Raw genomic sequence first — 70,803 nt, 5'->3', positions numbered from 1 at the left:
CAGCCCCGCCCCGCCTCTCTGGGGGGCAGCACCTCCAGGGGCCCCTCCCGCCACCCTGGAGCCCAGCAAGGCCTGGTGGGAGGCGGCATGACCCTGAGAGGCTTCGGTCCACTGGCCGCTGGAAACGAGCTGGACGGTCCCTCTGACCCCTTGTCCCTGTTTGGGTCTCCGCCCCTTGGCAACCAACAAATAGACCTGGCGGCCTCTTCATCGTCACGGGTATTAGATGCCAGCCAGAGATTCAGTTACAAAACACTGTCACCTGAAGTCAGGAACGCACAGCAGTAAAGTCTGTGTTGACCCCCCACTACCCTCGTGTGGGTGGCACCCAAGGGGCCCTGAGGGGAAAGGCTGGGGCACCCTGCCCACCTGCCCACCCCAGAGAGTGGCGGTGGAGTGTGGGTTCGGAGCCAGCCACCCTGGTTTCAGATTGCATCAGTCAGGTCACCCTGGCAGACTGTGAACCTCTGTTTGCCTCAGTTTCCTCATCTAGGAAGTGAGGATAACATCGGTTCTGACCTCAGAGAGCTGTTGTGAGGACAGGAGGGAACCGGTGGGGGGGCACACACAGGGGCGCGGAGGCCCCAGTCCTAGGGGGCTGGCACTGTGGGAAGCGGTTAGCATTTCCATCGGGAAACAACAGACGAGACACCTGGATGCTCAGGAAGAAGAGGTTACCTGCCAAATGGGCCCAGCTGGACCGTGCCAGAGCCGGGATTCGCACCCAGGTCTGCAGGCTCCAGAGGCTGAGTCCTGACAGTTACTGGAGCCTTAGAGGCAGCTACACTGGATCAGAAAAGAGCTTGAACTTGGGAGGGGAAGGCACTGCTGCATTTGAAGGAGGACAGAGCTGCAGGTGCCCCAGGCTCGTGCCCTGAGCTTTGTGCAGCTGGCCCCCGCTCCGGCCCCGGTCCCAGCCGCCTGGGATGGACGTGGGGAACAGAGCCAAGGCTACGGAAAATGAGAAACGCCCTGTGTGACCCGAACCCCAAAAAGGAAGGACCTAGGGTGATGGCAGCTGTCCCCAGATACCTTCCAAGACGGCTCCAGACACTGACGAAGCAGATCCCAGGGCGAGAAGGAAACCCAGAACCACCTGCTCCCAGCCGCCCCCGGGCTCCCTCCCCGGAGAACAGACCAAGAGCTGAGCTCCCACACACGCCGATCCACGCCAAGGCCACCAGACAGACACAGACGCTGCCTGTCTGGGCAAGCACCCCCAAATCACCCCCAAATCGGAGGCGTGAAGCAACTCCTCGGCCATCTGTTTGACCCTCGCAGTCCACCCGAGCCTCGCTCCCACCCCTACTAGGGAGCTGGGCCTCTTTCTAGGGCAGAGGCGCACACATGCTCACACAACTCGAAGCACAAAACCCAAGCCCGGGATCTGGTCTCTGACAGCTTACGCAGTGCTAACGTCCCACAAGGGGCCGCCTGTCTGGTAAGGGCCCTCGCCAGCCCCGTCAACCTGCTCCCGGCACTGGGGCGCACAGCCGACATCGACCATGGGGCTGGGAAGTCACACCGCATGGCGGGATCCTTTGTGCCCCTAAAGCGTGCGTCCTTCCGCAAGCAGCTGCCAAGACTTATTAGAAGTTAAAAAAAAAAGTGGGGAGGGGAGGGGAGGGTGGAATGGGCCGCACCAAAGCACGTCGCACAAAAGGCCCACAGGCCGGGCCCACTCGGGCTGGACAGCTGGCCCCGGTCCGGTCTCCCCTGCCGCAGCTCTCCTACACACCAGACCCTGGGTGGCAGGGACCTGCTGCCACCATCTGTCAGGCACCAGGGCGGGTCACCAGGCCCCCTGAGAAGAGCCCAGCCGCCAGTCCCACAGCTTGTGGGAGCGCTCACGTGCCCCCAGCAGGCCCATCCGGAGCTCTCCACCCACAGGACCATCCCCGTGTCCCAGGGGAGGAAACTGAGGCACAGATGGCCGTGTAGACCACCAGAGCTCACACACCTAGTAAGGGGGAAGCCAGGATTTGAGACCAGACTGGCAGGCTCCCATGCCCACGCGCCATGGCCTCTGTCGGGGGTGCAGAAGTGTTCTCTGCCTTCTCTCAGTTCTCCCGGCTTACTCCGCCCTCCCCACCCTCGGGACGCCATCACGTTTCTGGAAGACCAGAGAAAGTGATGGTCGTCAGACAAGGAAAGGTGGATGTGAACAGCATAACCAATGCTGTGGGGCCCTGGGGTGAAAGACTCCTTTGGACCAAGGGGCCTGCTCCGGCTGGTTTGCCGCCCCCCCGACCCAGCCCCGAACCCTGCCCCCAGCAGCTACATCCACTCACCCATAAGTCCGCTGGATCAAGGTGGGGTGCAGCTGCTGCACGCCGATGGCAAAGCCTAAAATGCGACAGCAGTTAGGGGCTCGGCCTCATCCCAAGGAGGACCCACCCACCCCGACCCCCACCAAAAGACACAGATAACGGGCTTCCTCTGCACTCCCAGGCCGCCGTCCCTCCAACCCGAACGCGCCTTGCCGAAGCAAAGCCAAGGGAGCGGGGCTGCAGCAGCCCCTGGGTGCCCGCCCTCCCAATCTCCAGCCCGGGAGCTGACTGCCCCTTGCCGCCAAGACAGCTGACGACTGGGTGATGCGCCCTCCTCACCCTGCCCCACGGGTACATGTGCCTAGACCAAGGGGTCCAGCTCCCAAGCTAGGGAAGGACGGCCCTGTGACGGCTCTGCAGGCACATGATAGCTGACGGCCACTCCTGGGGCAGGGCCGGGGCGGGGGGGGCCGTTTCCACCCCACGGATACCAACACTGAATATAGCAATCAAGACGAGCCGGGGAAGGAAAACACGGGCTCTCTCACCCGTCTGGAGGCTCCTCGGCTTGGCGCCCAGATATGCCAGGTTCACGTTGGCCTTGCGGCCGTCGATGTTGGGATTAGGGTCTTTGCAAGCTCTCTCAGCTGCCGCCCGGTCGGCCATAGTAACCTGGAGGAGCACAGACGCATCAGGGGCTTCCCTTACTGGGTGGGAGAAGCAGAGGGCTCTGCTCTGGCCAGGGGCCCTCACGTCCCCCTCCACCGGGGCCAGTGACCCAGAGCCTCTGGCCCAGTCCCCACCGACCTCCCACCCCGGGGCCCTCCCACAGAGGTGCCCCTGGATTTCAGCTCCTCCTTCCAAGTTCCTGTGCTGGGAAACCTAGCCTTCAAGGACAGAAAAGATCCCCAGGGGAGACAAGGCACCCTCCCCCGCCTCAAGCAAGGCAGGGGCCCCAGCCGGTCCTGCCTGCCAGCCAGTGGGGGGTGCGAATTTCCTCATGGGAGGGGCTGGGGAACGCTAGTTAGAAAGGAAGTAGGAGACAATTCTTCAAGCCGCTTTTCACTTAAACTGATGTTTATTTGGGGTGGTTAAGGGAGCTCTTGTAAGATACTGGAGGAGACGGGGTGCCAAAGGCCTCCAAAGCGCCCTGAGGTGAAGCCTCCGCTCCTGCTTGCTTGTTGCTCCAGGAAGTCCTGGCCGCAGCCGACTGTCCCCAAAACCTCTCTGCAAACTCAGAAGTGCTAATTGAACTCAGCGGTTCTCCCTTTTAAACCGGGAGCGGGGTGGGGGTGGGGGCAGGGAGCCGGGGCCGGGTAGCGGCGGCCCGACCGGCTGGAGCGTGAACCCCCGCCCCCGAGCCCAGGAGGGGGCGGCAGGTGCCGGGGCGGCTGGGCGTGCGCCCGCCGGTTGACTCAGCGCCCCCGGCGCGATAAGTGCGGGGCGGGGTGTGCGCCCGGCCGCGGGGCCACTTACGAAGCCGTAGCCGCGGGACTTGCCCGTCTGGCGGTCGGTGATGACCACGGCCTCCTCGATGTCCCCGAAGCCCTCGAAGTACTTCCTGAGCGAGGCGTCGGTGGTGTGGTAGGGCAGGCCGCCCACGAAGATCTTGGTGAACGTGGTGTCCTTCTGCGAGCCGTGCATGGCGCCGGGGGCGGCCGGGGGCCGCGGGAAGCCCGCGCTCGGGGCGCACGGCGCGGGCTGCAGCAGCATGGGGGGGGCGCCCCGCCGCCTACAGACCCGGGCCGCGCCGCGCAGCGCTCATGGGCGGCGGCGGGGAGCGAGCAGGGCAGCAGCGGCGCCGGTCCAGCCGCCGGGCCCGTCCACTCGCGGGCTGCTCGCGCTCTGCGCGCCTCGCTGCGCTGCGCTGCGCTCGGGCCGGCGCTGCGGGCACTCTGCGCCCCGGCGCCCGCCCCCGGGCTTTGTAAGCGGCCCCGCCCCCAGCCCGCCGCGGCCCCGCCCTCAGCCGCGGCCCCGCCCCGCCACGGGCGCGCAGGGGCCGCCGGGAAGCGTAGTCCTGGCCCCGCCCCGCCGCGCCCCGTGGGCCGGGGAAGCCCTGGGGCGGGGCGGGGCGGGGCGGGGCTCTCACCCTGGAGACAACAGGGACGCGCGCGCGGCAGGCGGGTACCGCGGTCCCGGGGGCCCTCTGCGTGCCCGCCGGATTCCAGCCCCCTGCCCTCGTGGAGCGCACGGTCTAGTGAATTAGGGGGAAGCCCGAGGGTGAGCATCACGTTTATTGAGCCAGCATTTATCTCAGGGCGAGGTAAGATACAGCCACATGTATTAAAAGGTGAAATGATTTTTGTTTTATATATAAATATGATTCATTCGACGAATCCTTTTCAGGGCCCCTCATGCGACAGGCACTCCAGGATGGGGGCTGCATGGATGCACAGAACATACACGGAGTTCTATGAATAAGGCGGGTCAACGTTAAAAATACGGTGTACAACCGGCAGGGATATAAACCCGGGATCTGCGATCCAGGAGGGTCCAGAGTGGTCCCAGAGGCTTCCCGGAGGAGGTGGCGAGGCAGGGGGGTTGTTCTGGCCTCGTCAAAAGTCCATCCCCACCCCCATCCCCATATCAGGGATTCCTCCCTCTGTGTGGGCGACCCGGGGGGAAACGCAAGCTGAGGGCGGTCCGGTCCCTCTGTCCCTGTCCCCAGCCACAGAAACAGGCCATGTCAGGGCCCCCGTGAGCTCCACACCAGGCAGGACTGGCTACGGAACTTGTTCAAAGTTGCTAGGAATTTCACATCAAACAGGAGAGCATTAAACCGAGCGCGGGGTGTTTCTGAGCTCGGGGCCCGTGAAGCTGGCCCCGGCACCAGCATTCCCCACCGGTGGGTCGCACCTCCGTGCAGTGCAGAACGCCGCTGTGGGGCCTCGAACCCTTGGCGCGTCCGGGCACAGCTGTGCACACACTTGAGAACTGCCGCTCTAAGTGGGGCCACTTCGGGCCGAGCCTATCGCCTCGTCGGGGACAGCGGGACACAGGCCGGGGTCTGCGGGACTGGGAGGGGCACGGCCAGCCATGTTCCCTAGTCTTTCAGGGGTTTATCCAGCACCTTCTCTGTCTCGGCTGCGTTTGACTCCAGGCCCAGACGGACTGTCTCAAGTCCCTGGACCCCTGACCCTGCTCTCCTCCCTTCCCTCAAATCTGTGCCCTAGCGCCCCCACCCCCCGACGCTAGGAGGGGAGCCCCCAGTCTTCAGCAGGCCTCCTAGGGACACAGTTCCCTGTCCCACCTCAGTCCTATTCCTCATGTTCCTCCAACAGCGCAGCCACACTCCTGCCTCCTTCCAGGCCTTTGCCTCATTGCTTGCCCTTTATCCTGCTTATTTATTTCCTTCCCAAAGTACTTCTCCCCCCAGAAGCCCCGTTCAGTTCACGTGTGCGTGTACGGCCCCCCTCTTCTGCTAGGTGAGACCTTGGATGTTTTGCTCAGGCTGTAAGACCTGGCCAGCAGAGGGCCCTCGGGAAATGTTTGTTGAGTGAATGCACGATGAAACGGAGGTGAGGAGAGCTCTCCGCCAGACAAGGGGCCCTCAGAGAGCCCTTTGGAAACTTGGATTAAAATGTGATTAAAGTGTCCTAGACTTGTTTCCTGGAGGCCAGGGAAGGCGGCCATCAGCCGGCCGCGTGATCTTGGACAAGCTGGGCCTCAATTTCCCCCTCCGTGGCAGACGGGGCCTCTCGGAGGCTGCCCCAACCCGGGCCAGCACGAACTTGGGCGGGGTGGGCGGTGCCTTTGCCCGGGGCGCCGGCCGCCGAGGCTCTCCGCCTACAAGTCCCAGAGCCGCCCGCGCCCGGCCGCGCCCACCCCGCGCCCCGAGCCCCACCCGGCGAAGCCCCGGCGCGGCAGGAGCGCCGGCCTGGAGCGCCGGCCTGGAGCGCGGCTGCACGCCGGGCGGCGGGCGTCTGCGGAGCACGTGCTGGCGCCGCGGGGGCCCGGGCTTCCCCAGCCGGGGGCGGCCCACAGGGCGGGGACGCAGGCGCGGAAGGCGCGGGGCTCGGGAGGGGCGTCTGTCCACCCCGGCTGGGCGGGCTGGCTGCGTGCACCTCGCGCTCCTGCCCGGCCCGGAAGCGGGGGCCGCCTCCGGCGGGGGCCGTGTGCGCCTTAACGCGCGGATGCCTGCGCAGGGGTTCCTTCACTCGTTCATCCTGTGGCCCCGTAGGCTTCTGCATCCCCGACCTCTCCCGGCGGGTGGCGCCACTTGCCCACGTGCCCCCATTTCTGCTTGGGAATCAGCTATTCACCCAACAGATCCTTTTGAACGGTCCGTCAGGTGTCAGGCCAGGTTCCAGGCCCCAGGATACTGCAGGTAGGAAACAAGCATACACCCCCCCCCCACCACCACCACCCAGGGGCTTACACTTCAGGAGCGGAGAGACAGGAATGAATGAGTGAATGGTGAATATTATGTTTATATTTAGGTGATTTTTCTAGGGCGGTGAGAAGGAAGCAAAGAGGAGCAGACGGTGATGGGTGTTCTTCAGTCAGGGAAGGCCTGTGGGAACTGGTGAGAGCCAGAGCCATTGGAGGACGGGGAACAGCAGAAAGAACAGGATGCAAAGGCTCAGAGCCGGGCACCTGGGTGGCTCAGTTGGTTGGGCGACTGCCTTCGGCCCAGGTCATGATCCTGGAGTCCTGGGATCGAGTCCCGCATCGGGCTCCCTGCTCGGCGGGGGGTCTGCTTCTCCCTCTGCCCCTCCCCCCTCTCATGCTCTCTCTCTCTCTCTCATTCTCTCTCAAATAAATAAATAAAATCTTAAAAAAAGGCTCAGAGCCACCATTTATCCAACAGTTTTTGAGTGCTGGGCACTTTTATGTGGTGGATCCTCACACACCGCTAATAAGGATGACGTTCATTTGTTTGAGGCCAGGTCCTTGACTAGGTGACCTTACATATATTAGATGATTTAACCTCAAAAGTCTTTGTCATTTGTCGGTACTATTAGCCCACTTTTAAGAGGGAGGGCACTGAGGCTCAGGGTTGCTTCCCCAAGGCCACGGAGGGCCATAAATGATGACCAATCCATGATCTCATTTATTCTCCCCACAGTCTTTAAGGAAGTGTCTCCCCACTTTGAGGGCTGGGTGGCTGGGACCGCAGAGAAGGTTAGGTGAAGTGAGAATGAAGCTGAAGTCTTAGGGGGAAAGCCCAGACTCACACCTCTAGTCTGGAAACACGGATCCTTGTCTGAGACCATGCCTGGGTGAACACTTGTGGTTGAATTGTGTCTCCCCCCAAATATGTTCAAGTCCTAACCCCTGGGACCCATGAACCTGACCTTATTTGGAGGTAGGGTTTTTTATGATATAATCAATTTAAGAGAAAGTCATATTGGATTAGTATGGGGCCTAATACAATAACCGTTGTCCTTACAAGAAGCCCACTCGAAGATGTACACACACGTGACAACAGAGCAGAGGCTGAAGACATGCATCTGCAGGCCAACGTGCACCATGATTGCTGGTGGCACGAGAAGCTAAGAGAAAGGCACGTGTGAAACAGATTCTCCCTTCTTTGTGCATTCAGAGCCCTCCTGACACCTTGACTTTGGACTTCTCGCCTCCAGAACCATGAGAGAATACATTTCTGTTGTCTTAAGCCACCCAGTCTGTGGTCATTGGCTGCGGCAGCCCTTGGAGACTCATGCAGGTGGAGGTACTGAGCAGGACAGAGCCCTGAGCACATGAAATCCCACAGCCTGTCACTCTTGGGTCCGGGAACCACCTTCAGAGCCAGCCGAGGGTCCTGGGACTCCTGGGTGTCATTCCCGGACCCAGGCGTGGGAGGCAGCCCTGTACCCGCTCTGGGCTTCAGCTGCTCAGCCGAGAGAGGGTTCTTCCACTTACAGCATCCTCCTCCTCCCCACCCAACTGGGAACAGAACCAGCACCCGCCTTCCCGGCCTCTCCTGGCCATCTCCAGAGCCTGGGCTCTTTCCCTCAGCGAGCAGCCAGGCTAGGACCCCACCATCCCCAGCTGCATCTCAGAGGCACCATCTGGTCTCTAACATCCCTCAATAGCTAGTGTCCCTGCCCAGTCCTGCTCTCCACCTCCGTTTGCTTCTCTAGGGACTGGCCATCTCCCGGCCCGAGGCCTGCTCCAAGAGGTTAGGCCGCTGTCTGCGTTGTTCCCCGCCGTGTCCCCAGCGCCTGGCACAGGGAGGACACTCAGTCCATGTGTGCTGAGTGAGGGAACAAACACACGAATGAGCCCATTCCAGAAGCCCGGGATTGGGGGTGTGGAGGGATCTTCGTGGAGACCCAAGGAACTCAGGGTGTCTGTGAACTCAAGCTGGGGGTTGCCCTTCACCTCAAAGGCAGGCTGCGGGGGCGGGGGGGAGTGTGCAGCGCCCCCCCTCCCACCTCCACCCAAACTGGAGGCTTGGGGAACCTTGAAAGAAAACATCGACGCAACAAACAAAAGAGGAAGCGCGGGGGACTTGGGGCCTGCAGACCTTGTCACGTCGGCTGACCCCGACTGGCCTGCGCTCTCGGCTTGGCAGGGCTCCTTTGGGCTCACCCTCCGAGGCACGTGGTGCCTTCTTCACAGGCATCGGTCTGGGGGTGGGGGGCAGAGGGCAGCCCAGACAGCCCCGCATTCGTGTCCTGCACACATCACACGTCTGTCAGCGACAGGCCCCCCTGGGCCTCAGTTTCTTCAGCTCCAAGATGGGCATCACGCTAGCAGCTTCCTCATAGTGGCTCTGGTGGGGCTGCAGGACACAAAGTGCTGAGGTCGTCCTCACGCTGAGTGGGAGCTCGGTAAATGCAAACTCCTGCAATTTTCGGGGTTTTTGTTTTGTTTTGTTTTGTTTTTTACCAACACGCCTCAATCTCCATCCTACACAGCGGCCTGAGGCCGGGTGGGGAGGTGGGGACCTTGGCAGCCCTCCCACCCAGGCTCCTTCAGGGGTTCCCATTGCCTGGGGGACAGAGTCCCAAACCCCTCTGTTGGAGATGCCCTCCCGACCCCCAGCCAATGTGGAGAGGCCCAGCCTGCCCCAGCCGTGTGCGCTCTCAGGGGCCCTCGGCTCCGAGCGGGCCTGGGACCCCGGGCAGTCTGCTGAGACCTAAAGCCCCTCCTCAGACAGCGGTTCCAAACAGTAAAATGGCTAGAAATGCAAAGGAAAAGTATCACATTAAAATACAGCTATTAAAATATTTTTTAGAAGCAAGCGTGTGATTCAGGGCTGTGTGCCCTCACGCTGAGGGGTTAGGTCACCAGAGCGAGCGGTGCCTTCACGGTGCTCTGGTTGTGAAGCGGCGATGAGCAAAGTGCCCGCGAGCAGCGTGCCGTGCGGGCTTCAGGGTCACGGCTGCGGCCGAGGGCGCCCGGCTGGCCCGTGTTGGCCCGCCTCCGTGGAGAAGACTTCTTCCCCATCAGGCTCACAGACCCTGCCTTCCGTCCCCGGGCTGCAGCGCCTTCGCGTGAGCTCCTCTGGCCGCCGTCCCACGTTACCCACCCTTACGGCTTAAAGCAACACAGATCGACCCTCTCGTTCTCCTTATTCCGGAGGTCAGAGCCCAGCAGGGGCCTCCCCGGACTCAAAAGTCACGGTGTTGGCAGGGTTGGAGGCTCTGGGGGGGCAATCGGTCCCCTTGCCCTTTCTCAGGGGTGGGTTCCTTGGCTCGCGGCCCCCGCCCCCCTCCTCAGGAGCTGGTGCTCAGTGGGGCAAGCGGCTCGTGAGGCCACCTTCGGGGCTAATGGTCGTGTTTCATCCGTGGACAGCCTGGGCCACTGCCTCGGTCAACCTTAGAAAAGTGGCCAGCGCGGATTTGAAAAAACATGGATTATAAACACGGCCGTTGCCCCTCGGAAGGCCGCACACCTTTTTGGCACTCTACAGGTTAGTGGCTGTGCGGGGAAGCCCTTGCCCCGGTGTGGTGTGCGGCTAACCCCTGAGCTTCCAGAACTCCGCGAGAGCCAAGGCTAGGGAGAGGCGGAGCCCGTCCCTGCAGTGGGAGTGGGGCTTCCCTGGGGAGCGCTGGTGGGGGGCCCCGCCCCAGCAGGTGCAGCGTGGCAGGTGCCTGAGCCGCTTGCCCCAGGAGCCCAGGAGCGTGTTGGTGAAGGTGGCTGCAGGTACCGTGTGGACACGGCGTCTGTTCTGGCTCCATGGTGGGGGCAGGGGCCCCGTGTCACACAGTTGAAAGGGGAACGGCTACCTGGGAACACTGTCCTAGTCAGCTTGGGCTGCTGTGGCAGAGGACCACAGACTGGGGGGCTCAAAAGACAGAAGCGTATTTCCTCACAGTTCTGGAGGCCAGAAGTCCAGGATCCAGGTGTTGGCAGGGCTGGCTTTTTGTGAAGCTGCCGTCCTTGGCTTGCGTCGACCGTCTCCTCCCCGCGTCCTCACTCGGTCTCTCCTGGGTGTCGGTGTCCTAATCTCTTCTTAGGACACCAGCCACACTGGATTAGGGCCCACTCTGAGGACCTCATTTAATTCATCACCTCTGTAAAGACCGTGTCTCCCAATGCAGTCACATTCTGGTGCACTGGGGGTTGGGACTAACCACAGGAATTGGGGGGGGGGGGAGCACAATTCAGTCCATAACCTATACCTACTTTGCTTTTGCAGGCAACTCGTAGAATTGTGCTTGGGGCCTCCCATGTGGGTCAAGGGGCCCCTCCTGCAAAGTCCCACTGAGGCGGCCAAGGACTGGGGTCGTGTTATAGGAGGTTCCAAGAGATGAAGTGGCCCCTGGCACCAGGGGACATGCCACGAACCTAAAGACAGTGGGAAACCCCATGCCTCAAAGAATTCCCTCAGTAAAACTCAGCCTCCACTGCACTTCTGCTTTAAAGGTCAAGCCCAGGGCGCCTGGGCGGCTCAGGCGGTTAAGCGTCTGCCTTAGGCTTGGGTTGTATCACGGAGTCCTGGGATCCAGTCCCACGTCGGGCTCCCCACGAGCAGGGAGTCTGCTTTTCCCTCTCCCTGTGCCCCTCCCCCTGCTCTCTCAAATAAATAAATAAAATCTTAAAAAATAAAAACATAAAAAAATAAAGGTCAAGTCCAGAGTCAGAAAGATGCAAACTGGAAATGCAGGTCTACCTGGTGCCGGAGGAGGAGGCCCGGGGTCAGGAGGGGGGCGCTCAGCCCTGCTGAGGAAGGCCCTGGGGGCACAGGGAGTCAAAGGCAGCCCCTCCAGGCCCTGGAGTGATGGTGACACTGCCCTTCAGGCTACCAGTGGCGGCTGAGTGGCTGAGTGGCTGAGTGTGGAGGCTGCAAAGCAGAGGAGGGGCCTCATGCTTCTGAGCCATCCCCCTCGTGGAGAAGACCTGGAGGCAGGGGGAAGCACGCTGGTGCCTGGACGACCCGAAGGCCAGGGTGGGTTTGGGACCTCGAGGTGCTGGTGGTTGAGCTGCTTCTTAGCACTTTTGACCACCCCTCCCTGCCGCCCCGCCCCTCCCCCAGGGGGAAACTCCAGGGATAAGGTCGCCTGCCAGTTCTCTTGAGGGGCTGACTCACGTTTTAAGCAAGTATGCAACAGGCTTTTATTTGCTTTGGAAACAGCCCTCACCTTAGTATTTCTCAGTATATTGATGCAAAATTCACAACAGACTTACAGCAGGCTATAAAATGACTTACTCTGCTTCTATAGGCCTTGTGGTGACATAACACTTGTTGTGATAAAAAATACTCAAAAAAAAAAAAAAACAACCAAACCTCTCAGCACGACAGCCACATGGTTCTCCTGCCTCCTCCCCCCTTTTGCTGCTGGGGCTCTATGGAATCAGGGTGCCCTCACTTCGCAGGAAATCCCGCCACTGAGCTGTGAAATGTAGACAGTCTCTGGGCGTCAGCCCAACCCCTCACGGGAATAGGATGCTCGTGTTGAAACTGCTTCCTCCACCTGCAGCCTGGAGGGATTTCCCACCGACCAGCACATGTGCGTCTAGAGCGTTCAAAGTTACTGAAATTAGTCTCAAAATGGCCCTGTTGGCCCCTAGCACCCATCTGGGATGGAGGTTTGCATTTCCTTCTCTTTCCTTCCCAAAGCAAGGCAGAGATAATGCCGAAGGGTGAGTGGAGACAGAGTCGCCCACACCACAGGCAACAAAACTTCAGTGTCCCATAAGGAAACCGGGGAGGGGGGCATTGTATTTTAAGTAGAAAAATCAGGAATCTGACCTCTAAAAAATTCTCGACTTTAGTATTCTAAGGAGGCCATCAATCCTTGTAAAGGTAAAAGTGTGTAATTTTACAGGATATTTTTCTAACAAGATAAATAATCCCTCAACCCCACTTCCCAACTATCTTACAAGCTTAGTAACAACACCACGTGGAGAGCCAGCACTCATTTCTTTGAACAAGCACAAGTCCAAGGAATAGAATACACAACATACAACCCTGAGCCTGGCACTGGGGTCGTGGGCGCCACCTCCTGGCGGCCTGGAAACACAGCCCGGGGCTGCGAGAAGCCGCCTCCAGACAATGGAGGTCCCAGGACAGCCGGGTCTGTGGACATTTTGGCCCCATGGGAGAGGAACTTCCCACGGATGTCATCCCACCTGGAAGTTAGAGCAGTAGCAGCTAGAATTTGAGCACTCATTATGGGCCAGCCACAGCAGCACCCTGCGGGCTTTAACTCTGAATACTCCCACCAATCTTTTGCAAATGCTGCTTTCCATGTCTCCCATTGGACAGATGGGGTCCCCGGGGCTCAGAGAAGTAGAAATCACATGCTCAAGGTCCCACAGCAGGGATTTGGAGGCAGGCAGTCCATGTTCCTAACTATGTACAGTGTCATACGGGTATTTCAAACATCCTCTTATAGTCAATAGACAGTCCTTCTCTCATTTGGGGGAAAGTGCAAGGAAACGGTCATGACTGGTACTCACGGCAGAACTATGGGTCCCCAACCACGTAAGGTGTAACAGGGAGAAAAATCCCAGTCCAGGACACGATTAACATCTGTAACACATATACACGTAGACACATACACACACACGTAACGGTAGCAACGTTGAGCAAAACAATACTTATCATCACTGTGTGTGAGCTAGTGAACATATAAAATATATTTTAATGTAGTCTTGCAGCTCCATTAAAAACATGCTAGTCTCAACAACTATAGTCATTTCACAACCTACGAGGAGATCACGATTTAATCTGGAAGATGCCGACTTCCGTGCTCCTAATGTGTTTGGCCATTTCTCACAGAGCCCCTCCTTCAAAGGAAAAATCACATTTTGGTTGAATGAAAAAAAAAAATTTCCCAAGTCACTCCAAAAATGGCAGAGAGGTTCTACCAAGCAGCCTAGAACATACAGAATAACGTCCTGTTAACAGAATTTTCTAGTGAGGTATTTTGTCCCTCGAAGAGGACGTTAGGTGGTATGTTTTAACTTCCATTGTATTATTTCATGGCTTTTTATTGTCTTATTTTCATTGTGTAAATTTTTATGGTTACTTTCTAACTTTGGGCAAAAGATAAGTTTTCCACATATGTAATTTTTTCTTTAAATTTATGGCAGTGACTAATTTTGTGGGGGCAACGGTGTTTTTTAGAAGTGGATCGACTTAAAGAAAAATAAGGAAATCATGGTGAAACTGATGACCAGATGAATGATGAATGTGCTTAGGAAGCTGCATGGGAACCAGCCCGGAAACACACCAGGCATCTGAGCAGCTTCTCACTTGGCAGAATCCCGCTTCTCAGGAAGGGCGAGGACCCATGGTCGTAAGGTGGCTGCTCACCCTGTTCTACCAAATCCCACCCAAGCATCCTCGAGTCCAGGCCCAGGACAGACGAAGCCGCCCCTCACACGGGTCAGGCGGGCAGGGTTCAGGAGGCCCCCTTGATGGCAGAGGACTCTGGAGAAGCTCGCAGACACGCACACAAAGCACCGCGTTTCCAGGCCATTTCGGTGTCTGCCTCGAAGAACACGGGGTGAGACCAAACGTGGCAGCAACAGAGGTGAGCCTTCCTGCACACGACTCCCACCTGCTCTGACCCGTCTCCTTTCTTGCGAGTTCTCGCCGCCAGGCTGTGTCCACAGTTACTGCCAAGTGTGGTGTCACGAGCAGAGCCGAGGCCTAGGAAAACCAAATGGAGACATCACACGAAAGCAACCTCTTAACTTTAGGATCTGGTTGGTAGATATGTGTTCGCTGCGAAGCTGTTCCCACTCAACACGTTTGGGAATCTTCATGAGAAAATGTTGGAGAACGTAAGTGAACAAGACAACCTGTCTTCTCCATTAGGCTTACACACCCCTCTTCCCATGAAAGCAGGACCTCCGGGTGTAAATCTTTTTTTTTTTTTTTTTAATTTTATTTATTTGAGAGAGAGAATGAGATAGAGAGAGAGAGCATGAGACAGGGGAGGGTCAGAGGGAGAAGCAGACTCCCCGCCGAGCAGGGAGCCCAATGCGGGACTCGATCCCGGGACTCCAGGATCATGACCTGAGCCGAAGGCAGTCGCTCAACCGACTGAGCCACCCAGGCACCCGGGTGTAAATCTTTAAGCTTTTATCTGAGACAGCGAGCGAGTGAGCGAGCACGGGCACTGAGTGAGAGTGAAAGGGAGCAGCAGACTTCTCGTGAGCAGAGGCCAATGCGGGACTGGATCCCAGGACCCTGAGATCGTGACCTGAGCCGAAGGCAGACCCTTAACCGACTGCGCCACCCAGGCGCCCATGGGTGCCCATCCTTAATGGTACAGCGACTTGTCATTAAAGCCATCAAGATTACGCTTGTATCTTTCTCAACTAGAAGATCCCAGCAAATGCATGAGCAGCGTATAGTATGGGTACCTGCAGGGGTGACATTTAAGATGGGGAGCTCCTCAAAGACTCCATATCCTTTTAGGAAACATGAAAACAAATATCTTAAGAAGTTCAGTGATTTCAACAAGTATTTCCTGGTTCATCACTAGGAAACCCATAGCAGGCCTTTATGCTCTAGGTTCTGGGCAGGTGGAGAAATGAGCCCCGGCCCCATCTACCAGGGTTCACATCCCCACGGGCACCAAGGAGCTCCCTCACTCCTGGTTTCTGGCACCCCAACATGGGACTTCGGCGGATGTTTTAAGTTAGCCAACGGCACAAACTACCTATCCCCTTGGTATAAGTACCGCGTGCTAACTGATTGCGCCACTGGAGCTCTTACCTATCCCTTTGGTAACGTGGCGAGGCCCAGGCTTGGAAAAGAACACTCTACAAAGCTCCTGGTTTAGACTCATGATTTCCAGGTCCTTTTCAACCACGGCCAGTCACAAGCGTATAAAGAGAATTATGAAATTACGGCTAAAGCAACGCTCATGTTGCCTACCTGTCAGCAAAGCCAGCTACTGGGATAACTGAGCTTGACTCTCAGCAGAGCGGTCCTACTTACCCTCTCTTCCCACACACACAGGGCTGATTCATGAAAAGTGAGGTGTAAATAATTAACTTGAAAATTCAGGCTTTTTTTTAACCAGTACACCTGCCTTTCTCTCTCAAAAAATAACATTTTTCATGCAAAAAGATAGAGCCGAAGAGTTAAAAGGTCTGATCTTACTTGTGCTCTGACTACCAAAGAATTTTTTAAACCATTGAGTGCAGGCAATCTCTTCCAGTAGAAAATTTTATTTTCATTGCTTTTCATGAGTAGGCAAACACAACTTACAATACTGTCAAAGCCAGATTTCCAAACTCAGCAAGTTAGTTTACATACCAGTCCTAAACAGTAAAGCATAAGCAGCATTTGGGATCACAGAGTAAAAACACAACAGACTCAAAAGTCAAATGTTAAGCTGAATCTCACTTTGGATACTTACCAATCAAGAATTTTAAATGATGGGAAATAAAAAAAAATGACCTACCAGCACTGGGGCACAACTGAAGAGCACCTGCGGCGCGGGGGGCTCGGGCCCTAACCTGAAGGCCACACAAACATCACCCACTTGGGCTTGCGCACAAAGGCCTGCCCCTCAGCGCGCGGAATAGGCCCCGTCCCGGCCACCGGGACCTCTGCCCGGCGGAGCCGAACACCGCTGGGGAGGTTAAAGACGGGACGAAGGAACAAGAGAAACACACATCCAGCCTCTGCCGGCCTGCACTCGAAGCTGCCGCCACACACCACACGGCAGTCACAGCTCAGGGTCCCCTTTCTTCTAAGGGGCAAGACAGCTGCATGTCCCCAAGGGCGACTCCAATCACAAATCAAAACCCTGGGTGCTGCGCGACAGGACGGCCGCTTCAGAGCTTAGGGGCAGGCAAGGGAGAGAGACACACAAAGGGAGCTTAGTAGGGAATCTTCAAAATATTTTATTACAAAATACAGTACAGCGTTCATAGAATGTTTCCCAATGTTCTCGAATACATACATGGCTGAATGAAGCACTGCAAAATACCTGGCAGTCGCCCACAGGAACCTAACTTCTAGAATCTATTTCAATCCCCGTGGAGTCACAGAAGAAATCTGTAACAGGCAGTGGAATGGAGAGAAGGACAGTCACCGTGGCCGGCAGGGCTCCTGACTGCTGATCAAGGACACTGTTTTCTCCGGGGCTTGAAATCCACATCCAGGGCTGACAACCTACCAAACACTGGGACCCAAATCCATACAAAGACGAGGCAGAGTAGAGAGGAAACAGCTCTGGACAACCCAGAAGTCTCCGGCCACTACTTCTTATTCCTGGGTTTTAGCTCTTCGGCTGCATTACGCAGGAAAATGTAATTTTTCTTTTGGGGATTATAAAATTCATGTCCCTAAAGGGGCGGAAAAACACACACACAACAATCTTATCATTAAAAAGCAAAAATTAGCATTTTGTGGGCACTTTGTATATGCCTAGTCCTGTGCTACATACATGAAACAATGTACCTGGGGGCACAAAACAGGTTTATGGGGGGAAAGAAAAGTCAAATGTTAAACAAATTTAAACTTTGGTTTCAAAGGAAAGGTTAAGGACTTGGTGGAAATTCGTCTTCGGTGTCCCACTTAGAGGAATGATCTTCTACATATTTTTCAGTGCTAAGCCTCTTTAACCCACTACCACCTCAATGCCAAGGTGACCACCCACAAGGAGCAAGGCCTCCAGGGAGGGCAGTGGAGAACTGGCTCAGACCTGAGGTTTCACAGAAGAGGAGACATCTGCTCTATGACTTCCTGGGGCTGGCGGCAAGGGCCAGGATGAGCCAGCCCACACAGACCCAGAGAGAGGTGCAAGTATGTGTGGTGGTCAGTGAGTCTGCCCGTGGGCAGGTGGAAGGGAAGCCTGGCAATCAGGACCAGGCTGGACTATGAAGGACAGTGAAGGGTAGACTGAGGCCGTTGAACATTATCCCCCAGAAAAAGGCACAGCAGCCAGAAGCTGTAAGTGGTTCATAGTGCCAGGACAGCGGAGGGGGTGGTGGGCAAGGCCAAAGTGGGCACCTCGGGTGACCCGAAGACCTGAACAGGGAGATGGGGAGGGCCTCCGGCTGCACTCTGCCTCCTCTACCGTAGCGACGTGTTTTATTCTCATCCCTTGACAGACACGCCCAGATGGTTCTAGAAGTTTAGCTCAATGGTGACCAGAAGTTCCCATCATAATACATAAAAGCTGCACTTTTCTGGACAGCTGCATTCGGGCAGCAAGCTCGGAATATTAATCCGATGTGATCACGATTTCATCCCGAAGAGAACTGTCCCTAAACTAAGAACAGTGTGAGCTTCCCAAAGCAACTCTTTTTAAATTAAAAAGAGTGTAATTTAATTAACTCCTAGTCTAAGTTGACATTAATTGTTCAGATGAATTCATCTTGAGCAGCATTCACAGCAATGAGCTTTCTCACTTCTTTCAATTCACTTCCCATTTTTCAATGCCTGCAACACGCGGCTCCCTGAGCGTGACCCGGGGGAGGGGGGCCAGAGGTGCAGCCTGAGGCAGCCGCGGGCGGAGCACGTGGACCAGGGAGCCCCTTTGAAGAGCCCATGGAGAAACCAAGGCCCTGGGCCACAGCCTGCTCCAGCCCCGGCTCCGCAGAACCGGAAAAGACACCCTTTGCGAGAAACTGCGTGTGGCTGCCACAGGCGGACGGATACACACGTGGTGCACTGGTACCACGGCCCGCTCGGCCGCCGAACAGAACGGGCGAGGGATCCACTCAACGCCGGGGGCGAACGCCACGATCCTTGTAACGGGGGAAAGAAGCCAGGCCAAAAAGACATAAAATTCTAGAAAACGCAAGCTCGTCTATGACAGAAAGCAGACTGAGGTTCGGGGGGGGGGGGGGGGGGGGACGACAGCAATACGTATGGAAACTTCTGGGGGAGATAAAACTGTTATCTTAAAACAAGGTTATCTGGACTGTGGTGATGGGTTTCGTGGGTCCATACAGATACTGAAAGTGACCACCATGCATGACCACTGCACCCCCAGGATGCCTGAGCAAAGCGGCCTCAAGAAACACAGCGCAGCTGCCCAGCCCGCATCAGCACACAGCCAGCGAGACCGGGCTCGCGTGTGGAGGCCGGGTGGGCACCGGGACCGCAGGTAAAGCCACCAGAGACTGGGGACTGCCCAGCTTTTCTGAGAGAGAGAGAATCAAAGGTGACACTGAGAGCCCCAAGTGAACGGACAGTGACTGACTCAGAGGAGGGACCCAGGAGAGGCAGTGAGCCTGGGGGATAAAGGACGCACGGGCGGGAGGTACAAGACTTGCTCTCCTAAGTGAAGGCACTCTGGGCACGCTGTGCATTCACGCTGTTGGGACGGGGATACTGGGAGAGAAGTGGAGTGCGAGCTCAGGAACCAAGTCAGAGACTGAAGGGTCGGTCACTGGTTTGCGTTGGGAGAACCCCAAGGAGAACCAGTCAGGCTAGAGCTGACAGGGAAGGGCGGCACTCGGGAAGCAGCCAAAGGAACAGAAGCTAGTGGGTGTTAACCCCACTGATGCGTTCATCAGTCGAGGAAAACAAGGTTTCCCAGCTAGCTTTGGCATGGTCAAAGGCTTCGGTGTGTGCTTACAGACGGATGACCAGGAGCCAGTGGGCAGGGAGAGAAGGTGCTTGCAGAAGGAGCGAGAACAGAGGGGTGTGAGGGAGTCTGGGGCATGTCTGGGGTGGGAGGCAGGCGGAAGGAAATGGGCCAGGGCAGACAGGCACGCGTGCAGATGAAAGGGAAAGACACTGAGGAGGGCAAAACCTTTCTGGGTGAGGCCAGCGACCTCACCAGTCAGGAACCTGGGCAGCAAGGGCAGAGCAGGGAAAAGTCTGAAAGGCTGCTGTGGAGAGGGGGCTGGGGGGTGGCATGAGAAAAATGAACAAACGATCCAGGACAACCAGCAGCTGAGAAGCAAACACATGGGCTGGCCGAGAAACATCAGCTGTTAGCCAGCAGCCTGGAGCCCCAATCCCGCAGTCTGCTCCCCTTACCACCATGCTGGGATGCCTCAAAACTGCAGCCACGACCCTGTCAGCCCCTAACTCCCTTCCCCAGATAATAAACAAAGCAGCAATGCCTCCAGTGAAAGCCCCATGCTCTGGCCCTGCTGCCCCCCAGCAGCCCTCACCGTGCCCCCTCATATTCTGGCAACCACCCCGGGCCTCCCTGAAGGACTTAGAGCCTCCTGGAGTGACGGCCTCCAGCTCACTCTACTTCTGACCTCACAATGACCAGACCCTTCCCAGGGGCAGGTTCCCAGGGAAAGGCTCTACGGTATGACTTTGGCCAAATCCCCACACCTTTTGAGGGGACTTGTGCTATTTCCCTTTGCAGTGATGGATGGTGAGCTGCCAAGGTCACCAGCAAGACCCGAGAAGAGTCACAACTCAGGCCCAGGCCTTCCGACTCCAGAGCCTGGCACCGCTGCCTTAGAGTTTCCACAGCAGGCCGGGGAATGCTCACCTTTGACCAGTCGTAGCTGGAAGCATAGGCAAATATGTTCCCATTGTGATTGAAGCAGCAAGCCGAGATCGGCTGATCTAACTGTTCTGAAGTTTTTAGTTTCGTTCTGGCATCTTTGTCCCAAAAGCTGAATCTACCATCAGATCCCACAGTGGCAAGAGTGCCATGGACAGGATGGAATGCGATCCCATTTACCTGCAAGGACCAACACGCATGATGAGAAACGGTGGAAAAGGGAGGAGGAATCAGGTTTGTACCGGTATGCCTCTGGCTGCACTTGGGAAACAAAAAGTTCGGACTGCCGCTTCATGAGTGCCGGCTGCCCGTGGATCTCAGGAGAAACTAGCCGTGCTTCTGTGATCAACTGCCAGCCCAGAACCAAATCGCATCTCTTGTTATGAACGCAAGTCAGCAGAAGTTCACGAGTACGTAGCCAGGGACGCCAAGGAGTGGACCTCAGGGAAGTGCCTTTTTCTTTTTCAGCAATCAGCAATTTCCCAGTTTCAACTAAGCGTGTGAGCGGTCGGGCAGCACTCAGAAGGAGGGGGAAGGCCCCAAGAGCCGTCCGCTTGCAATCAGCAGCAGCGGAGAGCAAAGATGGTCAATGTGGCACAAAAACAGACAACCAGGACCTACAGCGTAATCCATCGATCTCTGCCCATGAACATGCACAACGACAGAGTGAGCCCCGTAATGACTCAGCCACCCACCTCCAAGTTTAGTTTCTAGATGCATTTTCAAGGTTAAGGTTTCTAAAAACGTACCGCATAGATGTCCTGAGGGGCTGAAGTATTGGTTCCGTTCGAGCGGTGACATTTGAAGGTAAAGTTATCTTTGGCGCTGAAAAGCAAAGGCTCAGCTGAGTTTTCCTTTCTGAAAAAGTCTCAAGTGAAAATTCGCAAGCAAATGGAGCCCACTTACGGATTTGGGGGGTTGATGTAGTGAATAGCAACCCTCCCCTCAATGCTTCCCAGGGCGAAACCAGTCGGCTTGTTCTGTTTGTCTTTAAAAATAGCCACACATCGATGCTAAGGTTTGAAAGAAAATAGTATGTTATCCCAAAGTAAAATACGAGATTTCATAACTAAGCGAAGGTAAGTAATGTTCACCTCATTTTTGGGTTTCACAGAAACCAGAAACATATTATACAAACACGGTAAATTATTTCTAGTCCTCCACCAAGCGTTATTTTCTACCTCTATTCAGCCACGTGACTTTACGAACAAACTGCGGACCACATGCTTGTGTCTGGCGCTGCTCTTCCTTTACTGCCGGAAGGGCCTGCTGTCCTTCCAGCAGTGCACACACCCCTTGAACCCCACCCGTTCCTATTCTGGCGCTGGCCCCCGATTCAAAGCCCACCACTAACCAAGTGGGCACCCTGCAGCAACTCACCCAATGTTTCTGCACCTCTGCTTCCCCAAATGGAGAAGGGAAATAGCATCTGCCCAGCGATCACAGGGGAAACAAAGGTCATGTGGGAGAGTGGACATGACCAGCACTTTCTTTTTTTTGTGACCAGCACTTTCTAAACTGCGACCACACGATGCAGAAGCAACACGCTGCACTTGATCTAACACCGGTTCTGGGGACCCAAAGGAGGGTCTCCTGGACTCTACAGAAGATCCCACAGAAAAGCCCATGACCCAGCCGCTTGGGCAGAGGAGAAGCCAGGGCCTGGGTCCTGACTCCCTCCTTCCTGTCGTGACAACCTGGCCTACTCCAGAGGACCACCCACCCTACCCAAATTGAGGTTCTATCTTCCGTGAGGAGTTCAGGAGGCATGGGGGCAGGACCAGAGCTTCTGGATGAAGCCACAGAAAATGAAGGTAAAGAGCAGTTTCTGTTATTATGATACTTGCTAGAGCACAAAAATTTCCTAACTAAAAGGAAAAATACATGGTAGTTCCATTTCCTTATCATTTGCCTTTTTTGAACAAGCAGCTCATTACTTTTGAGAGTGGAAAAAAAATTAATGAAAAGGGGCAAAAGCCTGTAAGTCAGCAGGAACCATGACTGTGCCTCCCATGCCCGGCACAGAGACCAGCAACTGCACACCTCTGGGGGGCACCATTTATAAGAACACAACCACAGTGGCCCTATGCAAAGACTGAGGGCCTGCCTCAGCAAATCAAAGACCAGGGTGTATGGCACAGATAGCAGGAAATGAAGCCAGTTAGACCAGGTTTTGTCAAGGAATTTGGGATTTATTCAAAGGGAAATGAGGAGTCAGTGCTGAGTTTTTAAGGAGAGGTGTGGCAAAGTCAGATGTGCCATTGTAAGAGCCCCCTAACCCATGCATGGAGAGTGGATCAAAGGAGGGACAAGATCTAAGCTCTTACAGTCACAAAAGGAGACTCGGATTAGATGTGGCAGGAGGGAAGGAACAAAATGAACAGATTCCAAAACACCTGCAGGGCAGAAGGGAACCTGGAGATCAGTGAGACAGGAGAAAAGGAGGGGGAGCAGATCAAGGGTGACTTCCAGATTTCCAGCTTAGGCAAGAGCAGGTGGAGGTCCCATCTCATGAGATGCAGAGCACATGGGGAGGAGGCAGCTGAGGGTGGTAGGCAGGAGCAGGTTAAGGTTGTTTGTTCACTCAGCAAACATCTGCAGAAACCTTCTATGCATTAGACCTGGTTCTAGGAGCTGAGGACGAGGTGGCAACAAAGAGAAATCTCTGCTCCGCCTGAATTTACATTCTAGTGGACAACATGGAACAGAATACGTAAAACATGTATGCGTGTAGATCTTTAAGGTATATACATACACACACAGTTTTGGGGAAAACAGCCAGTGAGAAGCCTGAAGAGAGGTAACATCTAAAGACCTGCAGAAAGTGGTCCCAGGTTTGGTGTGAGACACTGTTGGGCTGAAATGCTGGGAGACACGCAAAGGAGCTGTCAGACTGTGGGTGTCCCGACGTCTGTTAGGGATCTGAGTCCCCAGACCACAAGGCATACTTAACTGACAGCAAGGACGGGAGATGAGGTTCTGCTTCAGTAGAGAAGGGGGCAGGCAAGGGCAGAGGCCTGGGGAGCTCCAACATGCAGCAACAACCATCAAGGAAGATGAAGTAGCCACCAGAGAGGCAGTGGGTAAGAGGTGGGCATTAGAGAGGCCAGGGGCAGGGTGTTTAAGAACATGTCAGAACATGAACGCTGCTCTGTGAGCTAAATGAGGGCTGGTGAGCGTCCCCAGAATTATGGATGAGGAAGCCATCGGTGGCCAAGCCAAAAACAGTTTCGGTGGAGTAACGGGGGCAGAAGCCTCAAAGGAGTCGCGTGAGAAATGAGTGGGAGGTAAGGAAACTAAGAAAACTCATGTGAGATGCTTAACTGCAAAGGAAAAGGGGTCCAGGTGGTACCGGAGGATGTGGGGCAAGAGAGTTTGCTTCCTAGGATGAACGAGACCGGAGCACGCATCCGTGCTAGGGGTGCCAATGGCGGGGGGGGATTAGTGTCCAGATATCCCTGGAGGAGGTGGGGTCACCATGGAGCCCCACCACAAAACCAGCATTCACAGAGCACAGACTTCACCTAACTGGCAGGAGAAAGGCAGGGAAAGATGCAGGCGCAGGCAGACTTCTAGATTCCCCAGGAAGAAGTTAAGAAGCTCCCCACCACTATGTTCTCCGAGCAGGAGCCAAGCTGATCTGCTGAGACAAAGGCTTGAGGAGGGAGAGCCTAGGAGTTGGAAGAGATGAAGAAAATCTAAGAGTCTGTGGCGGGTGGGAGACTGCACGGAAAAGCCTAGTGTTGTGTGGGCCCAATGAAGGCAGAGCTGAGGCTGGGCGCTAGGACCCGACGGAGCCCCTCCACGGAGGCACACAACTGTATACAGCAGCGTCCAGCCACCCAGGGGCTCCTCCAGGGATGGGCAGTATCTACCCACAAAATACGTGTGCTTGTATCCTTAAATTCACCCCTTCAAAAACACTTCTAGGTGTCTGAAAGTACAACTGCAGTCCACACGTGACACAAAGTACACACTTCCTCATCTTACATGTGACTCACCTGATGTTTCAGTGGAGATTCTATCCTCCTGAACTCAGAAGGTTGATTCTCTAACTGGTAGACAATCAGTCCTCTCTCTGCAGTTGCCACCACGGCCATTGGGTAGATCTAGGGAACGGAGGGAAGCAGAGACATGATTAAAATGAAGGAATGTGTTTTTTTAAATACCAAGATATTAGATCCATGTTTTTAGACTCAGAAAAACAAGTCTGAATTTTTTTTAAGTTTAAAAAATCCAATGATATCACAACATTCTTCATGAAAATCTAGGGAAATAATTATTTGAAAGAACATCCATTTTTAAAAGACTCATTTTTTACAACTATAAACTATAGAATTTTTTTTTTAAATACTGAGGAATAGAGAAGAAGAGAAAATCACCTACACCACCCTTTCAAACGCTAACTGCTGTTAATATCATGCTATGTTTTCCTCTAGGGCTTCTCCAGGCATCATGCATGCTTATGTATATATGTATGTATGTTCCTACATAATTTATGTCCTTCACTCAAGGCATGTATTCCAAGAATACTAGCTGTTGCTGTCCAATATTCCCTCAAATGAGTTCATTTAACCTCACTGGTCTTGTTGGCTTATCAGGCCACATCCAAGCTTTCATTACATTATACAGAACAAAGACCATCTGTGTCTTTTTTTTCTCATGATAAATTCCTAAAAGTGGAATTACTGGCTGTTAGCACAAAACTGGAAGACTTATAACCAAATGGACAGAGAAAGTTCTTGTTTCTCTTCCACTCAGTCCCCAAAGATCCAACACCACACCACACATTACTGCCCACTTTCCTACAGCCACAACAGACGTTATATACTGACCATGCGGCCATTTGAACTATATCCTCTGTGTATTTATTATTCAAGTTAGAGGGATTTTTAGATTACCCTCTAATTGCAAACTGTCGTAAGGTAAGAAATTTGTATTCCTCTTAAAAGGATATATATATTAAGTTAGAAATCCCTCACCACATCGGCACAGTAACATCTTTCAGGGAGCTGCAAAACCATCATGGGATTTGATGATCGTGTATCCCAAAACTATAAGCAAAAAAAAAAAAAAAAAAGCCAGTAAGCGACCATTCAGAGCTATTGTCCAAACAGTGTACGAATTAATGTCACTCCTGGTCAGGCCGTGCAGTCCCCTCACTGGTGTATCATACCTTCAAAGTCTTATCCCAACTCCCGGTCATCACACAGCTGTAGTTTGGTGCTTTGATCCAATGTATGGTTTTCACAGGAGCATCGTGCTTGCAAGAAGACAAAATCAAAACAGATCAAGATAAATGTTAACTATGTGTAAGCAGCTTCAGTTCTGGAAACTCAAAGAGAAGGCACAAATTTAAATACTGAGGTCAGGGGCGCCTGGGTGGCTCAGTCGTTAAGTGTCTGCCTCTGGCTCGGGTCATGATCCCAGGGTGCTGGGATCGAGCCCCGCATCGGACTCCCCGCTCCGCAGGAGGCCTGCTTCTCCCTCCCCTACTCCCCTTGCTTGTGTTCCCTCTCTCTCTGTCAAATAAATAAAATCTCAAAAAATAAATAAATAAATAAATACTGAGGTCATACCAAACAAACACCAAAGGATTCCAAGCCCTTCCCAATGACCGTGACATTTAATTTAACCTAAGAACATAGATCTACTTTCCATCCTGACAAACATCAATTTTATTTTACCCATAATGAGAGTCAAAGTAAGCCCCTCCTAGGGAGATATTCAGAAATAACTAGTTGGGAACTCTACAGTTTCCTTTATTGACTAAGGTGACGTGAATGAAGAGATCAGAGGTGCTTCTGGCACACAGTCACACGTACTGCGAGCTCAGAGTAGGTAATGCCTTTCTGAAAACGGTTTTGGGTCCAGAGGCCCCCCTTCCCAACCAGGTCAGACCCTTCGGTTCTCGCGTCTTTGAGCTTCATTACTTGTGCCCTTCCCGCCTGCTATTCCTAGTAAAAGCTCCAGGAGCGCGTGCAAACGTTCCTCTTACTCACTGCTGTGTCTCTACTCCGACCAGCAGTGCCGGGCACAGAGCAGGCCTTCAGTAAATACTCGTCAAATGAACCAGTGTCCAAACGCAGTTGGTAAAAGGCAAGCCACACACGGCTGTCAGAACGTCGAACACGTGAATGCTGAGGCCCACTTGTGACATCTGTCTTTACAGGCTTTAATATCACTAACTCCTTAGGACACCATCCTTACCTACACACATACAGAAGACCCATGACAGACCATCTGTGAAACACCAGTAGGCCTAAGAGTGGTTATTACCCTGGTGTTACTCTGATGCTAAAGAGGTTTCTGGAATGCGTAAGTCTAACTGATCTGGTAGAGTCAACTGCACTTTTTCTATACTAGAGAATTAGAATTTAAAAGTCATCACAACCCCGGCACCAGCCTTTCTGGGCACAGTGTTTTTATTACCTGTGCAATCTGTATTGCCTGGTTACTGTTGAGGTCCCACATTTTGGCAGTTTTATCACATGATGCTGTAAATACTTTGCTCCCATCCTAAAAGAAAATCAAGAAAATCTGTCACTCTAAAAAAATATATATACAATTTCTATCTCTATGTTAGGTTGATCATATTGAGGCAGGTTTTGTTTTGCAATTTTTATTTTTCTAATTATTGGGGAGCCAGTGTATTATAAACTCACTGTCACATATGAAACACATTTTTCGCTCTGTTTCTTCATTACTGATTTATTTTCCTAAGAGATACCAAATAAATAGGATAAAAAAATTCAAACAACATGTGAAGTTATACAGGGAAAATGAAGTCTCCCGCCCCTGACCCTCTCCTTTCTCGTGGGCCACTGACTACCTTCCATGAGTAGTTTTTACAAATCCTGCATCCATATGTAGTAGGGGCCACTTACACATATTCTTCTTCTGGTTAATTTCAAGCCTTTTTTTTTTTTTTTTAAGATTTTAATTTATTTTATTTGACAGAGCACGAGCGAGCACACAAGCAGGAAGAGCAGCAGGCAGAGGGAGAGGATGAGGGAGAAGCAGGCTCTCCGCAGAGAAGAGAGACCAACTCGAGGCTCGATCCCAGGACCCCAGGACCATGACCCAAGCCAGAGGCAGATACTTAACCAACTGAGCCACCTAAGGTGCCCTAATTTCAAGTCTTTTTTGATCAACTGTGCAAGCCTTCACAAAAGTTGCAAGAATAAAAACAATGAATACCCACAAACCCTTCACCTAGAATCACCAATGGTAAACATTTTGCCACATTTAGTGCATCGTTCTCTCTTTATATACACACACATGCATTTATTATCATTATACGTTTGTTCGGCTACGTATCTGATAGCATTCTAAAGTGCACACCATAAAACTACACTAATTTTCAATAATCATTGGTCCTATGAAAACTACAGAACAGCTTAACAAATTAGCAATCATTGTGTAGTGGTTTTAAAAATATTCAAATATAGAACTCATAAATGAGTCATATATGAAAAAACACAGGATAATTTTTAGAAAGAGGAAAACCTAAATGGAAAGTCTAGACCAGTGGTTAGCAAATTTCTTCTTAAAGAGCTATTTAGTGAATAACTCCTTAACTTAAAGTCATAATAGCTTGAAAGCAGCCATACACGTTATGTAAATGAATGTGGCTGTGTGCCAATAAAACTTTATTTACAAAAATAGGCAGTGGGCCATTTCTGGCCCATGGGCCATAGTCTGCTGACCAGTGACCTAGATTATCTCATTCCTGGTTCCAAAGCTCAAAGATTTACTGCCATCCTTCCTTAGCAACAATTTCTTCCCATATAAAGTCACCAGTTCTCCAACTGAAAGAAAAGATAAAACCTGCTTCTCTATCAGTGAAGTTGTAAGGGTAACTCCATAAATCCTTAGAAAGATACCCATGTATGTCGTGGGCTACCCTGAGATTGAGCGACACACTGGCCTCTCAACCTCATTATAAAATGCCCATCCTACGGCTGTAATCAGCACCACGGAGCAGCAGGCCAGATCCCACTGGGCATACCTATACGGAGGCTAATCTAGCAAAAGCCATGGCAGAGAAACAGTATTTGCAAGTGCTCTCCAGCCAGCTGCTCCCCACCCTGCTATGGCCACACAGCGAACCATGTGTTCTTACAGCACTGAAGAATCATCTTCACCAAGTTTGGGTTTTATGCTTCCAAGGTAACTCTGGCGCTTCTGTGCTTCTGTGGTGGTGTTATATGTGTACCTTCCTCTCCTAAACGCTCTTCCCACCTCCCACACTAGCCCGTTCCCCTTCCTGTAAGCCTCCGAGGGAGGCTGTCAAGCACATGGGTTCTGGAGCCAGGAAGGTCTGGGTCTGGGCCTCGACCTAGCCATTCACTACGTTCCCTCAGACAAGTCTGTCAACTAACCCCGTGCTAGCCACTTTATGTAGATGCAGTCTAGCTGCCACAAAGTTCTACCATCTGCAATTCTGTCTGTCCTGAATATGGTATTTGCCCATCTTGCCTACTTCCCTTTCCACTATATCCCCAGGGCTTTAGCATACTAGAGGAGCCTGATAATTATTTGCTTAATGAAATATCATCTGTTGTAATTATTATTACCTTCATGTTACAAATGAGGAAACAAACACAGACAGATTAAGAAACCTGCCAAAATCAAAATGCTGAAGAGTTAGAGCCCAAATTTGAACTAGAGCTGGATGATACAATGCTCAAAAAGCTACAGGCACAGGGTTCATTTCTCTTTGAAGATTCAGTTCAACTTGTCTCCTCAGTGAGGCCTTCACGGCACCCCTCCCAAAATTTATAGCTGCTTTCTGTGTTCCCTACAAGCCAGCACCAGGACACCCTGACCCTCTCAGAGCTCGGCTCACTGTGTTAGAACTCTTCATTACCGTGTTTGATTCTTCCATTAGATGACACACAACTTGGAGAAAGGAAATAGCTGTCTTTGTTTTTTGTAAATGCCAACAGCCACTCAGTAACATGTGGGCAACAGAATTCCTTTATCAGTTAATTCTACTTCTTATCCTACTTTATAAGAAACTTTACATTCTGATCTGTTACCCAATCGTAAAAAAAAAAGACAGGCAAAATAAATTAGAAAGATTTTCAACTTACTCAAGTTGCTGCTTTTCCACATGGAAACTAAAAATAAGTTGTATCTGCAATCACTTTTCAAATTGTTTTCACAAGTCTATCATTGTCTCATAATAATCCAAATCAGATATGTCAAGAAAACATTTTTCAGATGACAAAAATGCTCAGAGAAGCCTATCATAGCTAATGATGAAAACGGGAGCAATTCTGTCTCCTAAACCATTTCAAAATATTTATAAATAGAATCATTTCTTAGTTATAAAATCAAGTAAGATCACATAAATGAATGGTGTAATTTGAAAATGACAACATAGAATAAAAGTAGTTTGGCAATTTCTCACAAAATTAAACATATATGTAACATGCAACACAGCAATCCCACTACTAGATATTAACCCCAGAGAAATGAAAACTTTTGTTCACAGAAAATCCAGTACACAATTGTTTACAGAGGCATTATTTGTAATGACCACAATGGGAAACAATCCAAATGTCCTCCTAGTGAACAAACGGTGACACATCCACACAATGGGATACTTCTCAGCGAGAAGGACAACTGCTGACTGACATAACGACCTGCAGGAGTCTCAGGTGCATTCTGCTGAGTGAAAGCAGCCAGACTCCAAGATGACACGGTACAGGACTATTCACGTGACATTCTGGGACAGGCAGAACCACAGGGACAGAAAACACATCGGTGGTTTCCAGCAGCGAGAAACTGAGGAGCATGTGACTGAAGGGCAGGAGGGAATCTGGGGCTGTACTGTTCTGTACCCTGACCACAACTCTACGCATTTCTCTAAGCTGACAAAATTATACACTAAAAAGGTTCAATTTTACTGTCTGCAATTCATAACTAATGAATCTGACTAAAAATTACATATAAGGCCTGAGAGGGGCCTGGAGGCTTGGCTTCCTCAGCATGGAGGTGCATCTGTCTGCCCCCGTCACTCGGGCCCCCGTTTTCTTGCCTCTGCTGGGCTCAGCTGCTGGGCAGCAGTGGCAGAAGGGAGAGAAAGGCTGAGCTGTCCACTGGCACTGGCTCCTCCTTTATGAAGGGGACAGGCCCCTTTACAGCTGCAGCTCTTGCTGTGGCTCACCAGTTACCTTCCCTTCAGGTGCACCTTTGGGAAGGGTCCCTTTGATACATCCTCCCCTATCAAAAACTCACAGCCAAATAAACTTGAACATATTTGCTTATATTACTGATGCTCAGGATCTGGGAGGAAAAAGAATTCCAAAAACCCCAAAGACTTCAAATACCTATTAATAGAAAAGGATTCTTTTTTTCTCTAGGATTTACCTTCTGGGATACTAAATTTCTAATTTTAAAATGACATAAAAATTCATGGCATAAAGGTAGGAAGAGCTTCCAGAAATAATTCAATTGTTTGCTTAAGGTAACATGTCCATAAAATGAACTTTTTATGCAAGAAAAACTCAAATAAACTGAAGCTAACATTAACTGACTACATTAGGAATATCAATAAATTATTGTACTGACACTCAGAAACTTAGAATTCCAATAATGTGTATACATACATGCTATTTGTGGCTCAGGTTATATGAAAGTAGAAATATATAAATACTCTAGGTAACACATGATTTTATGTTGTAGAAAACATGAAAAATGGAATGAAACTTACATCACTCCAGCAGACATCTAACACAGGCCCCGTGTGCATCTGCTGGGCTTTTGGAATAGTCTGTCCACTATCTTGAACTTCCCAGCAGCGAACCTACAGTAATATGACAAATTAATGCAAACATAGCAACTTACGACATTTTACATGCATTTAACACCCAATAACTAATGGGGTGCAACTTAAATATACACAAACTTCTCATATAAACCTAGTTATCTAACTTTAAGAATAAAGCAATTGAGGGCCGCCTGGGTGGCGCAGTCGGTCAGGCGTCCGACTCATGGTTTCGGCTCAGGTCATGATCTCAGGGTCGTGGGATCGAGCCCTGCGTTGGGCTCCGTGCTCATCTCAGAGTCTGCTTGAGATCTCTCCCTCTGCCCCTCCTGCTTGTGCTCCCTCTCTAAAATAAACAAACAAATCTTAAAAAAAAAATAAAGCAATTGAAAAGTCTACTCAAGTAGCTATTTCCCTATTCCTATTTTCCAAGCCATCAAAATATACAAATTCTTTTGCTTACACCTAAAACTGCGGATAAATTTCTCATCACATCTGTGAGATATATCTGTCTTCTAAAGTACAATGTTATCCATCACCATCCAGACAACGAAGACCACAGGGGAAACGTACCTTTCGTCTCTGAATATTCTGGTTTTTTACATCATTTTTCCCCCTGATTATAAATGTAATGCATTTTACTTGACAGATTTTGTAAATATGACAAGAAAATAAAAAATCCCCTTACTCCCACTAGACTATAGTTAATAGTTCATTGTGCTTTCAGTGTTTCTATGCACACATATTTTCTTCAAAAAACTAGATTATAGAGTACCTTCACTCTTTTAATTGAAGCTTTTCTCCCTTGCATTATTAACTGCCATTAAACATTCTTCTAACATTTTTCAGCAGTGAATCACGTGAAGTCTTTCCAGAAACATGTAGAAACCAAACCTGCTCAACCATGACTGCCTTCCTCCTCCTCCTGTTCTCTCCGCAACCCCCCGCTACCCCCACTGTTGCATAAAAATCTTTTCCAAAACTTTTTTTTTTTTTAAGATTTTATTTATTTATTCATGAGAGACAGAGAGAGAGAGAGAGGCAGAGGGAGAAGCAGGCTCCCAAGGAGCAGGGAGCCCGATGCGGGACTCGATCCCAGGACGCTGGGATCATGACCTGAGCCGAAGGCAGACGCTTAACCATCTGAGCCACCCAGGCAGCCTTTTCCAAAACTTTTAAAATGGTTTTCCAGCACACAAACATACCATAAAATACATTATTTGTTATTACAATTTTCAGAACTTCCACTAGCATGAAGACTTTTTAAAATGAGATTGGGACACCCAGGTGGCTCAGTTCGTAAAGCATCTACCTTCAGCTCAGGTCATGATCCCAGGGACCCTGCTTCTCCCCGTGCCTGCCGCTCCCCCTGCTTGTGCGCTCTTTCTGACAAATAAATAAAATCTTTTAAATAAAATAAAAATAAAATACAATACGATGAGGCAGTATCAGGTAGTGGCTAAGAGTACAGATCCGGGGTCACACTGCTGGGGCAGCGTCCCGGCTGCTGCTTCCTTAGGTGTGGGACATGGGCCAGTTATTCTACATCTCTAACTTTCATAAGCTGCGTCAGAAGATGGAGGACAGTAGGATCACTGCGTTAGCTGTTAAGGGATTAATTCAGTTATGCACGTAAAGTACATTATTGGAGATATTCCTCAAGCCCCAGAGGGGAACCACTGAGATGCAGGGGTATAAACTTAAGGATTTCTGATACTGCCAATTAGCCTTCAGAAGAGCTGTACCAATTTATATACCCACCAGCGGTACGTGTAAGGTCTCAGCTTTTTTTTTTTTTTGCTGGGATCAAGTGTTATTCTTTTAAACTTCTCATTTTGTTAACTTGACAGGGTCTCCATCACAGAAGTTTGAATTTATCTGCTTATGAGTGTGGTTGAATGGTTCAAGTTCACACTAATGGGCCACCTGCACTCTTTTTGCAAAGTGCCTCGTCACATCCTTTGCTTATTTTTCTACCAGAGTTTTTATCTTTCCTTTTGTGCACTATGATTTCTTGTCTTTCTCTTTGTGCACAATAGGTTAAGTATAATGTCTGTGCGGGATGTGTGCTATATCCGAAATTGAAAAAAGTTTACCATTTGCCTTAAGACATTTTTAGGATACCTGTAAGTTTATGTATACCACCGTGGATAACAGTCCTTCTCAATGATACTACATTTGATTTGGGAATCCATGTCAAGTCACTGAACTAGAGTAGGAATTTTTGAGTGATATGATCATGCTTTTTTTTAACAAACATCAGTGTAACAAGTGATGTCTGCCCTACTCAGAAGGGTCACACCCACTGATTTCTTTAAAAAGGTCATCTCTGTTTCATTCACTTGGGAAAGAATGAAGCCGAATGGAAAGCTAACCTTGCCCATACAAAGAGATAAGACTTCTAGAACATGCACATAAGGAGCACTTACGTCGTTAGCCCACGATCCTGCAATAAGAAAGTTGCCGGGCAAGGTTGGTGGGCTAAAAGATAGACAACCAATGCTGTCATCAGGAGAGGATGTTACTTCAATATCCTGGGGGGGGGGAGGGGGGAGTCAATGTTACAACATAGGAATCACCAATTTCATTCAAAATTGTTTTCTTTCTCACTGAACACTCATGGTGGACTTTCCTTGGGCTAAGAACTAAGTGCACCGGACCTCTCTTGCTCTGATCCAAAGGAGCAGTCACAAAGGAGCTAGTGGAAGGGCTAGCACTGCTGGGACCTGAAGCAGCACTCTCAGTGACATGCCCAGGATGATGTTTTCCACGTGATAGCCCAGCAGTTCACTCTGGCCCCAAACTGCTCCATCAGAGCCATTGCCTGCCCCCACCCCAATGTAAATTCTGATTCAACAGTTGTGGGCTGGGCCCTGGGAGTCCACAATTTTAACAAGCACCTCAGTGACTTAAGTGAAGAAAGTCAGGGGGCACAGGACACGAGCACAGGGGACACGATTTCTGTGCTCCAAGTTTGAGAAAGTGGGCTAGACAAAGTTTCAGAGCTTTTGACCCAAAGGAGGCTCCCAAGCTATCTGGATCTCACTGTGGGAAACCCTGGGCTGTAATTTCCTAAACATCCCGTGAAACTTCATGTGGTACCTTCATAGGGTTGTGGTTATCTGTGTTTGTGCTGCCAAACATGCTGGTCCCACTAGTTCCAAAACCCGAGGTGGTTCCAAACAGACTCATTCTGGCCCTAAAAAATAATGGAAAACGTTAAGGACAGGTCCCTTCCTCAGTAATCAATATTCCTGAGAGCTAATATAAAGCTAATTAAGCCACAGAAGGGAAAAATGACTTGATGCTAGGTTTCTCTCTTTTAAAGAGATCTAAATACGGATAATCGGGGCGCCTGGGTGGCTCAGTCGGTTAAGCATCTGCCTTCAGCTCAGGTCATGATCCCGGGGTCCTGGGATCGAATCCGGAATCGGGCTCTCTGCTCAGCAGGGAGCCTGCTTCTCCCTCTGCCTAAAGCTCTGCCTACTTGTGCTCTCCCTCTCGCTATCTCTGTCAAATAAGTAAATTAAAAAAAAATTTTTTTAAGATTTTATTTATTCATTTGAGACACAGAGATACAGAGAGAGAGAGAGCATGAGCAGGGAGAGAGGCAGAGGGAGAGGGAGAAGCAGGCTTCCCGCTCAGCAGTGAGTCTGATGTGGGGCTTGATCCCAGGACCCTGGGATCATGACCTGAGCTGAAGGCAGACACTTAACCATCTGGGCCACCCAGGCACCCCATAAAATCTTAAAAAAAAAAAAAAAGTGTGTTAAGTAAGTGCTTTTTAAATATGAAATATTTAGAACAGTTTTTGATTTATAGAAAATTGTAAAGACAGAGTTCCTATACACCCCATATCCAGTTTCCTTATTTCCGTCTTTCATTTGTCACCATTGGCAAGTACTTTCAGTCACCAGCTAGAAAATAAATTCACCCCTTTCTTACATAATTTGAGACACTGAGCTTTGCACCAGCAATACAACAGTAAACCAGCAGAAGCCCCCACTCTTCCAGGTCACCACTCAGTGAGAATTTACTTTCCTCTTACTAATTTCTACACTCTGGCTTAGGTCCTATGTCTGCATGAAGTTACTAAGAAAAGCAATTAGTCCTGGCAAAGATTCAGCACTTCCTCTGTAGAATGAGTTTTAAAAAGTAATCCACTTGGTTTAACTGAGTATCAAAAGGTCTAGTATTAGGTTCTGAACAACAGAGAATGGGGAAATTGCTAGGGATTTTGGAAAGGCATTTGGGATTCCCAACTTCATGAAGAGAGTGAGTGGGATATCCTGGTCAAAGCAACAGCTCTGAGCACGTTAGTATCTCAGAAGCAACTCTGTGAGAGGACGTGGTGCGTGCCAACTACCTGTGCCTCAAACGTCAGAGGTGCACTTGAAACCCCAGTGAACTGCGTGAGTGAACAGAGGAACAACAAAGCTACGGCAGTCACTAGCTACGGGGCTTTACGGAGGTTATCTAGCCTTGGTTTTCTCATCCACAAAAAGAGACTCACTAACATCCAGTTCACGGAATCATGAAAACCAAGTGAGGGCGCGAGCCCGGAGCCTGAAAATTCTTTCTTCTGTTCCTTCCCTCTCTTCAGCTATCAAGTTGGGAGAGAACATTTCTGGCATTTGGGACGAACTCAGGGAAGGAGCCAGGGTCATTCAAGTATTAGTCGGCCTATGGGGAGCACACGTTATGCAGGGCGTGGGGACCCCTCAAGAAGTTCGGAGGACACGTGTACGTCTCCAAACAATCTCCGCGCCCGCGCCGCATTCCGCTCTGGGGGCATCCTTCCCACCTGTGGACACAGCAAGCTCAGCCCTGCCCTGCAGCATCTCTACTATCTGTTCCTTCCGCCTGGGATGATTCGCCCTCTCCCAAGCCTCCAGCTGTCTTGGTCTGTCTCCTGACAATGGGGGGGGGGGGGTGACGGGAATGTTCTCCAACTGCACTGCGGGTGATGTGCACACAACGGTATTCAACCTCCCAAACTCATCAAAAGGCCCACTTTACATGCGTGATAGCAGGTGAGCTGCACTTCAGTAAAGCCGTTAGACCTCTCCCGTCCCCCTCAGAGGCTCCACTGCCTTCCTGATTTAACACAGCCAGCCTCAGGTAACACCACCCTGTTTTCTTCGGAGCACCTGTCACGACCTAGTACTGTGCGCCATCAACCTCTTCCCCAGCGGAACGTCAGCTCCGAGAACAGAGGGCGGTCTGGACTCCTCTCAGAAACACCCGGCGCTCGGCAGGGAGCCCGGGCCGAGGCGGCCGGTGGGTAACAGACACTTGCCGGGGGCAACGTGTCTCTGTGTTTACAGTAAATACTTGGCACGGGAGGACAGAAACAAAGGAACGGGCACGTTTCAGAGACAAGAGCAACGAAGAAAGGTTAACGCGGGAGAGACGGAAAGGGACGCAGGCCCCTCTGCAGAAGAAGGGTCACGGAAGGCTTCTCCGAGGAGGCGGGAGCACGTGTCTGATAAGCCAGAACTGTTAACAGGGAAGGACGGAGACGACAGACGCTGCCATCAACTCTGTGGCCCTTCCCGGTGCCTCAGTTTCCCCAAGAGAAGGACGAGGGGGTGAGACCCGGGGAGACCCCAGAGCCCCTCCCAGGGGCCAGGAGTGAAGCTCGCTAACCGGCCGGCTCGCGCCCAGGGGCTTCGCTGCCCGGCGCACTCCGCCGGGGGGCCGGGCATCGGAGGCGTCATGGCGACGGGGAGCGAGGGAGGCGGCACGGGGCCTACCTGAGAGTCCCGCCGCGACGGGGAGCCGGTGGCGGGCAGCGGGAGGACTCGGGAGCCTGCGAACCCGCTCGGGCGCCGAGGGGGCGAAGGCGAGCCGCCGCGCCCACAAACCCCAAGGGCCGAAATACCCTCACGCCGGTGAAGGAAACGGCCCCAATTACCGTGGGCCCACCGCGCAGGCGCCTCGGAGCCACTTCCTGTGTCGCCCGGAAGGCAGGGAAGGAAGAAAAAGGCTTCCCCCGCGTTGAAGGCGAAGGCACATGCGCAGAAGCGACATTGACGCCGAGAAGGAGTCCCCGCGCCAGCACTTTGCGGATTGGTCGAAAGTTGGTGCGGCCGCCTGCATGTTGCCAAGCGACCGTTTTGCTAGATTCGCAGCCCAGCTGATGGATGGTCGTTAGTATTTTCTCTTGAGAATGAAGTCTAGCATATTTCTGATTCCCGCCAACCCGAGTCCAAAGCCATTCTCGGAGAAGCCGATGGAACGATGCCTCGGTCGGCGGCGAAGTCGGCCAGCCTGGGTCCCGGCCCTTGACCTCGTGTTTGCCGATTGGGGCGTCGTAAGCCATCCCCGGGCTCTTTGGGCCTCGGTTTCCCTCCGTAAAATTGGCATAGTGATGCCCGACTTGGAGGGGAGTTCTTAGTGGCACATACGTGAAAGACTTTTTGCTAAGTGTAAGTTTCCGTAAGAATGCGAAGGGGCTGTTAAGGCGCGCGCGCGCCAACTCCAAATATTTCAGCTGGTGGCTGAACTTCTGAAGGACAAAAAGAGGCAGGGATCTGCTGAGGTTGTGGGACAGACGCTGAATCTTCTCCTTTGCTAGTCAGTGTGGTCTGCGAACCAGGAGTCTTGATACCTGCAGGGAGCTTTCAGACCCGCAGGACCTTGTTATTTAAAATGCAGATTCAGAAGGTCCAGGGGGACTGAGAACCCACATTTCTAACAGATTCCCAGCTGAGCTTGCCCGGGCCATGCACGGCGGCCGCTGAGCACCAAGAACCTAGATGAGGTATTTGGAATCATTTGGGGAACTTTTGTAAAGCCCTGCTGCCTGGGCCTCACAGAGATTTCTGATTTAGTCAGTCTGCGGTGGGACAGAGGGAACCAGTCTTTTTTCATAAGCTCCCCCAAGTGATTCTAAGATGCAGGCAAGCTTGAGAACCTCTAGATCGTGATAGTAATAATAGCTCTCTTGAGCACTAGATGGTCCAACTCCTGTAATTTCCAGAGCAGCCCTAGAAGGTAGGTACTGTAATCTCCGTTTTATAGCAAGGAAAGCGCGGCGGAGAGAGAGAACATCCTTGTCAGACATCACACAGCTGTTAAGCGGCAGAGCCAGAGAGGTGTGTCGGGTACCTACCTCCACCAGCATCATCTTGGAATCCTCTCTTGACAAGTTCTCCCTCCTCAACGACACCTTTCCTCATTCTTTCCTAGATGGATCATCTCATACCATCTCTTCTTTAACCTCTCGGAGCCCCTCAGTGCTTATCATATTCTGTCTCATAAAACAGTGCAAGTATTTGCCTTGTCTAGCTTCCTAGATTTTAAACGTTATGCCGTACTCCCGTGCATGATGGTAGAGGGGATATCTGTTGTCAGTTCCCATGTTAAATAGTCACCTATTTTACAGTAATCCTTTTTAGAAATAACTCTTTTTTTTTTTTAAAGATTTTATTTATTTATTTGACAGAGAGAGAGAGACAGCGAGAGAGGGAACACAAGCAGGGGGAGCAGGAGAGGGAGAAGCAGGCTTCCCCGCGGAGCAGGGAGCCCGATGCGGGGCTCGATCCCAGGACCCTGGGATCATGACCTGAGCCGAAGGCAGACGCTTAACGACTGAGCCACCCAGGCACCCCTAGAAATAACTCTTGAGAATTAGAATTCTAGAGGGTTCCCAAATAGCTACTACTGTTAGCTTTTCATCTGCATCAAAGATAGGTAGCAAAGCCAAAACGCAGTGCATTTTGCTCTCCCATTTCCTTTTCCCAAATAAATGAAAATTATTTTAAGTTTCCATCATAAACTTGAAATGAATGTAATTATCTAAACTGCATGTATCTGCAATCCCCTTTCAAATTTCTTTTCAAAAAAATTTTATTTTCAAATTTTAATGACTGCTGTTGATTTCTCATTGCTTTCCATTTTGCAGCACCGAGCACACTGTCTTACACATATATGCTGTTAAATCAGCATTTGTTGAATTATATTTTCCATGCCTGAGGAATATTCCAGAAACCTCTATTATGATACAGATTCTCATATAGTACTGGTTATTCAGCATACTTTAAAAGAATCTTTCTGCCATCTAGGGACATACAACTGGTGATCTCCTTTTGCATATACCATCAGGGGAAGAAGAGCAACAGCGTGGGTGAACCCAAATGTAACAACAACTAACACCCCTTGACTTCTTCTGAACAGAGTGACTCAAACACTTTACATGAATTATCTCATTTAATCCTCACAATGACTCCATGGGGGCATTTTTATTGTTGTTGTTATTTCCATCTTACAGTTGACACAACCAAGGCCAGCTTGTAACCTGTCCCAGTCACAGAGGCAGTGAGTAGAAGGGGAACTGGGATGCAAGCCGCCTGGCCCCACAATCTGACTCCACACCTCCCCAGACGGCAGACTGCAGCAAGTCACCTCACTTCTTCCCTCTAGAAACAAGAAGGGGGATCAAAATGATCTGTATGCATGGGTAGAATTATTGAGCCATGAAGTATAGGCAAAAAATTATCAAAAAGAAAAAATAATTAAAATTAAATTTCAGTTATGGCTATCATTCGCATTGGCGAACACTTCTGCAATTTTTACCCAAGGCAATATTTATATTCCATTTCTAGGTGAATAGAAACTAAATATGCTTGTAAGCTTATAGCAATTCCTTTTCACTTAAAGTGATTTTTAATTTTGAAATTTTAATTAAAAAATTCTTTTTTAAAAAAGACTTTATTTGAGAGGGGGAGAGGGAGAGAGAGAGCATGAGCTGGGGGAGGGGCAGAGGGAGAAGCAGGCTCCCCACTGGGCAGGGAGCCCGAAGTGGGACTCGATCCCAGGACCCCGGGATCATGACCTGAGCCGAAGGCAGACGCTTAACTGACGGAGCCACCCAGGCGCCCTAATTAAAAAGTTCTAATATGTTAAGTATAAAGAGCTTGGTTGCCAAGAAGCATACACGAAGTGCAGCTTTACAAGGACTTGGAGGCATCCGAAGCTGATGATACAGAATGGATTTTTTCAAGTAGTACTGTCTCACACGGGAATTCTCGTGGTTCTACCCAATTTCTTTTGCCGTGTCTCAGACTCTTCTACCCCATTCCTTAAAACAATGGCTCAATCAGTTAAGTGTCCGACTCTTGATTTCTGCTCAGGTCGTGACCTGGGGGTCCTGGGATCAAGCCCCATGTCGAGCTCCACACTCAGCAGGGAGCCTGCTTCAGGATTCCCTCTCTCCCTCTGCCCCTACCTCTGGTCTCTCTCTCTAAATAAATAAATCTTAAAAAAAAAAAAAAAGAAAGAAAGAAAAAGAAATACCCCCCAAAATAGCAGGAGGATTTGAGAGAACAATAGAGTTTCTGCCAGCAGAGGGCGCCATTGGCTTGCGTTTGCAGGATTGTTTCCTTGGGATATAGACTTTCAAAGGTGAACCCAAGTCCAAACAGAAGTCATGTTTCTCAGTACTTTGCTACAAAAACACTCTACTGCAAATATTTTTTAGTGCACATGTGTATGTGGTTTAGCTTTGACAGCGTCTGTTCTTAGCATCCGTTCTTTTCAGCACCAATAAGCAGATACCTCTGTCAAACAGTTCAACCAAGATGCTCCAGTTAAAGGAAGTCATAGATGAAATCCTGGTATGTTTTTGCCTATTTTGTAGAAACTGCAATATGTGTTTTTTTTCTCCATGAAATCATGACTTCTCAAGTCACTTAGCACCATCAATGATGACAGTTATATTTCCCAGAAACCTGGGGATATTACAAGAGCTTTTTATTTATTTATTTATTTATTTATTATTGTTATGTTAATCCCCATACATTACATCATTAGTTTTAGATGAAGTGTTCCATGATTCATTGTTTGTGCATAACACCCAGTGCTCCATGCAGAATGTGCCCTCCTCAATACCCACCACCAGGCTAACCCATCCTCCCACCCCCCTCCCCTCTAGAACCCTGTTTGTTTTTCAGAGTCCATCATCTCATGGTTCATCTACCCCTCCGATTTCCCCCGCTTCATTCTTCCCCTCCCACTACGTTCTTCTTCTTTTTTTTCTTAACATATATTGCATTATTTGTTTCAGAGGTACAGATCTGAGATTCAACAGTCTTGCACAATTCACAGCGCTTATCAGAGCACATACCCTCCCCAGTGTCTATCACCCAGTCACCCCATCCCTCCCACCCCACCCCCCACTCCAGCAACCCTCAGTTTGTTTCCTGCAATTAAGAATTCCTCATATCAGTGAGATCATATGATACATGTCTTTCTCTGTTTGACTTATTTCACTCAACATAATACCCTCCAGTTCCATCCACGTCGTTGCAAATGGCAAGATCTCATTCCTTTTGATGGCTGCATAATATTCCATTGTATATAAATACCACATCTTCTTTATCCATTCATCTGTCGATGGACATCTTGGCTCTTTCCACAGTTTGGCTATTGTGGACATTGCTGCTATAAACATCGGGGTGCACGTACCCCTTCGGATCCCTACTTTATTACAAGAGCTTTTATTTTATGAGGGTGATTATGAGCTCTTAAGGAAAAAAATAAGATTCTCTGAACATCTTTTTGTTGCACCAGGTTTTATTCACTTTCATTATAAACACATTCCAATACCATTGTTCTTTCTTAATTAAAATTATGAAAATATAAAAATAAACACAGATGATGGTAGAGGGGATATCTGTTGTCAGTTGCCATGTTAAATAGTCACCTATTTTACAGTAATCCTTTTTAGAAATAACTCTTGAGAATTAGAATTCTAGAGGGTTTCCAATAGCTACTACTGTTAGGTTTTCATCTGCATCAAAGATAGGTAGCAAAGCCAAAACGCAGTGCATTTTGCTCTCCCATTTCCTTTTCCCAAATAAATGAAAATTATTTTAAGTAAGTTTCCATCATAAACTTGAAATGAGTGTAGTTATCTAAACTGAATGTATCTGCAATCCCCTTTCAAATTTCTTTTCAAAAAATTTTTATTTATTTTCAAATTTTAATGACTACTGTAGATTTCTCATTGCTTTCCATTTTGACAGTATGTCCTAATCCAGACATCTTGCAGCTTGACCAAGTATTTCTAGGTCAGTGATGTTCTCCTTCACAGAACTTGTCAAAGTTTAGTGACATTAGATGTTAAGGAAGGAAGAAAGGTATAAATTCAAAGAAACACTGTGATTTATAAAAATGTCTTTACAATTTGGGATAGTCTCACAAGTCAATTTGATAGTCTCACAGAATATTCTCAAAATGAAATACTTGGTTCTGACATGACCAAGGGGAAATAACAGAATTGTTGACATTGCAGGCTTGGCATCAGGAGGACCTGATTTGACCGCTAGCCAACAGTAAGAATTGTAGACGTTTCTGGAACAGTGTGCCCCCTCAGCTACACGTAACGCATTCACGTGTGCCAGTCTCGTGGTTAAAGCAGGAGCCGCGGAGCCAGGCTCTGGGGGTAAGTCCCAGTTCCACTGCTTAGTAGCTATGTGACCTTGGGAAAAGCTCCTGAGCAGCTCTGTACCTTTGTTGTCTTATCTGTAAAGTGGGGATGATAAGAAAAGTACCTAGCTCACAGAGTTCCTGTGAAGATGAAATTAATGTTCAAGACACCCAGAAAAATATGTGGCACATAATAGGTGCTATACAAGTATTTTCTTTACTTATTATATGACCTTATTTAATGTTTACCAGAACCTCTTGTGTAAGGCCAGCTTCATGGGTGCAGTCACGCCAGGCCCCATGCTAAGAAGAGCCCCCAGTGCGCGCTTTAATTCTCTGCTAATGTCTTGAAATTCTTAATAATTTTTGAACAAGGACCCTACACTTACATTTTGCACTGGCCCCACATATTCAGTAGCTGGTCCTGCTCTTGAGGTAGACAGTGTTACTGTCCCCACTCTGCCCCGTTCTGGCTACATGGCTTTGGACAAGCCACATTCCCCGTGTTTTCACCTGTAAACTACGGATGTAATTACAGACCTGCCAGGGCCCTTGGGAGGGTTAAGATAATGTGTAAGCAGTGATTGGCACAGGTAAGTTCTCAGAAATGGGACCCACTATTACTAACATCTATTTTGATAAAATAACTCACCAACAATTCTGTTCTCCTCTAAATACATATTCTTACTTACAATTACAAGTAACTTCAGTGCAGTTAAACGTTTGCTGAAAGTACAGAATAAAGTCATAAAACTCATCTCTGGAAAAATTCAGAGAGGGTTATGAGGGGAGACGATCGAATCTTTACTATTACAGAAAGACCTTATTAAAATTTGAGGCTTCTGTAAATCTTGAACATGTTTCATAAACATGGACTAGAGGGGAAGTCAGGGGACTTGATGTGTGGTGAGAATGGATAAAACCCTGGGGAAATTTTCAAATAAATTGTTAATAATAAAAAGCATACTCAGAAACAAAATTAAGTGCTTCAGACTGCATCAACCCAAATATTTATTCATAATAAATTTTACTACTTTCACAAGTGAATGAATGGGGTGTGACCCCTACACCATGAAGGCAAAAAAGAAAGCAACTAAAAAGGAAATACTAGACACTCTAATTCATTTGCAACTTCTCGAATTTAGGTTATTATTAGTTTTGATACTAAAAGATGCTTCATGCCTTAACATTAGTTATATTGTAGAAATTAAATATTTTTGCAGACTTTGATGGCATTTTTACAATATTTTTTTCAAATAAAATTTAGAAGTCAAAATAATGTATACTCTTTTATAAGTTACTTTAGAACATAGGATAGAACTCAGTCTCTACAGAGAAGGATAAAGTCTTCTAAAGAAAATTGTTTTGACAAAAAATATAATTAGTGGAAAATTATTTTACCTCTACAGAATTAAGAATATATGTTCTTTCCACAACAGTATCTACTACTGAAAATAAAACTAATGAAAAACCTCTTGCAATCACAAGATATATTCTGATATGTTTTTATATCCATCCTCCAAATTTTAATTTGTTAGGTAGGTACACTCTGGAAAGATAATCTGATGATAGGAAGGTCAAAGCTTGAATTTCTGCCTTCATTTTAGAGTCTGCCATTATTTCCATCTGTCAATAAAAGTAAAGTACAGCTGTGACCAAGTCCTGTGCTACACCTCTATTGACTCAAACCTAGTAAATTTAGGCTTGTTGTATTCTCAGAAGCCACAGGCAATAGCTTTTAGGTCAGCCAAGACATTCCAGAGCATGGACATCTCTGATAACTAGGAATGGTCTGGTGTGTTTATGTAATTTCTTTCTTCCCCCCCCCCCCAAAAACTATGATGCAGCCATAGACGATGGGTAGAGAACTATGATGAGGATAAAAATAGGTCAGCTCCATCCATCTGATCTTATCTATTAGCATTCGTAATTCAGTGTTTCAACAACCATTTACTGCCAAGCACCACTCACATTAGTTGTTGGTTATATAAAATTTCAAGGACGATATTTACAGAATATTATGTGAATAGCCACTATGAAAGTTAAAGGCAATAAAACATACAACACTTGAATCTTAGAAAGAAACATACTTCTTTTCTCCAAAATGGTTGGCAAGTAACATAAGGTCTTTTCAGGACACTGTCAAGTTTCATCTGGTCCCGTTTTGTCAGCGGAATTAAAGTATCTCTAGGTATATTTAACCTAGAAAAAATACATGAAAAAAAATCAGCAAAAACAGAGTGCTTCTATAACTTAAAGGTCACATATTTATTTGTATTTATTATACTATGTCAAGGAACTCAGAAATAACAGATAAGATAAATCCCTCTCTTAAAGCCAGAATTTGGGAGATGTCCTAGATCAGCAAGGATTCAAGTTCATAGTGGATGTCCATTCTAAATTGTCTTCCTTCCCGTCACACTCACAGGACAATGACAAGAAGAACACAGACACTGGTATTACACACAATGCCAACAGCACTCCATCAAGTGCATGGACACCACCGTGGCTCCCAGAGCATTACAGCCTCGAAGCAGGGAACTATGGAATATGCGTGGCCAGCAGCAGAAGTCACTATGGGATCTCAGGTTCCACTGAGCACTTCATTCTTTGTAATTCATTGAGAACATTCAGGGCCAAGGACGTTAGTCTATCTCTAACTTATTGTCACTCAAGCGCACGTGTGTGCACACATACACACACCCCTACCTAGTTTTAAGTTTTAAAAAAAGTGGATCGTAACTTTTTCTTGGTGTGTGTTTTAAAAACAGGACAGGAGAGGTCCAGGATTTATGGTATAGACTACTTTTTGAAGTCACAAATCCTGGATTTCCCAGGAGAGCTCTAGTTTCAAATAGTCTTTTTCAATGTCCCCACAACTATGACCATTTGCCAGTGGCAGCTATCAGATAGGGTGACAGTTTGATTAAAAGTTGAGGGGGGGGCACCTGGGTGGCTCAGTTGGTTGAGCAACTGCCTTCGGCTCAGGTCATGATCCTGGAGTCCCGGGATCGAGTCCCGCATCGGGCTCCCTGCTCAGCGGGGGATCTGCTTCTCCCTCTGGCCCTCCTCCCTCTCGTGCTCTCTGTATCTCATTCTCTCTGTCTCAAATAAATAAATAAAATCTTTAAAAAAAAAAAAAAAAGTTGAGGGGGGAGCTAGAGGATTTCCCGTGAAGCTGTGTTTGTGTGGCTATCACACTTTTTAAAAATTTCATTGTCCATTTATTGGGAGTGGCTTTGAGGGCACTGATGGAATTTATGAGATGCAGCTGGCGTTTCTCCAAGCCCTCCACCTTAATAATTATCAGATCATTTATCCTGAATTTGTGTTAGGAAAGCTCTTCATATAAACAGATCACCCCCAAGAGATTTTGACCATGACACATACACCAAATGGAACAAAACTTTGATCCACTAGAGTGTAAATATTCAAAAATCAAAAACTAAATGTTTTCTCTTATGCCCACATTTTGTAAGAAGTGGCAATCACCCAAAACCTGTTCATGTTCCAAATTTAGGAAACAAGGACCAGGTACCAGGGTTTGCTCACTGCTTAAAGAAACCCAATAAACATGTTTAAGTTCATTCATATTGGCCAATTAAACAATAAAATATTTTTAAATATCCCATTAGCAGAGATGAATAAAAGTGATCATGTCCCATGCTGAGGGACAGGTGGGCTCTCATTCTCCAGGGAAAACAAAATAATTAACCTATCAGGAGGGCAGTCAAAATCTTAAAAATGTGCATACCCTTTGACCCAGCAATTCTGGGAATTCAGCCTTGGGGACTAAGGGACTAATTAAAGATGCGGCCGAAGATTTAGTTACAGGAGGGACCATCAAAGCACTATTTATCAGAGATTTGGAAACCACCCAAATGGCTGACTACGAGGCACTGGCTGAATAAACACTGGTACATCCAGAATTGGAACTCAGTAAGAGAAGACACTAAAATGAGGTCATGGGTACGGAAAAGTGATTTCATTGTTGTGTGAGAGAAGCAGATCACAAAGTAACAAAGTATGATCCCATTTTTGTGAAAGAGTTATGGCTATGCACAGAGTGTAATAATAATCTACAGTGGTAAAGCTGTTCATCAGTAGGTGGTTTTTATCTTGTTACATAATGATTTTTTTCTATAACGAACATATATGTTAAACTTGACAAAATTTAGGTTCCCAAATGTTAAGTAATCTTAAAATGAGATTTTTTTTATGAAATTAAAATTTTAAATCTATGGTAAAATTGATTCATATGGCAAACGATGTTGTCAATGATTACCATTTAACTAGATTCAATGTCTTATACTTTCAGAGTATATAAATATTACAAAATCTTAAAAAAAATAAAAATATTACAAAATCTTTTAACCATAAAGGTAAAACAAAAACTATTTTCCAGCTGAAAGTTCAGTTAACCAAATTCATTCAAGCATTTTGGTAATTGAAACAGAAACATCGATGAATTTAATTCATAATTCTATAATCCTGAGTCATAGTGACAATATAAACAAAACACATTAAGAGCTTTCCCATAGAGTCACTTTTACGGCTTATTGTTAATATTATGATGAGGCATCATTTTAAATATCCTAGTTTTACTAAAACTTAGATTAATCTAACCGTTTAATATCGGAAGGGAGGAGACCAAGCCATCGAATAGCTGGAACTGTGAGATTATGGGCCTCAAAAGACATTGCCTAAAATAAAGAGCAAACGTGCATTAGGTGAGGCTAAATTGCAGAAAACCAGCAGACTTGTTATCGCAGCCACATTTTTTACTTATTAAGGAGGATAAATACAAAAGCCTGCACACTTCCTGAGGCCACAGAACCAAGAAAATCACCAAGACTTTTGCTAACCTGGGCTTTCAGTGAAGGTTTTAAAACTGCTCTAGGATTTCTGTCTTGATTTCATATAAATTAAAACTACAAATGAACCTCTCTGACCTGCATTTATTGTTGTTTACGATTCTGTATTTTGACATCTTGCTTCACCATCCCTTTTGTCTGAATATATATGTCATATAAACATCTGTTGGGGACACTCAAGGTGTATGCCAGTGGTGCCCAAACTTTATCATGCCTCGGAATCACTTGGGGTCCAAGCCCAGAGATTCCAATTCAGGAGGCCTGGATGGGGACTGAGCTGTGCATTTCTAGCAAGTTCCCCAGTGATACCAACACTGTCTGGGACCATACTCAGAACAACTGATGTACAGACTCTAGTGGTGAAATTTGGTGATGTTTTCATTTTTCCTTACGGTGGGTGTAAAGGGAATTGGCAATGTCAGAATTCAAGGTTATATATAATTTTCAGAGTTTATTTGGCAATCAGCCCTTGCTGTTACCCTGAGGTCCCACAGTTACTTCAGCAGACTGGAAGAGTGAAGGATAATAGTGTCTCTTGCCCACAGCTAATCCCACTCTGTCATCTGTGGTCACACTGGTCATGCTGGAAGCTAGGATCACAGCCACTAACACAGATTGGCTCTAGACTAGGAGAGTAGCTCCCCGGTACACTGTGGGGGTCCTCAGCCAACTAAGGGCTGGTAAGAGAATGCAGCAATCACTCTGATGAGTATGAACTATCTCAATAGTGGAAAAGGAAAAATACTTTTCTGTACTTACCATAGATCCATACTTGTAGATGCACATTATTTCTATGCCTGTGAAAAGAGTCACCTTTATGGTTAGTCTCCTTGCACATCACAGGTGTGCGCTCTCACGTTTTATCTAACACCTGCCACTTTTATTTTCATAGACACTACCAATAAAAAACTTGTGGTTCAGTTCAATGGGGCAAAAATAGCAATAAATTGCCTCAAATGACTATAATCATTAATTTTAATCTGATGATCATCTTCTTTTAAGATAATTCATGAAAGTGTTCTAAGAGCAGAAAAGCACAGCTATACGTAGGATGAACAGGATTCAGTTCGGACGCTGCCTCAAATAATCCAACGACAAATCACCATGTGGATCGGCATCGACAAGAGCGAAAACAGGAACGTGAAATGTATCCCATAGCTTCTTGACCAAAAGTCTTGTGTTCAGATCAGGTACCCCCTTTCCCTAAAAGCAAGAGTGAAATTATGCATTTTAATTCCAGCAGAATGAAACTGACAAAACCTTTTCCTTATCTTACCAACAGCTTAAAAGTTAGACAAGTTAGATCACCTTAAATTTCAGGTGGAAGACTAGTGTGGACTGTGAAAAATGCACAGTCTACACAACAGAGTGAAAAAGCCCACCTACATTTGTCACTGTGACTCAGCTATCCCAGTCCTGGGAAATAATCCTAAGGAAACACTTCAGCAGAAGCAGAAATAATAAAAATCGGACATATCTACCAACAGGGACATGGAGAGGCAGCATCGCACATGTCATTCGTCATTCGGCAGGTGTCCGATTACTCCAGTGTTATCAACTCCGCCCACACGACCCTGTAGCAGGAAGCTTACTACCCTTTGCTCACTGATGACTGTAGCTGCCCGTGTGGCATCTCAATGTATGCTTCTGTCTTCTTTGCCATTCTTGGTGCAGATATATATGTATGTATATATATGTATAGAAAAGCAGGCTCCCTTTGATGGAATTCATGCAATTACCTGATCTACGAACCTGCGGGAGGCAGAACACAAAGCAGCTCCGGCGTTACCATATTATAGTTGAGGCGAGCAGCCATGGGAGAATGGCATGTAGGTGATTCTGAGAGCCTGTGCAAACTCACTGTGGCATTAGAAAATCACTGGTATTTAAGAATTGGGACCACCAGGGGCGCCTGGGTGGCTCAGTCGGTTAAGCGTCTGCCTTCGGCTCAGGTCATGATCCCAGGGTCCTGGGATCGAGCCCCGCATTGGGCTCTCCACCTAGCAGGGAGCCTGCCTCTCCCTCTCCCTCTGCCCCTCCACCCAGCTAGTGCTCTCTCTCTCTCTCTCTCTCTAATAAAATTAAAAAAAAAAAAAAGAATTGGGACCACCACCTTGATTTTAGTCAGATTTGAGGATGTTTAAATAAATGCCTTGGAAATTCTTACTCCCTCACCCCAAAGGATGTGCCATATTGATAAGAGAACATGGTGCGAGCTGTAGAGATAATGTTATAAACCCCTCTTGCCAATCACCAAAGTAGTATGTTAGTCTTGGCATTGTAGTAAAGGGAAATAATGTAATACCGTAACCATGATGCAAGGGGACATTCTGTTGCAAAAGTTGTCATCCAGGAGTCGCTGAAATGTCGCATCTTTTTCTACAATTAATAGAAATTTCGCATCTGTAATTAAATCTGTGACGTTAAGGCTGATAATTCGAAGACAAGAATATTTCCATTTAATCGCCAACTAAATAGTGATAAATCAATTCTAAAGCAGCAATAGATATAGTATATGCCTTTTTGCCTTCAAATATATAGACATCGATTCACATATTTAGATACCTGTCTCTTCTACTAGACAGGGAGCCCCTAAAGCAGAAACCACGTGTGTTCATCTTGACCACTATAGGGTCTAGCTTGATGGTTACACATTATGAAGCCTTGGCTTATCAAAATAATGAACGAATGCACATTCTACAAGGTTAAATAGTTTTACCACTCAAAGGATACTTCGAATTCCTTGAATATTAGATGGCACAGCAACAGCCTAAGTTAACAAAACAAGAGAGTTTTTATTTTAAATAAAAAGCAAGTATAGCCACATTTAAAAATGTATCATAAAAATCCCATATTTTCATTTTTCTCTGAATACATCAGTCATCAGAGATTTATTCCTCAATAAGGAAACAGTAGGAAACAGATTTACCCCTAAGAAGACAAACGTGCCACCCAAACTACTTCCTGGCAGGTGAGAATCTCTCAGAAACTTTGTGGATACGTGGCTTAAGTGGCAGAAAGTGGTGAATCAAAGCCCTCCTATCCTAGAGCACACAGGCGTCGTCTTGCTCATTTCCAGACTGCTGTGCAGGTTAGTGCTGTGGGCTCTCCAGGTGCCAAAGCCCAGCAAATAGTTCAGAATTAAATAGATCAATTTCCAAGCCAGGAAACTGTATCAAGATCACATAAATAACCATGCTAAAATAGCCAAGCTCCATTCTACCTGAAGACAACAATACATTTTTCAAAGGAAAGCATTATCTTTGTTTATTGTAATATGACATTTGACAACTGGCGTATTTTAAAACTGTGTAATGGACAACCCCCTAAAGCATACGCTTATTCACCCTTCAGTTTTATTTGACCATCTCAAGCTCCAAACTACCCAAGAAAGCAGGAAATAAAATACATTTCAAAAACAAAGGATCTGAGGGCGCCTGGGTGGCTCAGTCAGTTAAGCGACTGCCTTCGGCTCAGGTCATGATCCTGGAGTCCCGGGATCGAGTCCCACATCGGGCTCCCTGCTCTGCGGGGAGCCTGCTTCTCCCTCTCCCCCTCCCCCTGCTTGTGTTCCCTCTCTCGTGGTGTCTCTCTCTGTCAAATAAATAAATAAAATCTTTAAAAAAAAAAAAAACAAAGGATCTGAAAGGGAATTAAAGCAAGTGACACTACTATGCTTACTGTGGAACCGCAGGCACAATGCACACTGGTGCCGTCTTCCTCCATGTACCTTAAATTGCCAGCGATTAAACCTTTCGATGTAGATAACTGAAAAAATAATGGCCATATCTGAACACTTTTTCACTGACATTTTTTTTTTAAGTTTATTTATTTAAGCAATCTCTACACCCAGTGCGGGGCTCGAACTCATGACCCCAAGATCAAGAGTCGCATGCTCCACCAACTGAGCCAGCCGGGTGCCCCTCACTAACATATTCTGTACGGCTGAACCAATCCTCACGTTCACCTGCCAGATTACATGTATTTCAGCTCAGACTGGAATTTAAGAAGTAAAGGAGAAAATATGTAAGGATATTTAGGAATAAAAAATATTTAGTAATTCACCTGTTTTAGTCCATTCATCCAAGGGAATATATTGAGAGTAGATCATTTAAATTCATGAGGAAAATGTAGTATCAAATAGGATCAAAACAAAGCACAGATTACATTTATTTTTCTATTATGATTTTACACAAATCTTCTGTCTTAAAATAAGATGTTTTGTATTAAATGCTACTTACTATGTGTAGACTCATCCTCGGCACTTTTAACATACAAGAAATGTCATTGATAATATTGTCCACGACAGTCTGGTTACCAAAGAGTTGGCTGTCAGTATAATATATGTCTCTATGAAAGTTAAATATATATTTTTAATTAGCCATATTCTCTTTGACTATGACAAGTATTGGAGTATTATTTGTGGGAAGCTTTAATTGGATGAAACACACCGTATAAAGAAAGTAATTTATTACCCATAGTCTAGTCTAATGTATCATTTCAAATCATAATGGGAGTTAACCTAAACTAACTCTCAGGTTGCATCTTAAAGGAGTAATTTACCAAAACAAGTATTTACCTTTTGGTTGCATAAGTGTTGCTCTGTACTAATTTATAAATCATGGACAATATTTTAAGAATTAGGGCTGGAAAATAAGATACAATAAACAAGTTACTCATCACTTCTCTCATTAATTCAAAACACACCCCTATCAAGGATTCCAACTACCCCCAGTTACTTTCCATAACATTAAAAAAATTATCTTTCCCAAATAGAAGTACTGAGTACAGAATAATAATTTCCTGAAGGATCAAATAAATTGCTGTCTGAACAGCAAAACTGAGAGAATATTTTTCTACTGAATCATGTACCTTGAAAATTTATTTTGGAATTATAATCTGCTTCCGTGGTTATTGACAATGAAAAATTCTGTAACTTTATTTCAGGTCTAAGGGTGGTCTATTAAAGAACAACTAAAATTATTCAACTAGGAATAACTAAACCCAGAAAGTAACCAAACTTACTTATTTTATTACTAAAAGCTAAGAAAGATTAATTTACCAAAATTTTTAACTGATTTTGGTGAATCACTTTTGATTTTTCTCGTGGTACAATGAGATACCATCTGAAGACCCACAGAATCTTCAAACCTGTCATTTTGTTGAAAGGCAATAAGATAAAAAAGAATTAACGCCTGAACACCAAACAATATACACTTAATGTGCTCTTCTGCACATCACCTAAATCCATATTTCTTCTCAACAGAGCCACTGAAGCTTTAGGACAACTTCATTTATAATCTTAGATAATTCCAGGTGGTAATTAGGTAATTAGCTTTGTGACATACAGAGGCACTAAAATAAAGTGTTTAAAATAAGTGAATTAAATACCTTTGAGTATCATGTATGTGTATTTAGTGTATAATGTGTGACATTTCATGTATGTAAACTATTTTACCTATTTCACAATTTTATTAGCATTTTGCTCATTTTAATATTTACTCATTTGTTAATTTTCCTCAATTTAACAAGTTTTGAAATATTGTATTTCTGATTTACCTCCAAAATTACATTAAATGAAATAATTTATATTAGGTTGTTAAATTGAACTGCCAAGCCTGTCCTAAAGGTGGCAGAAGGCATCAGGCAAATAGGTTGGGTGTTAGCTGCCTGAGGGCTTGATGAAATCCATTCTCCAAAATGATGTAAAATATGATTCAAAAGTTTACAGTTTGTATTAATTATACTGACCATAAAAGAATACTTAGTGACTAAAGAGACCCCAAATTACTTTTATTCTGCTTCTGTAACTCTTACTGAGAACTATTGTAGTGTTTTTCATTATTTAGATTCTACAGGCTGAGCATCTGAAAAACACAAAAGATGCAAGCAGGTTGGAGGCTTTGACAAAACTGTTTGCCGATTTTACCTTCTTGGACACATGACTTAGCAGGGGGGAGATCTACCAGGAGAAAGAGCCTTTGAGATATGCTCTGTGTTCCAGATACATTTATTTTCCTTCCAGTATCAGGATTGGTTGTACCTCCCCTGAACAAGTGGTTTGCTTTTGCAGTATTTCTGCAGAATTCCACTGGTCATATTTCCCCCATTTGAGTGCTAGACATTCTAGCTTAGATCCCAGTTTGGAGCCTGTTTTTAGCAGAACTGTAAGACTTTATCATATGCATTTTGGATTCTAACCTCTTCTGGTGCTTCATTTGTTCTTCCTAGCATTGTCTTCCCTTTGCCTTATCTTTCACACCCACTTCTAGTTTATAAGACCTGCTTATGAGGTATGTATTTTGTAAACTTCCTTCAATCCTTCTCGGCAGGGTAAAAGCAGTAAAAAGAATGAAATCAGACTAGAACTCTAACTCAAATAATTTCAAATAATGACATAGATACTGTATTTAAAAATTAAAAATGCCAAATGCCCACTTTATATTTTCCCAGCTTGATCTGTTGTCTATTGTGAATGCAGGTGCTTCATTCCTTGCCACGCTTGTGATGATGTCTTGGATAACACTTTCTATAGACGCAAGAACCTCAGAACTGAAACAATAAAGACACTATGATTCCATCTTAATTCTAAATTAGACCTTTACACTACGTAACGTTTCCCCAGATCAATAGGAAAGTAGGTTCTAGTTTCATTGGTTGTTTTTTAAGACTAGGTAATTCGCCTCCATACTGATCTCTCCCACTAAATTTTGACATGGGCATTGCACTAAAACAACAACCATATTTATACTGGTTACTTGCAGAGAAATTTCATTTGCTTGTAATTCTACTTCTCAAACAATTACCAGTTGAAGTAATATCTTCCTTTTAGACAATATTATTAACTAGACAATATGATTTATAAATGTATTTTAATCTCTTCGTATTAACCTACTTAAATTCAGACTTGTTGGCTTGAAATACTACTGATAAATGTTTTAATTAAAAATGATGCAATATTGGCTTTGAATTTAATTTCTTTCCCAAAAATGCAATGCAAAAATATTCCAAAAGAAATACTTCCATTGTAGCACATCACCCTGATTGATCTCGTGCCTTAAATCTGCCCTTTTGAATTTTAGTGATACAAAGAGAAAAAAGTTTAATCACTACCATGGAAAGACTTGGCAACCATTACAGCACTTTACAGAAAAATATTAAGACCTAGCCCAGTTTTCTGTGAGCTGACTTTTAATTTCACAAGCCATCAGCTTCAAAAAATGCTGTTCAGTTATAAATACCATCAGCATATTGCCCAAGAAGGGAAATCAAATTAAATCTAGAAAATGCGCAGAATGTAGAACGTTCCAATTCCCCCAGAAACTTCAGAGCTTGCTTTAAAATGCATGTTATCAGAAAGCAAATCTTAAAACAATCAGTATTTTCTAACACGGAGCGATAAAAACTGACTCAAAGAAAGATCTCATTCATTTTTCCAGTTTGAAAAAAAAAAGTTGCAAGGTAACCCTGTGACAAACTTGAAAATACGATTAGATTAATCTGCATCTGAAACTTAAACAGGGGACTTCCATTCTGTCCCTTCCTCACCCTCATAAGTTCTCCCTCAAACTCAATACTACTATAAAAATCTGTTTGCTTGTAGGTTTTCCACTTTTTTTTTTTTTTGTGGTGTTTTTGTTTTGTTGGTGGTTGGCTTAGTCTTCTTGAAAATAAGAAAGTAATTTGTTTAGGCTGAAAAACTTTGCTGATAAACCAGAAAAGCAGATCCAGGAAAAACAAAAACAAAAACAAAAAAAACAACCACCCAGCTTTTTAAATAAAAACGGTCAATAACATAAACATAGTCTCTGTAGCTAATTCCGAGCCGGGAGCTGGAGAGTCTCAGTAATCCATCTCTTCAGCACCTGGCTCTGACCAACCTCGCCAGCCGCCAACCGCTTTAACTGATTTTAAATAAATCACTTAAAACGTGTGTACGTTCTCTCCAAGTCAAGTGAATCGTTGTCTCACGATCAGCCACTTCCCTGTTCAGTTTGACAAAACCCGGATTGAGTGAGAACTCGCTACATTCATCTTCCCTCTTTCTCTTCACACACGCGCGCGCACACACACAAAATCCTGAAAGCTTTTTACGTTTAAATTGTATCCAAAAAAAAAAAAAAGTGTTTTAAACAAACGCAAAGCCAAACTGTGCCCTAAACTCCCTGACCTCTGAGAATCTCAGGAAACCGGCATGCTCCCGGAACATTCTAGAAGGGGAACATTCTAGAAGTCACCAGAGGCAAGGTCTGTCACCGGGCTTTTTGAGTTCAAAATAAGAGCTAAAAGCAGAAAAGAGAGGGCTCTGAGGAAGGAGCTTTCTCAGGGCTCACGAGTGGCCGGCGAAGGGGGTCGCTCCTGGGGCCTCCTCATCCCGAGCCCAGGGAGAGGCAAGGAGCGCAGCCATGTCCCTCCAGAGCGCCTCAGGACCCCGCCCCAGCCTGGCGGGGGACCGGCTCCTCTCTAACTTCCGAGCATGCGCGCCCCAGAGCGGGCCCTTCTACCTTGAGGCCTGGCGCGTCCCCCCGCCCACGGGCTCCCCACCGCCTCTCCTCAGGGTGGCCAGCAGGGAAGCCTTGTGCTGGTCCAACACCGCGAAGAACGAGGCCTCAGGCCCCATGGGCGCAAAGGCCATGAGGGCCGACAGCAACGGAAAGCTCCAAGAGCAGGAAGCCCACTAGCGCCCACGAGGGCCCTGCCGGGCGCTTGCCGTGCGCCCTGCCTCACAGCCTCCCTGGCGACGGTGGTCACTTTTCACCACACTTTCGGGCTGGGCATGCGCACACCTAGCCCCCAGGGCATGCGCATAACGCCTCTCATTGAGCGGAGTGCGCAGGCGCACAGGGTTCAATCAGGTACAGTCCCACCTGGGGGGCAAAGTGATGGGCCCAGTGGGGACCAGCATGACATGTCTGGGATATTGGATCCAGTTTTCCTTGAAATGGATTTATGGTGTTTGGGTTTTTTTTGTGTGTGTGTGTGTGTGTGTGTTTTTTTTGAGGGGATAAGGGGCGGTATTTAGGGAAAACTAGTACCAGCGATATTTCATGAAAAGTAGTAGTTTTGGGGGGCGCCTGGGTGGCTCAGTTGGTTAAGCGACTGCCTTCGGCTCAGGTCATGATCCTGGAGTCCCGGCATCGAGTCCCGCATCGGGCTCCCTGCTCGGCAGGGAGTCTGCTTCTTCCTCTGACCCTCCTCCCTCTCGTGCTCTCTGTCTCTCAGTCTCTCTCTCAAATAAATAAATAAAATCTTAAAAAAAAAAAAAAAGAAGTAGTTTTGGTGATCCACCTGTGTGCCGGGCGCAGCGCTAGGCCTGGGTTCAGCTGTGATCAAGGCAAACAAAATTCCTGCCCTTCTAATATTTTTATAGTAGCCGCTCTCTTAATTCTCATAACCATCCCAGGAGGTTCCTGATGTGGTCATGGTGCTTTTGCAGGAGCGGAGGAAAGTGAGGTCCACAGCTGAGTCAGACTGGGGTAACACCCCAGCTTGGTCACTCTGAAGGGTCGCCAGATTTAGCAAATTAAAATAAGGGCACTCAGTTAAATTTCAATTTCAGATAAACAACTAATACTTTTTATTTTAAAGGATGACTAGGTCCCATGCAATCCTTGAGACATACTGTACTGGAAATTGTTTTGTTGTTTATCTGAAATTAGAACTGAACTGGACATCCAGTATTTCATCTAGCAATCCTGACATTGGACCACATCCTTGCCTGGCAGATTTGGTGAGCTGTCCCCCCTTCCTCCTCGCCTCCCTGGCTCTGAGCCTTTGAGCAGAAGCTAGGAATCCTGAAGCCCCAGGGAAGGACTCTTGCCTCTGGGGGAATGATGTCCTTGAGAGAGAGGAAAATGGGGAGAGACTATAAAGCAAAGTAGGTCCCAGGCCTGTGGGGGCTTGGTCCTACAGGGATGGGAGGCCAAGGGCTTTGACCCAGAAGAGCCACCTGACAGCAGGCCCCCTCCAGAGAACTATTTTGTTCCCTCACTTCCTGGTTATTTGATAGTTTTGAAACAAAAACTGCTTTGCCGTCAGAAATAAAAATGAACCCTCTCTGTTCGTAATGATGGCTGCCTGTGCCAGGCCCTGAGCTGAGGGCCTTGGTTATTATTATCACAAATACTTCGTCACTGCCTACTCTGAGCTAGGAAGTGTTGGTTACTGAGGACACTGCTGTGACCAAGGCAGGCAGAGTCCTTGCCCTTTGGGAGCTCACCATCTAAGAAGAGGATAAATAAGTGAACACTTAAATTGTGAAGTTGGCAGGGTGAGAAGTGCATTTAAATTGGCAACCTTAAGAGGTAAAAATTATTATCCCCATTTCACAGATGAAGAAACCGAGGCTTGGAGAAGTTGAGCAATATGTGCAAGATTGCACTCTCGTATGTGATAGAGCTGAGAGGTAAATCTTGACTCCACCTTCAAGCTGCTACCACGGGGCTAGGAGGCACCACGGCGGGGCTGGCTTGGGAAGGTGCAGTCATATTGCAGAGGCTTCTCTGGGGGTGGAATTACCCCCTCTGGTCTCCGTTTTCCCCACGGTGAGATGAGGGTGGTGCCACAGGTGGGCTCTCATTTATCATCCTCAACAAGAAACAAACAACAGGCCTTTGAAGGGAGAGGGCAAGTCAGTGACACCAACTGGGCTTGTCTGCCGGGAGGTGCCTCTCTCCTAGGACTAAAACCGTCTGTCTGGTTGTCTCTGCCTCCTGTGAGCACAGGCCGTTCCGTAGCACGTAGTGCTACACTCAGCCAGTCACTGGATCTAACCTGAAATGGAAAGTCCTGAGCCGGGCAGGAGCACAGGGAGGGGATCGGCACAGAGAAGGGAACAACCCATAATAAACCTGGCATTCCTGCAGGGAGAAACCACGAGGGGCCCAACTTGAAAGGCCTCACTGTGCTCCCACCGCACAGACCAAAGCAGGAGGCCTTAGCCGTCCTTCCAGGCAGCTGTGGTTCTGCCCCCAGGTATCCAGGCTGCACTCAGGTAACGAGCAGGCTCTGTGTGCACCACCTCCACATCAAAGTCAGCCATCCCAGCCCCAGGCCCTGAGAGGAAACCAGAAAAACAGATTCTGCCCCTAGCAACAGCTTGCAAAGGAAACTGGCAAATGCCACGTTGCAGGGTAGTCTCCCTAGTGGGTCCTTTCTTCCTGCTGGCCAGTTACGCTCGGCACAGGGACAGAGAAGGGTCACCAAGCTGTGCCCGAGCTGCTCTTGGGAAAATGGAAAGCTTTTCCCCAAGCCCCACTAGTGGGCCTTTCGTCCGGACCCAACCTGACATCCAGAAACTTGTCTGAGAACCAGAGCCCCCAGGCGGGTTGGCAAGGAGCATTTTTCAAATTAGGCACGATTATTGTAGGGAAGGATGGGGGGGGGGGGCCTCCCAGCGAACCAGAAAGGAGAGGATGCCACACTTGTTACTTTTAAGCAAGGTGGTGTCTTTAGTAAATGTAAATGGATTTTAACGTATTATGGATTCTTGAGAAAAAAAGTAAACACTACAATAATTTCTTTATTTCTTGGGGCTTTAGCAGGTGTTTTTCTTTTTCTTTTTCTTTTTTTTTTAAAGATTTTATTTATTTATTTGAGAGAGAGAGAATGAGAGAGAGCACATGAGAGGGGGGAGGGTCAGAGGGAGAAGCAGACTCCCTGCCGAGCAGGGAGCCCGATGCGGGACTCGATCCAGGGACTCCAGGATCATGACCTGAGCCGAAGGCAGTCGCTTAACCAACTGAGCCACCCAGGCGCCCGTGTTTTTCTTTTTTATGTGTGGGGTTTTTTAGGTTTTTTAAAAACTGTAAGAATGATCTATGCTTTACATAAAATATTTACATAATTCAGAAAGTACAGAGTAAGAGGGAAAGAAACCCCTGCCCCTTGCACCCACTCTCTGCTCCACCTTCATTTGTCCTCTCCTGGGCTCTGCCATCCTCCTGACCCTGGAATTATTCCCTCTTGCCCCAAGGCCTTTGCACTTCCTCATCCTTTAGCAGTTTGGAATGTTTTGTCCTTTTTATCTCCTACTCCCTCCCCTCCCTCCCCCAAATCCAGCTTTGCTAATTCTCCTGTATCCCTCAGATCTCAGTCTGGACATCTCCCTGGACCACACTCCAAGTCCTCACCCCTGTCTTCCCCCTGTCTCGACATGCCTGCATTTCTCTACCCTGTCGGCCCCAGGGGTGAGCTCAGCTGGTACCCCACAGTTGAACTGTGCCTGGCACACAGAAAGCACTCAGAAAGCACTCAGCCGTGTTTGTTGAATGAACGAATGACCCCTTGTGGGATTATGTCTATTATCTACTGGTAGTATTGCACCTCAGACAACTTCCTGTGCATGCCCAAATAAGCATCGTTTTTTATATGAATAAGACGCCACTCAAACATTCTTCTGGGATTGCTGCCACTGGGCACAATCATAACCGCAGTTTGCTGATGTCAGACACTGAGCCAAATGCTCTACACACAAAATCTCATTTACTCCTTCCCACTGTGTGAGGGAGAAAGTCGAGGCTCGAAGAAGTATAAATAAGCTTCCGGGTTTTTAGAGCAGCGCATGAGAAAACTCTGACAGGAATGGTCTCTCTGCTGTCAGCTGCCATATGAGATTGCCTCAAAGTCAAGGTAATTTAGTACTGATGAATACATGTGCCCATTTCTCATAGCCAGTGATGATATAAGAGGATGTGTGATGTAAAGCAGATCAATGAGAGGAAGATAAATCAAATTTTAAGAAGGCCAGCAAAATATTTGGGAGCATGTGGGTCATCTTACTGATGCGGGCATGGTGGGTTGGGTTTTTTTTAAGATTTATTTATTTGTCAGAGAGAGAGCACAAGCAGGGGCAATGACAGGCAGAGGGAGAGGGAGAAGCAGAGCGAGGAGCCCCCAATGCTGGACTCGATCCCAGGACCCTGGGATCATGATCTGAGCCGAAGGCAGACGCTTAACCAACTGAGCCACCCAGGCGCCCCGTGGTTGTTTGTTTTGAGAGAGAGAGAGAGAGTGCTATAACACACACACACACACACACACACACACACACACACACACACCACCATGGACCCAACAACAGCTTCCATGACTGTCAACTCACGGCCAAATTTTTTCACCTACATCTACCCCCTTCCCAACCCTCCTTCAAGATTATTCAGAAGCAAATTCCAGGCATCATATTATTTCATCTTAAGTATTTAAACAGGTATCTCCAAAAAACAAGGACTCTTTGGAAAAAACCCATAATCCCATTTTCATAGCAAAACTTCTATTCACAATCATCCTTTAATATCCCCCAATATTCCCCTCACTGCTTAATGTCCCCAATTCCATGAATTGTTTTTAAGGCTTTGGGCTGATATGTCTCTTAAATTCCCTTAATTCTATAGGTTCCCCTCTTTTTCTTCCTTGCCATTTATTTGTTGAAGATACCGAGTCATTTGTCCCAGAGAGTTTCGTGCAATTAATAGTTTGTGGATTGCACCGCTGTGGTGTCACTTAACCTGTTTTTCTGTCCCTGGTATTTCCTGTAAATTGTAGGTTAGATTTAGGGGCTTGACTGGTCCTGCTTTGATCTTCCTCCCCCCTCCCCCTTCCTTTGGCAAAAAATATATCCTAGGTAGTTTGAACTATGTCGGATCTCTACTGTAACCTTCCAGGACCTCTGTGTCTGGGGTTTCCAGGTTGAGAAACTCAGAGCCAACCTGAGCCTCTCATTAACAGAAGGAGAAGCTCACCCCAGGAGGCGAAGTCATGCTCAGCAAAATCCCTGCTGAGTTCTGAATCCCTTCACGGAAGACCAAGCCAGAGGAGGAATCCAGGGAGAGCTCTCAGAGCCACAATTTCCCTCTACAGCATACAACCGTCCTATGGATTTGCAAGGAAGGTTTCTCCACCTGGCTGCCTCTTGGCTGGCTAGCATGCAGAGTCTTCCTGCCCCAGCCCAGCCTGACTCATCCTCTCTGCTTTTTATTTCTTCCTCACACCCCAACTGGGCTGCTAATCACTCCCCTCCCCCCACCCTGTGTGTTGGGATCCTGGCCTAGAGACACCCTACCACCACTGTTTTCCAGCCCTGCTCCAACAGCTAGTCTCCTCTTTATTTGAAAAATCAGTTGACACTAAACAGCGACTGGCTTTGATTTAAGGAGACTTTAAAATTTTTAAAGTAGTTCTCATCCTCCCTCTCTGCTGCTTCTTTGTCTTCTTTTATTGTTTGTCTTCCATTCTAAAAACTTCTTGGCAACCAGCTTTGACAGAAAGAGACCTTTTACGAAAGACCAGAAGGCATCTTTGGTGGCCAAAGCCAAGGTGATAAAACTCTCCTAGGTGTTTCCCTCTTCAATTCTCCCTCTCTGCTGTGCACAGGTCCACACCAGAAGGCCTCCCGGATTTACATCACAACGTGAATCATCTGGCAGAGACAAGTGCCTGCCTGGCTGCCCAGGGCTCTTCTTGGCACCAAGATTCAATGAAAAGCAAGATCACCAGGTGCCATGCCCATGTTGCTGGTATTTTGGTGGGGAAGACAGATTATAAAGAGAAAACAAAAACACATCTACAAGATAAATTCAATAATGCTGTGTTGCCGAGAACACACATCCTGGTTAGGACAGGAAAGAGTAAAGAAGTGAACAGAGAAAACATGATAATGAAGAAGGGCCAGCCACCAGCTGGAGGGAACAACACATGCAAAGGGCCTGAGGAGAGATGGGATAGGGGAGAGCCAGCCAATGTTGGTGGAGGGTGTGAAAGACAGGAGGGTGGTGGAGGGGGCGTGGGCAAGGGCCAGACCTTCAGGGGCCTATCAGCCAGCGGGAGGAATTGGAGCTTTCCTAGAAGGCAATGATTCTAGCTGGGGCAGTTTTGCCTCCACAGGACATTTGGCGATGTTGGGAGATATTTTGGGCCATCACAACTTGTGGGAGTTTGGGGTAGGGGGTGGATGCTGCTGGTATATAGTAGGAAGAGGCCAGGGATGCTGTTAAACATTCCGCAGTGGCCAGGGCAGTCCCCACAGCAGAGAATGAGCCAATCCCCAATGTTAATAGTGCCAAGACTGAGAGAGCCTGGTCCCAAGGCAGGGGGAGGTCATCAGAGGGTTCAGAGCAAGGGAATGATGCAAGCTGAAGTAGGAAGGGAGAATGGAGCACAGGGAGTGGGTGGAGGCAGCAAGCCTGGGGAGGGGAACTGCCCCCATGCAGGTAAGTGGTGCTCCTGGATCAGGGTGCTGTCCTCCAGGAAGGAGAGAAGGCACAGGTTTGGGGATGCGTCGTACCAAAGTAAGCCATGGTCGCACATGTTTTGGAAATGCTGGATACTCCATCAAGACAGCAGTCTAGCATGAATCCCAGAGCAAGACTAGATGGGTTCAAACCTTGGCTTTGCCACTTGCTCGCTGTGTGATCTTCCGTAAGAGTCTCAATCTCTCTGTGCCTCAGTTTCTTTGTTTCTAACATAAGAGGAATAAGAGTACCTACCTCACAGGGTCAGCGTGAAGAGTTAATTTGTTAATACCTGTAAAGGAGTTCGTATATGCCTGGCACATGGCAGGGACTTGGCAAATACCGCCGTTTATTAAAGGAAGGCCCGACGTGGGGTGTCAGCACGCACATCTACAAAGTGAAGGCTCTGCATAAAAATCTTACTGAATCTTACGTTTAACCCACATTTGCCAAACTTACTTTTTCTTGACTTTTCCTCATCGACACTCAGAAAACCAGAGGCCCTTAGAACACACTTTAAAAACAGCTATCCTGGGAGCAAGATGGCGGAGGAGTAGGAGACCTAAATTCCATGAGGTCCCAGGAATTCAGCTGGATAGGGATCAGACCATTCTGAACACCTACAAACTCAACAGGAGATCGAAGAAAAGAAGAGCAACAACTCTCTCATCAGAAAAGCGACCACTTTCTGGAAGGTAGGACGGGCGGAGAAGTGAATCCGAGGCGATATTCGGGAGGATAGACGGCGGGGGAGGGGCCTCCGTCGGCCGCTTCTGGCAAGTGATAGAGCCGCGGAGCACAAAATCGGAACTTTTAGAAGTCGGCTCCATTGAGGAACATCGCTCCAGTGGCTAAGCGGGGGCTGGAACCCTCCGGGACAGTGGGTCTCAGGACCCTCGGGGTCGCAGAAAGACCGGGGGTGCCTGAGTGTGGCCGAGCTCCCAGGTATCGGAGCGGGGAAGCCGGCTGCAGAGGCGGGGCCCAGGCGCGGGCTCTCAGCTCGGGGGGCCATAAACCGTGATCCGCGGCCCAGTCGGGCCCCTGCTCCTCCAGCGGGGACCCAACAAGCGGCAGATCCGGGGAGACTCACCTTCCTTCCCCAGGAGGAGCCGCACGGAGCGCACCGCAGGGATCTGCTGGGTTTGGAGACTCCACCCGGGGTCGGTGCCGGAGATAGACACGCGCGGTCACAGGCCGATTGAGCACGGAGTGCGGCCGGAGACCGGGGAGACGGGAGTGACTGGCGACTTTTCTCTGGGGGCTCACTGAGGAGCAGGGCCCTGAGTTCTCGGCTCCCCTGGGGTGGAGATTGGGAGGCCGCCATTCTCACTCTCCGCCTCCAAAGCTGGACGGAAAGCTCGCAGGGAACAAAAGCCCCGGAGAGCAAACCCGAGCAGATCACTTAGCCGGGACCGGGCAAGGGCGGGGCAAGTCCACCTCCAGCAAAGACATTTGGGAACCATGGCAACAGGCCCCTCCCCCAGAAGATCAGCGAGAACAGCCGGCCAAGACCAAGTTTACCGATCAAGTGAGAATGGCAGAACTCCAGCGCTACGGGAGTACTGCACATAGAATTAGTGGCTTTTTTACCATGATTCTTTAGTCTTTCAAAGTTAATTTTTTTTAACTTTTTTTTTTAATTTTTCTTTTTCCCTTTTTCAACCAACATCTTATCAATCCCTTTTTTAAAAAACATTTTTATTTTTCATTTTTAGAGTCTTATTCTATCCCTTCATAGTAGTTACCCGTATTTTTGGCATATATATATAAGTTGTTCTCTCTTTAAAATTTTGAGATAGTTTCTTCTAACAGATCAAAATATACCCTAAATCTCTAGTGTATGGTTTTTTTCTACTCCTCTGCCTGATCACATTCTCTCCCTTTTTCTTTCTTTTTTTTTTTTAAATCATCTTCTTTCTTTTTTCAAACAACTTCTTATCAATTCCTTTTATAAATTTTTTTATAATTTCCATCTTAACAGTCATATTCCATCCCTTCATCATATCAACCCTTATTTTTGTACATATATAAGTTTTCTTTTCTTTAAAATTTTGGGAGGCACTTTCTTCTAAAAGACCAAAATACACCCCAAATCTAGTGTGTGGCACTGATCTACGCACCAGCCTGATCATATTTGATCATGTTCTGGTTTTTTTGTTTTGTTCTGTTTTTGTTTGTTTTTATCTTTTTCTTTTCCTTTTCTTTTTTCTTTCTTTCCCTTTCTTTTCTCCCAGTTTCAGATCTTTTCTGATCTGTTTAGAGTATATTTTCTGGGGACGTTGTTACCCTGTTAGCATTTTGTTCTCTCATTAATCTATTCTCCTCTGGACAAAATGACAAGATGGAAAAAATCACCTCAACAAAAAGAACAAGAGGTAGTACCGACTGCCAGGGACCTACTCAATACGGACTTTAGTACAATGTCAGATCTAGAGTTCAGAATCATCACTTTAAAGATACTAGCTGGGGGCACCTGGGTGACTCAGATGGTTAAGCGTCTGCCTTCAGCTCAGGTCATGATCCCAGGGTCCTGCTCCTTGGGAACCTGCTTCTCCCTCTGCCTCTCTCTCTGTCTCTCATGAATAAATAAATAAAATCTTAAAAAAAATTAAAATAAAGATACTAGCTGGGCTTGAAAAAAGCATGGAAGTTATTAGAGAAACCCTTTCTGGAGAAGTAAAAGAACTAAAATCTAACCAAGTCAAAATCAAAAAGGCTATTAATGAGGTGCAATCAAATCTGGAGGCTCTAACTGCTAGGATAAATGAGGCAGAAGAGAGAATCAGGGATATAGAAGACCAAATGATGGAAAATAAAGAAGCTGAGAAAAAGAGAGATAAACAACTACTGGATCACGAGGGCAGAATTCGCGAGATAAGCGATACCATAAGATGAAACAACATTAGAATAATTGGGATCCCAGAAGAAGAAGAAAGAGAGAGAGGGGCAGAAGGTATAATGGAGCAAATTATAGCAGAGAACTTCCCTAATTTGGGGAAGGAAACAGGCATGAAAATCCAGGAAGCACAGAGAACCCCTCTCAAAATCAATAAAAATAGGTCAACACCCCGACATCTAATAGTAAAACTTATGAGTCTCAGAGACAAAGAGAAAATCCTGAAAGCAGCTCGGGAGAAGAGATCTGTAACCTACAATGGTAGAAACATTAGATTGGTAAGAGACCTATCCACAGAGACCTGGCAGGCCAGAAAGGACTGGCAGGATATATTCAGAGCACTAAATGAGAAAAATATGCAGCCAAGAATACTATATCCAGCTAGGCTGTCATTGAAAATAGAAGGAGAGATAAAAAGCTTCCAGGACAAACAAAAACTAAAGGAATTTGCAAACACAAAACCAGCCCTACAAGAAATCTTGAAAGGGGTCCTCTAAGCAAAGAGAGAGCCTAAAAGCAACATAGACCAGAAAGGAACACAGACAATATACAGTTAACAGTCACCTTACAGGCAATACAATGGCACTAAATTCCTATCTTTCAATAGTTACCCTGAATGTAAATGGGCTAAATGCCCCAATCAAAAGACACAGGGTATCAGATTGGATTAAAAAACAAGACCCATCGATATGCTGTCTGCAAGAGACTCATTTTAGACCCAAAGACACCCCCAGATTGAAAGTGAGGGGGTGGAAAACCATTTACCATGCTAATGGACACCAAAAGAAAGCTGAGGTGGCAATCCTTATATCAGACAATTAGATTTTAAACCAAAGACTGTAATAAGAGATGAGGAAGGACACTATATCCTACTTAAAGAGTCTATCCAACAAGAAGATCTAACAATTGTAAATATCTATGCCCCTAACATGGGAGCAGCCAATTATATAAGGCAATTAATGACAAAAGCAAAGAAACACATCGACAACAATACAATAATAGTGGGGGACTTTAACACCCCCCTCACTGAAATGGACAGATCGTCTAAGCAAAAGATCAACAAGGAAATAAAGACTTTAAATGACACACTGGACCAAATGGACTTCACAGACATATTCAGAACATTCCATCCCAAAGCAACGGAATACACATTCTTCTCTAGTGCCCATGGAACATTCTCCAGAATCGATCACATCCTAGGTCAAAAATCAGGTCTCAACCGGTACCAAAAGATTGGGATCATTCCCTGCCTATCTTCAGACCACAATGCTTTGAAACTAGAACTCAATCACAAGAGGAAAGTCAGAAAGAACTCAAATACAAAGAGCATCCTACTAAAGAATGAATGGGTCAACCAGGAAATTAAAGAAGAATTAAAAAAATACATGGAAACCAATGAAAATGAAAACACAACTATTCAAAATCTTTGGGATGCAGCAAAGGCAGTCCTAAGAGGAAAGTATATAGCAATACAAGCCTTTCTCAAGAAACAAGAAAGGTCTCAAGTACACAACCTAACCCTACACCTAAAGGAGCTGGAGAAAGAACAGCAAATAAAGCCTAAACCCAGCAGGAGAAGAGAAATAATAAAGATCAGAGCAGAAATCAATGAAATAGAAACTAAAAGAACAGTGGAACCGATCAACGAACCTAGGAGCTGGTTCTTTGAAAGAATTAACAAGATTGATAAACCCCTGGCCAGACTTATCAAAAAGAGAAGAGAAATGACCCAAATCAACAAAATCATGAATGAAAGAGGAGAGATCACAACCAACACCAAAGAAATACAAACAATTATAAGAACATACTATGAGCAACTCTATGCCAGCAAATTAGATAACCTGGAAGAAATGGATGCCTTCCTAGAGATGTATCAACTACCAAAACTGAACCAGGAAGAAAAAGAACCTGAACAGACCTATAACCACTAAGGAAATTGAAGCAGTCGTCAAAAATCTCCCAACAAACAAAAGCCCAGGGCCAGATGGCTTCCCAGGGGAATTCTACCAAACATTTAAAGAAGAATTAATACCTATTCTTCTGAAACTGTTCCAAAAAATAGAAATGGAAGGAAAACGTCCAAACTCATTTTATGAGGCCACCATTACCTTGATCCCAAAACCAGACAAAGACCCCATCGAAAAGGAGAATTACAGACCAATATCCCTGATGAACATGGATGCAAAAATTCTCACCAAAATACTAGCCAATAGGATCCAACAGTACATTAAAAGGATTATTCACCACGACCAAGTGGGATTTATCCCTGGGCTGCAAGGTTGGTTCAACATCTGCAAATCAATCAGCGTGATACAATACATTAACAAAAAAAAGAACAAGAATCATATGATCCTCTCAATTGATGCAGAAAAAGCATTTGACAAAGTACAGCATCCTTTCTTGATCAAAACTCTTCAGAGTATAGGCATAGAGGGTACATACCTCAATATCATAAAAGCCATCTATGAAAAACCTACAGCGAATATCATTCTCAATGGGGAAAAACTGAGAGCTTTCCCCCTAAGGTCAGGAATGTGGCAGGGATGTCCACTATCACCACTGCTGTTCAACATAGTATTAGAAGTCCTAGCCACAGCAATCAGACAACAAAAAGAAATAAAAGGCATCCAAATCGGCAAAGAAGAAGTCAAACTCTCACTCTTTGCAGATGATATGATACTTTATGTGGAAAACCCCAAAGACTCCACCCCAAAACTGCTAGAACTCATACAGGAATTCAGTAAAATGGCAGGATATAAAATCAATGCACAGAAGTCAGTGGCATTCCTATACACCAACAACAAGACAGAAGAAAGAGAAATTAAGGAGTAGATCCCATTTACAATTGCATCCAAAACCATAAGATACCTAGGAATAAATCTAACCAAAGAGGCAAAGGATCTGTACTCAGAAAACTATAAAATATTCATGAAAGAAATTGAGGAAGACACAAAGAAATGGAAAAACGTTCCATGCTCAGGGATTGGAAGAGCAAATATTGTGAAGGTGTCAATGCTACCTAGAGCAATCTACACATTCAATGCAATCCCCATCAAAATACCATCCACTTTTTTCAAAGAAATGGAACAAATAATCCTAAAATTTGTATGGAACCAGAAAAGACCCCGAATAGCCAGAGGAATGTTGAAAAAGAAAAGCAAAGCTGGCGACATCACAATTCTGGACTTCCAGCTCTATTACAAAGCTGTCATCATCAAGACAGCATGGTACTGGCACAGAAACAGACACATTGATCAATGGAACAGAATAGAGAGCCCAGAAATGGACCCTCAACTCTATGGTCAACTCATCTTTGACAAAGCAGGAAAGAATGTCCAATGGAAAAAAGACAGTCTCTTCAACAAATGGTGTTGGGAAAATTGGATAGCCACATGCAGAAGAATGAAAATGGACCATTTCCTTACACCACACACAAAAATAGACTCCAAATAGTTGAAAGACCTCAATGTGAGACAGGAGTCCATCAAAATCCTAGAGGAGAACACAGGCAGCAACCTCTTCGACTTCAGCCGCAGCAACTTCTTCCTAGAAACATCGCCAAAGACAAGGGAAGCAAGGGCAAAAATGAACTATTGGGACTTCATCAAGATAAAAAGCTTTTGCAAAGCAAAGGAAACAGTCAACAAAACCAAAAGACAACCGACAGAATGGGAGAAGATATTTCCAAATGACATATCAGATAAAGGGCTAGTATCCAAAATCTATAAAGAACTTATCAAACTCAACACCCAAAGAACAAAGAATCCAATCAAGAAATGGGCAGAAGACATGAACAGACATTTTTCCAAAGAAGACATCCAAATGGCCAACAGACACATGAAAAAGTGCTCAACATCGCTCGGCATCAGGGAAATCCAAATCAAAACCTCAATGAGATACCACCTCACACCAGTCAGAATGGCTAAAATTAACAAGTCAGGAAACGACAGATGTTGGTGGGAATGCGGAGAAAGGGGAACCCTCCTACACTGTTGGTGGGAATGCAAGCTGGTGCAGCCACTCTGGAAAACAGTATGGAGGTTCCTCAAAAAGTTGAAAATAGAGCTACCATACGATCCAGCAATTGCACTACTGGGTATTTACCCCAAAGATACAAAAGTAGGGATCCGAAAGGGTACGTGCACCCCGATGTTTATAGCAGCAATGTCCACAATAGCCAAACTATGGAAAGAGCCAAGATGTCCATCGACAGATGAATGGATAAAGAAGATGTGGTATATATATATATACACAATGGAATATTATGCAGCCATCAAAAGGAATGAGATCTTGCCATTTGCAACGACATGGATGGAACTGGAGGGTATTATGCTGAGCAAAATAAGTCAAACAGAGAAAGACATGTATCATATGACCTCACGGATATGAGGAATTCTTAATCTCAGGAAACAAACCGAGGGTTGCTGGAGTGGGGGGTGCGGTGGGAGGGATGAGGTGACTGGGTGATAGACACTGGGGAGGGTATGTGCTCTGGTAAGCGCTGTGAATTGTGCAAGACTGTTGAATCTCAGATCTGTATCTCTGAAAGAAATAATGCAATGTATGTTAAGAAAAAAAAAAAAGAAGATAGCAGGAGGGGAAGAATGAAGGGGGGGAAATCGGAGGGGTAGACGAACCATGAGAGACGATGGACTCTGAAAAACAAACTGAGGGTTCTAGAGGGGAGGGGGGTGGGAGGATGGGTTAGCCTGGCGATGGGTATTAAAGAGGGCATGTTCTGCATGGAGCACTGGGTGTTATGCACAAACAATGAATCATGGAACACTACATCTAAAACTAATGATGTAATGTATGGGGATTAACATAACAATAAACAATTTAAAAAAAAAAACAGCTATCCTGAGACAGAAGTCACCGATCATAGAATTCACCCTTTTAGAGTTCCTAGTTCCAGGTGCATTCACAGAACTGTCCGATCACCATCGCAATCCACTTTCAGATTTTTGTGTCCCCCCACTCCAACAACAACAACAACAAAACCCAGTACCTATTAGTCGTTTCTCATTCTTCCTTCCTGCAGCCCCTGTCCACTTTCTGTCTTTATACATGTGCCTATTCTGGAAATCCATATAATGCAGTCATACAATATGAGGCCTTTTGTGACTGCTTCTTTCAATCTGCATGTTTTCGAGGTTTATCCATGTGTATCTGTGCTTCATTCCTTTTTATGGCCAAGTCAATCTCCCACTGGGTGGAAAGAACAGAGTTTTGTTTGCCCATTCATTAGTTGATGGGCACTTGGGTTGTTTCCATTTTTATGAATAATGCTGCTATGAACATTCCTGTACAAGTTTTTGTGTCGACATGTAGGTGTGTGTCCAGCATTTTGCAGAAGAGGGTGCTCTCTGAGACGCATTGATGCTGTCTTTGGGTCCACTCTGCTCTGCCATTTTCCTTCCTCCCCCTGCCCCCTTCCCTCTCCACCATCCAGGGTGCAGGCCAGAACTTTGCCACTT

The 70,803-nt window shown here is 47.2% G+C and overlaps 3 protein-coding genes across 5 annotated transcripts in view; all 3 read right to left on the bottom strand.

Annotated features, from left to right (window-relative positions):
• RBM38 (RNA binding motif protein 38) overlaps positions 1 to 4,153 on the bottom strand; it is a 23,662-nt gene extending 19,509 nt beyond the window's left edge. For both annotated transcript variants that reach the window (XM_035025442.1, XM_035025441.1), the window contains exons 1-3: positions 3,747 to 4,153; positions 2,819 to 2,942; positions 2,292 to 2,346 (exon numbers count right to left, since the gene is read on the bottom strand). In XM_035025442.1, the coding sequence (XP_034881333.1) occupies positions 2,292 to 2,346; positions 2,819 to 2,942; positions 3,747 to 3,983 (416 nt within the window). In that variant the 5' untranslated portion in view covers positions 3,984 to 4,153. The remainder of the gene's footprint in view (positions 1 to 2,291; positions 2,347 to 2,818; positions 2,943 to 3,746) is intronic.
• Positions 4,154 to 16,513: 12,360 nt separating this feature from the next.
• RAE1 (ribonucleic acid export 1) lies at positions 16,514 to 36,855 on the bottom strand. Its single transcript, XM_035025438.1, has 12 exons — positions 36,653 to 36,855; positions 33,999 to 34,095; positions 33,326 to 33,430; positions 30,843 to 30,935; positions 26,552 to 26,638; positions 25,296 to 25,382; positions 25,102 to 25,173; positions 24,121 to 24,228; positions 21,026 to 21,132; positions 20,869 to 20,944; positions 20,105 to 20,299; positions 16,514 to 16,982 (listed from the first exon to the last, which is right to left on the bottom strand). Exons 2-12 carry the CDS (start codon positions 34,086 to 34,088, stop codon positions 16,896 to 16,898), a joined length of 1,107 nt encoding a protein of 368 aa, XP_034881329.1. The 5' UTR covers positions 34,089 to 34,095; positions 36,653 to 36,855; the 3' UTR covers positions 16,514 to 16,895.
• A 6,980-nt stretch (positions 36,856 to 43,835) lies between these two features.
• On the bottom strand, positions 43,836 to 55,838 carry SPO11 (SPO11 initiator of meiotic double stranded breaks). 2 transcript variants are annotated; one of them, XM_035025439.1, is made up of 13 exons: positions 55,708 to 55,838; positions 53,642 to 53,755; positions 52,266 to 52,354; positions 51,783 to 51,849; positions 51,445 to 51,553; positions 50,885 to 50,971; positions 49,937 to 49,973; positions 49,509 to 49,618; positions 48,307 to 48,406; positions 47,963 to 48,000; positions 46,956 to 47,032; positions 44,420 to 44,531; positions 43,836 to 43,955 (listed from the first exon to the last, which is right to left on the bottom strand). In XM_035025439.1, exons 1-13 carry the CDS (start codon positions 55,836 to 55,838, stop codon positions 43,836 to 43,838), a joined length of 1,191 nt encoding a protein of 396 aa, XP_034881330.1. The 2 variants fall into 2 exon arrangements, with proteins under 2 accessions (XP_034881330.1, XP_034881331.1); XM_035025440.1 differs by lacking the exon at positions 53,642 to 53,755.
• Positions 55,839 to 70,803: the final 14,965 nt, after the last annotated feature.

This window comes from Mirounga leonina, unplaced genomic scaffold (genome assembly GCF_011800145.1).
Source record: "Mirounga leonina isolate KUSES-001 unplaced genomic scaffold, KU_Mleo_1.0 Mir_195, whole genome shotgun sequence".
Taxonomy (NCBI): Eukaryota; Metazoa; Chordata; class Mammalia; order Carnivora; family Phocidae; genus Mirounga; species Mirounga leonina.
This window is presented reverse-complemented; position numbering and strand designations above follow the sequence as displayed.

Coding starts and splice junctions, on each gene's coding strand:
- RAE1 (XM_035025438.1), bottom strand. CDS start 34,088: ATGAGTCTGTTTGGAACCACCTCGGGTTTTGGAACTAGTGGGACCAGC. Junction 26,639..30,842: donor TAGATGTCTGCTGGAGTGAT/GTAAGTTTCATT, acceptor ATTTTCTTTTAG/GATGGGAGCAAAGTATTTAC. Junction 24,229..25,101: donor GATGTTACTGTGCCGATGTG/GTGAGGGATTTC, acceptor TCCGTTCCCTAG/ATCTACCCAATGGCCGTGGT.
- SPO11 (XM_035025439.1), bottom strand. CDS start 55,838: ATGGCCTTTGCGCCCATGGGGCCTGAGGCCTCGTTCTTCGCGGTGTTG. Junction 49,619..49,936: donor TAATATTCAAGGAATTCGAA/GTATCCTTTGAG, acceptor TTAACGTCACAG/ATTTAATTACAGATGCGAAA. Junction 48,001..48,306: donor TGTCGATGCCGATCCACATG/GTGATTTGTCGT, acceptor CTCTTTTCACAG/GCATAGAAATAATGTGCATC.